A 72,089-nucleotide genomic window follows, 5' to 3' on the forward strand; every position below is an offset into this window, starting at 1 on the left:
ACAACAACATCTCTAGGATTTGACAACTAGCTTGAGGCTTTGGCAAGTGGTGTCAAAGAAACTTTTAGTGTTGTTGGCCACTGCCATGACCATGGAGGAGCAGATGATACTAGACGCTCCCAACGACTCCAATATTAGGAACACAAAACACTAGAGCTCCCTAGCCCATAAGGAAGCTATGGAACCTTACTCCTTGTACTCCTCTCAACCCTCCAGCATAAAATGGGGTATAGGCTCATTTAGAAGGGGGATAAGTTTGATCCAACCCAAGAACAAACCCAAGATTAGAACTAGATAGCGATCTCCTACCGTCAGTCTCTCAATTTAAGAACTCGCTTGATCATTCTAACATGAAGAACTTGTTGCAAGATGTAGGTCTCTAGAGCCTAAACAAAGGTAAACCCTTCATGCATTGAGTGTTAACCACCAAAGTCCCACACATTGACCAATCGATCGATCAACTAATTACTCATCATGGTTACAATCTCATAACACCGAGCAATGAAAAACCTTGATGCCTAGGTGAGGCACCTTAGGTCAGGCTAACAACCATGTCCCTCACTCGGAAACCTAGAAAATTACCGAGCAGTCGAGCCCAAGCTCTAACACTGATGCTTGCGATCGATCAAGGATGACTCAAGGGAAGTGGACCCATAGCAACGTTGGGAATCTTTTTGGCAAGCTCTAATGAGCGTCAGATGCCTGACATGTGGGTAGAGCCACATCGCCCATGGCCCTAGTAGAGCTATATCCCCTCACCTTAGTGAGGACTTATCGATCACTCTAGACAAGGGGTCACACAGTGGGCATGATGCAACATGACAGAATGATTGTGTGGCCTCTCCATGTTGAAGAGGAGATGAGACTGTGGGATCTATCTCCCATAGGGAAACTTCTCCATCATTGACATAGGTTGGTTGCTAAGAGGAGGAAAAACCAGATAGAGACAACACCAACTCTAGGCTCTCATGACCGGTTTTAGACCTCTACATGGATGCCATGGATGGTTCCAGCCCTATCGACCATGACCATGAAGAAGGGTATGTCGGACAGATCCAACGACTTGAAGATTAGGATTATGAATACTAGAGATCCCTTAGCGGCCAAGGAAGCTATTAGACCCATACTTTTTAGCCCATCAACCATCATCCTCCAAATATAAACTAGGGTAGGGGCTCCAGACATGAGAAAAATCCCAAAAAATACTAAACCGGAACTAACTAGCATTCTCCTACCTGCTCCCTCTCTCTCCAATTGTAAGAACTCGATTAAGCATTCTAACATGAAGAATTCAATGTTAGATGTAAGGCTCTAAAGGCGAATCATGATAAATCTTTTGTGTGTTAAGTGCTAACCACTAAAGTCCCATGCATTGGACCACTAATTAGTCGATCCACTAATCACTGGTGCTGGTTACAAATCAATGATAGTTGATGTGCTAGGTAGGGGAGCCTTATGTGTATTCGTAGATCTTCGATGACTCACAACCAGTTTCACATGAGCTAAAGGCATTGTCCGTGAGGGTACTGGGCACTTTTCTGAGGAGGCCTTTTACACTGACATCATCTTCACTCCTAGCAAGGCTCTCATCTTTGCGAGCCTAGACTATATCACTAATCACCACGACGAGCTCTGCCTCTGTGACAAAGTGTTGTCTGAAGGGATGGCCCCTCCAATATCTCCTCTTTTGATCGGCCTTGTGCGAACCGACTTGGAGGTTCTTTCTCATCATATTCATCTCGGTTTGGACTGGAACCCCAATGTTGTGGATCTCCATCAAATGTTCTACACTAGCCAACGACGTCGTTGGTGCCTCGCTTCTAGTGTACTTTTCTGGATCTTCCCTAAGTGATTGGGAATGTAGACGCAATCTCCGAGTTCAAGCTCACACAGCTGATGAGTGGATGAGCATCGAACGATGTTGTCCTAATGGGCATTAAATTAAGATTGTGAGCTAAGAGCCACCTCTGCAAAGGAATGTGTCTTTGAGAAAAAGATGTGGTGACCATCAATGAATGGAATAGTCCTTAGGATTCGATTTGTTTGTTATCTCTTATTCTTTTGATTTACATCTAATTTCCTACACATACTAGTGTATTGTAATCGCTTGCGGTAAAACATGAAAAATCGCTTCTACCACAGTGCTACAACACAAAAAAAGATTTTATTTCTCCCAATATTTGGGATGTGCAAGTTTTCGATCTAAGGCTATCTTCAGTGGATCGTATAAAATAGGGGACGCAGAACTATAGATGGCACTATTTACAGAGTTAAGTTTGAAATAAGAGATAAAATAGGGAATGTGATAGGAGATCTGTTTGAGATGGCACAACCTTAGTGGTGTATTTACATGCTCCATATAAACACAAGGCAAAAGTAACACTTCACAAAAAGAAATAGCTAAAGCATAAGAAATAAAAAAACATATCTTACCAAACTAACTAATCAGCCATCTTTCATATCAACATTTCACGTCATTCAAGAAATGAAACATGACAAATGTGCTTAATTATTGTTCCACTTGTTGTACGCCTGCACTGCTACCAGAAGTGGAAATTAATCCACAGCGACAGCTGTGGGATCGATGGAAGATCTAAATATAACAGCTGCTCAGAAGCTAAGCTACAGGTTAAGAAACCGGTCTATAGTACGGAAAGGGCGGAAATTGTGCCGACTGACAAAAAAAATGTTGGGGAGACAATTTCCGCAATCATGTTTTATGACTTCCTTCTGTACTTGAGTAGAAGAACATCAGCTAGTGCTGGTTAGTGAGCACCGAGCAGCACACCTAAGATCATTGTATAATAATAGGATAAGCAAAAGGACAGACGACAGAGCCGTCGTCTGCTATTCTTCTTCTTGTGCAATTCTACTTTGTATCAGTCGTGTCTACCCAGACAAAAAAAAAGCATCAGCAGCATCCATGTTTAGTTAAGAACCTGGGCAACGTAATGCGATGGTCTTCCTGTCGTTGTACTTGCCATCACACTGCTTTGAGTGAATCACTGTCACTGGCACTAGCTGTAGTATACCTTCTCAGAAGGAATACCACGTTTGACTTCAAGTTAAAAGGTGAATGGAACCGAACCACCAAGTGTTTCAGTTCGTGCAGCTTTGGTATTGTCCAACAAGGCCAGTGGTTCCCAGATCTCAGCTGTAACTAGTGCGCAAAGATCACCCCTTTGGTGCGCGTTTTTACATGGCTAAACAAGTTGGGACGACAGCACACGGCACATCAGAGCCAGCGTCTCCAGCATCTATGTGAGTTCAGATCAGCAAGCTTTCCGGTTGGACTTTTGCTTCAGCCCGGTTGGAAAGAAATCTCCCCCAAATCCTACTAACCCCAGGGAAAGCTGGATTTTCGCGGCTTTATTTTCGTAACGCAATCTCGTCTCCACCACCCACGAAAGCTTCATTCACCTCCAAATTCTTCCCTCCTCCTCGCTCTTTATCAAGTCTTTCCCCAACTTCCAAACAAGGCCCACCATGTCCCCTAAACTTGGCACCCATCTATTCCTCTCTTTCTGTCCCTTTCGAATAACAAAACAAGACTTGCAGGACGCTATTGTGGCTATATAAAAATTACATGATATCTTCAGTGATCTATATATTATCATTTGTTAGTATTACTTAGAGGAGACGTGGTTATGTAGCTGTCATCTATGGTGGCTTTATTCCGGTACAATTTTTTTTTACCCACTATTGCTTAGACCATGGACATCTATATATGCTAATTTAATGGTTTCAGGTTAGCTAAGTTGATCAATTACTTGATTGCATTGGTTATCATAAAGTATATACCTATACCATGCACCTTTAGTTTTATTATTCTCCAAACATATATATGCCACATCCATAACAAATCAAGAGTCAAATAATCATTTAAATAGGCTTCCGTGACTGCTTTGGATCCGGTAACCTGCTGATAGCCCGAAGCCACCTTTCATCTGATTTTGACATCTAAATCACAAGGTGTAGATACAGAAACTAGGATAGATTATTTATATATGTATGGCACAGTATTACAGGAAAACCAACAGCTACATACCTGTAGACACGATTGATAGGAACTCACATGCATGGAATCAATCTTGTCCCCTGATTATGTATTCTGTTGACGGTGCTACATATTAGATTCTAGTCACATATATTAGACGTGACAGCGAAGCTAGCAAATATTTTATCGGGGTCATTAGTATTATCTACTGGATCTTTACTATAGAACTTTTGTTATTAACACCGATTTCTATTAGATATTCAAAAAATTACCGGGGTCAGTTGACCCCAAAATAAGGGCTGGCTCCGCCACTGAGACATGTCCTTGGATCCAGCCAAGAGACCGAGCCAGAATGCGGGACAAGGGTATGCGGTCAACTTCTAAGTTTTTGCCGATATTGTTCCGGGAGTATTTGGTAGAGCTCAGGTAGTTGCGTATCAGGGACATTTAGCGTACACATCTTGGGCAGGCCCTTGTTCGGTTCCGTTTTGTTTATGATAGGGATAATTTGATTGCTTTGGGCCCGCAACAAGCGTTGGGTTTTAATTTTACTTTGATCAGGCATAATGAGGCATGGAATTTTCACTCCCTCAACTTTAATAGGGAATGTTGGTTAATGTTGTTGGCTTTTCCTTTTGATTATTGGTCACATGAACACATTCAGAATGCTATTGGGGCTTTCGGGATGTTGCTTATGAGGGAAGCGGATCATTCAAATATAACAAGGTTATTGCTCAGGGCTCCCTCAACTTTAATAGGGAATGTTGGTTAATGTTGTTGGCTTTTCCTTTTGATTATTGGTCACATGAACACATTCAGAATGCTATTGGGGCTTTCGGGATGCTGCTTATGAGGGAAGCAGATCATTCAAATATAACAAGGTTATTGCTCGGGGCTAGGGTAATAGCGCTTGAAGAAGTGCCACATTTTATAGTCTTTTCTGTTACAGAAGTGTTTCAAGGTTTTTCTCGGACCATACAATGTGATATCATTCAGAATGATTTACTTGGTGCTCTCCCAGAAGACGAAGAGGAAGTGTCCCCCTACCCAAACAATGGACAAGAGTTACCATTTGACTTTTTTGGTCTTGGTCAGCCACTAGTTCAGATGGAAATGGGGCTTGGTAAGCCAATGGAAAATGTTGGTCTCGACCTCAGTCTTCCACAGGCTTAGGCAGAACACAAGCAAAAGTAAGATAATGTGGGGTGGGATGAATGGCTAGTAGTTGCACAACCTCCACCAGTTCCACAACATGAACAACTAGTAAATTAGCATCCTCGGGAAGGCTAGCTCAGTTTTCAATTCTCTGGTTTGGAGGATTTGAACTCATCTAGTAGCTCAGTGGGCATTTTGGGTCATAATTTTGACTCCTTTCCTTGGGCACCCATCAACATGGTTGTAGATGCGGGTGTTCAAGATTTAGAGATGCCTCAACTTGATGAACAGATTTTGGAAGTCCCAGCTGTCTTTGGCTCTATAAGCAATCCAACAGCCAAATGAAGATGAAATAATGGAAAACATGGGTGACTTGATAGTGGAAGAAGTAAATCTGGTTCAAGAGCCTCCTTAATTTAATATCAACAATCCAGATGCTCAGGTCGGCTTTGTTCAAGTCAACAACATGGGGCCAATGATGTTGTCGTTGAGAGCACCTAGAGGGGGGGTGAATAGGTGATCCTGTAAAAACTTGAAACTTAAAGCCACAAACTTGATTAAATGTTAGCACAATGAAATCAAGTGGCTAAGGAGAGCTCTTGTGAACCACAATTGACACAGTGAAAACAAGCACAAGAGACACAAGGATTTATCCCGTGGTTCGGCCAAGTACAATACTTGCCTAGTCCACGTTGTGGCGTCCCAATGGACGAGAGTTGCACTCAACTCCTTTCAAGTGATCCAATGATCAACTTGAATACCACGGTGTTCTTCTTTCTTTACTCTTTCCCGTTTGCGAGGAATCTCCACAACTTGGAGCCTCTCGCCCTTACAATGAGATGATCACAAAGAAACACAGATGTAAGAGTGGGAAGAGCAACACACACAAGCCTCAAGGCACGAGCACAAATACGCACACAAGTCACAACTTGAGCTCTAAGATCACACAGGGAGTTCTCAACTCAAGAGGAGCTCAAATTGCTATCACAACGAATCAAATGCGCTAGAGAGATGTCTTGGTGCTAAGAGATGATCAAAGAATGCTTGGTGTATTCCTTCATGCGCCTAGGGGTCCCTTTTATAGCCCCAAGGCAGCTAGGAGCCGTTGAGAGCAATCCAGAAAGGCAATTCTTGCCTTCTGTCGACTGGTGCACCGGACAGTTCGGTGCACCACCGGACACTGTCCGGTGCAGATTTCTTTCCTATTCTGGCGCAGCCGACCGTTGACGATTTAGAGCCGTTGGCGCACAGGACACTGTCCGGTGCACACCGGACAGTCTGGTGCCCCCTTCTGACCATTGGCTCGGCCACGTGTCATGCGCAGATTGCGCGGCCGACCGTTGGCTCACCGGACAGTCCGGTGAATTATAGCCGTACGCCGCCGTCGAGTTCCCGAGAGCGGCCAGTTGACCAGCGCCAGCCTGGCGCACCGGACACTGTCCGGTGCACCCAGACTGAGCAGAGTCTTGGCTGCTCGAGCCAAGACTTTTCCATTTGTTTTTTCTCTGATTCTAGCACTTAGACAAATATGTTAGTACACAAAAACCAATGTACTAAGTCTAGAATGATACATTTGTATTGATTTTCACTTTGTCCACCATTTGTCATAGTTTAACACATAACCATTTGTGTTGGACACTTAATCACCAAAATACTTAGAAATGGCCCAAGGGCACATTTCCCTTTCAATCTCCCCCTTTTTGGTGATTTATGCCAACACAACAAAAAGCAACATATAGAAGTGCAACATCAATGCAAATAAGAACAAGAATTTGTTTTGATTCAAATTTGGCATATTTGGATCATTCTTTGCCACCGCTTGGTTTGTTTTTGCAAATCAAACTCAATTTCCTATCTCTAAGTCAAATTCACTTGTTGAGACATAAAGAGAGGCATTCCAAGAGAAATTGATCAAAGATTCAAAAACTCCCCCTTTTTCCCATAATCAAACATTCTCCCCACAAGAGACCAACTTTTGACAAAAAGATACACTTAGAGTATTTTGACAAAACAAAAGTTCTAACTCTACTATTTTCAAAATTTTTAAGTGGTAGCTGATCCATTTGCTTTAGCCTTAATTTCTCTCCCTTTGGCATCAAGCACCAAAACGGGATCATTTTTGGCCCATGTAACCTCATTGCCTCACCAAAATTGTCAATTAAGAGCAAAAGGCAATAGGAGACATGGAGTAAGTTACCATCTCATCGGAGTGCAGTGGAAGTCTTTTATGGTCCAAGTCCACCTTTCCCTTTCAATACACCTTTGAGACTAATTTAAGAACACTCAAGCACATGGTTAGTCTCAAGGGATCAAGTTGTAGCACAACTCCCCCTAAATATGTGCATCACTCACACATGGACTTTTGAGGTCCGGGGTTGCTTTGTACAACTTGATCACCATAATTAAGCAACAAAATGCATAAAGAACCACGATCAAGGGCATAAAACACATGTATGCTATAAATCAATCCAAGTTCCGCGAATCTAAGACATTTAGCTCACTAAGCAGCCTGCAAAAGGTTGACTCATCTAGAGGCTTGGTAAAGATATCGGCTAGCTGGTTCTCGGTGCTAACATAAAACACTTCGATATCTCCCTTTTGCTGGTGGTCTCTCAAAAAGTGATGCCGGATGTCTATGTGCTTAGTGCGGCTGTGTTCAACAGGATTATCCGCCATGCGGATAACACTCTCATTATCACATAGGAGTGGGACTTTGCTCAGATTGTAGCCAAAGTCCCAGAGGGTTTGCCTCATCCAAAGTAGTTGCGCGCAACACTAACCTGCGGCAACGTACTCGGCCTCAGCGGTGGATAGGGCAACGGAAGTTTGTTTCTTAGAACTCCAAGACACCAGGGACATTCCTAAGAATTGGCACGTCCCTGATGTACTCTTCCTATCAACCTTACATCCAGCATAATCGGAGTCTGAATATCCAATTAAGTCAAAGGTAGACCCCTTTGGATACCAGATCCCTATGCAAGGCGTAGCGACTAAATATCTAAGAATTCGCTTCACGGCCACTAAGTGACAGTCCCTTGGATCGGATTGAAATCTAGCACACATGCATACACTAAGCATAATATCCGGTCTACTAGCACATAAGTAAAGCAAGGAACCTATCATAGACCGGTATGCTTTTTGATCAACGGACTTACCTCCTTTGTTGAGGTCGACGTGTCCGTCAGTTCCCATTGGAGTCTTTGCGGGCTTGGCGTCCTTCATCCCAAACCGCTTGATCAAGTCTTGCGTGTACTTCGTTTGAGAGATGAAAGTGCCGTCCTTGAGTTGCTTCACTTGGAACCCAAGGAAGTAGTTCAACTCGCCCATCATCGACATTTCAAACTTTTGAGTCATACCCTGCTAAACTCTTCACAAGACTTTTGGTTAGTAGAACCAAATATTATGTCATCGACATAAATTTGGCACACAAATAAGTCACCATCACATGTCTTAGTGAATAAAGTTGGATCGGATTTCCCAACCTTGAAAGCATTAGCAATTAAAAAGTCTCTAAGGCATTCATACCATGCTCTTGGGGCTTGCTTAAGTCCATAGAGCGCCTTAGAGAGCTTACACACGTGGTTGGGGTACCGTTCATCCTCAAAGCCAGGGGGTTGCTCTACGTACACCTCCTCCTTGATTGGCCCGTTGAGGAAAGCGCTCTTCACATCCATTTGGAACAACCTGAAAGAATGGTGAGCGGCATAGGCTAACAATATGCGAATTGAAGAGACAAAAGAGTAATGCTCACAAAAATTAACTAATCTAGAGCGAGTAGTTACTCCCTTGCTAATATCACCCATTATCTGGTCAACGGGATGATTCCTTTGAATTGTCGCTCGAACTTGAGTTGGAGGGGCATGCTGTGCTTCTTCCTCCATAACATGATCATCTTGTGCTCCCCCTTGATCACATGCCTCTTCTTGATGAACCTGTTCATCGTCTTGAGTTGGGGGTTGCACCATTGTTGAGGAAGAAGGTTGATCTCGCTCCTTTTGTTCCTCCGGCCGCACATCTCCAATTGCCATGGTGCATATTGCGGTCGTTGGAATGTCTTCTTCATCTACATCATCAAGATCAACAACTTGCTCTCTTGGAGAGCCATTAGTCTCATCAAATACAACGTCGCTAGAGACTTCAACCAAACCCTATGATTTGTTGAAGACCCTATACACCTTTGTATTTGAGTCATAACCTAACAAAAACCCTTCTACAGCTTTGGGAGCAAACTTAGAATTTCTACCTTTCTTCACTAGAATATAACATTTGCTCCCAAAAACACGAAAGTATGACACATTGGGTTTGTTACCGGTTAGGAGTTCGTATGACGTCTTCTTGAGGAGGCGATGAAGGTAGACCCTGTTTATGGCGTGGCAAGCCGTGTTCACTGCTTCCGACCAAAACCGCTCGGGGGTTTTGAACTCTCCAAGCATCGTCCTCGCCATGTCAATGAGTGTCTTGTTCTTCCTCTCTACCACACCATTTTGCTATGGTGTGTAGGGAGCGGAGAACTCGTGCTTGATTTCTTCCTCCTCAAGGTACTCCTCCACTTGAAGGTTCTTGAACTCAGACCCGTTGTCGCTCCTTATCTTCTTCACCTTGAGCTCAAACTCATTTTGAGCTCTCCTTAGGAAGCGCTTGAGGGTCCCTTGGGTTTCTGTTTTATCCTGCAAAAAGAATACCCAAGTGAAGCGGGAAAAATCATCAACTATAACAAGACCATACTTACTTCCTCCTATGCTTAGGTAGGCGAGGGGTCCGAAGAGGTCCATATGAAGTAACTCCAGAGGTCTTGATGTGGTCATTACATTCTTGCTGTGATGAGCACTTCCCACCTGTTTACCTGCTTGACAAGCTGCACAAGGTCTATCTTTTTCGAAAGTCACATTTGTTAGTCCTAACACATGTTCTCCCTTTAGAAGTTTGTGAAGGTTCTTTATCCCCACATGTGCTAGACGGCGATGCCATAGCCAGCCCATGCTAGTCTTAGCAATTAAACATGCATCTAGACCGGCCTCCTCTTTTGCAAAATCAACTAAATAGAGTTTGTCGTCTAGTACACCCTTAAAAGCTAATGAACCATCACTCCTTCTAAAGACAGATACATCTACATTTGTAAATAAGCAATTATACCCCATATTACATAATTGACTAACGGACAACAAGTTATATCCAAGCGATTCTACTAAAAACACATTAGAAATGGAATGCTCAGATGAAACTACTATTTTTCCTAGTCCTTTAACCTTGCCTTGGTGCCCATCACCGAATATGATTGAATCTTGGGAGTCCTTGTTCTTGACGTAAGAGGTGAACATCTTCTTCTCCCCTGTCATGTGGTTTGTGCATCCGCTGTCGATAATCCAGCTTGAGCCCCCGGATGCATAAACCTGCAAGGCAAATTTAGGCTTGGGTCTTAGGTACCCAACTCTTGTTGGGTCCTACAAGGTTAGTAACAATAGCCTTAGGGACCCAAATGCAAGGTTTATCTCCCTTGAATTTTGCCCCTAATTTCCTAGCAATCACTTTCTTATCCTTTCTACAAATTGCAAAGGAAGCATTGCAAGCATGATAAATTGTAGAAGGTTCATTACTTGCTTTCCTAGGTACATGAACAACATTTCTCCTAGGCATATGATGAATAACATTTTTCCTAGGCATATCATGCACAATAGAAGAACTAGAAGCAGGCATAGCATATGAATCATAAGAATAATTCTTATAAGCATTTCTAGAGAATTTTATATTACTGTAAATGAAAGCATGATTCTTTTGAACACTATTAACCATAGGGGCCTTCCCTTTCTCCTTGGCGGAGATGGGAGCCTTATGACTTGTTAAGTTCTTGGCTTCCCTCTTAAAGCCAAGCCCATCCTTAATTGAGGGGTGTCTACCAACAGTGTAGGCATCCCTTGCAAATTTTAGTTTATCAAATTCATTTTTGCTAGTCTTAAGTTGGGCATTAAGACTAGCCACTTCACCATTTAGTTTTGCAATAGAAGTAAGGTGCTCAACACATGCATCAACATTAAAGTCCTTACACCTATTGCATATCACTACATGTTCTACACAAGAATTAGATCTATTTGCTACTTCTAGCTTAGCATTTAAGTCATCATTAACACTTTTTAAACTAGAAATAGTCTCATGGCAAGTAGATAATTCACAAGAAAGCATTTCATTCCTTTTAACTTCTAAAGCAAGAGATTTTTGGACATCTACAAATTTATCATGCTCTTCATACAAAAGATCCTCTTGCTTTTCTAACAATCTATTCTTGTCATTCAAAGCATCAATTAATTCATTGATTTTATCAATTTTAGTTCTATCTAAACCTTTGAATAAACTAGCATAGTCTATTTCATCATCGCTAGATTAATCATCACTTGAAGAAGCATATGTAATAGTATCCCTAGTGCATACCTTCTTTTCCTTTGCCATGAGGCAGGTGTGATGCTCGTTGGGGAAGAGGGATGATTTGTTGAAGGCCGAGGCGGCAAGTCCTTTGTCGTCGGATGAAGAGCAATCCGAGTCCCACTCTTTGCCAAGGTGTGCCTCGCCCTTCGCTTTCTTGTAAGTCTTCTTCTTTTCCCTCTTCTTTTCCTGATCCTGGTCACTATCATTATCAGGACAGTTAGCAATAAAGTGACCAACCTTACCACACTTGAAGCAGGAGTGCTTCCCCTTCGTCTTTCTCTTGTTGGGATGCTCCTTGCGACCTTTGAGCGTCGTCTTGAAGCGCTTGATGATGAGGGCCATTTCATCTTCATTTAGCCCGGCCGCCTCAACTTGCACCACCTTGCTAGGTAGCGCCTCCCTGGTACTTGTTGCTTTTAGAGCAGTGGTTTGAGGCTCGTGGATTGGGCCATTTAACGCCTCATCAACATATCTCGCCTCCTTGATCATCATTCGCCCACTTACGAACTTTCCAAGTATCTCCTCGGGCGTCATCTTGTTGTACCTAGGATTTTCACGAATAGAGTTTACAAGATGCGGATCAAGGATGGTGAAGGACCTTAGCATAAGCCTGACGACGTCGTGGTCCGTCCATCTCGTGCTTCCATAGCTCCTTATTTTGTTGACCAGGGTCTTGAGCCTGTTATAAGTTTGAGTTGGCTCCTCTTCCCTGATCATCGCGAACCTTCCTAGTTCGCCTTCCACCAACTCCATCTTGGTGAGCATGGTGACGTCGTTCCCCTCATGCGAGATCTTGAGGGTGTCCCAAATCTGCTTGGCGTTATCCAAGCCGCTTACCTTATGATATTCTTTCCTGCACAATGATGCTAACAAAACAGTAGTAGCTTGTGCATTTTTGTGAATTTGTTCATTGATAAATATGGGACTATCCGTACTATCAAATTGCATTCCATTTTCTACTATCTCCCATATACTTGGATGGAGAGAGAACAAGTGACTAGGCATTTTGTGACTCCAAAATCTGTAGTTCTCTCCATCAAAGTGAGGAGGTTTACCAAGTGGAATGGAAAGCAAATGAACATTGGAACTTTTCGGAATACGAGAATAATCGAAAGAAAAGTTCGAGTTAAACTGTTTTCTTTTTCTCCTCGTATTCGTCGTCCTTTTGGGGGGAGGAAGACTTGTCGCTGTCGTAGTAGACTATCTTCTTGATCCGCATCTTCTTCTTTTGACTCGAGCCAGAGTCAGTGGCTTTGTCGTCCCTCGACTCGTTGAAGATGGACTCCTTTTCCTTATCGTTGACCACCATCCCCTTTCCCTTAGGATCCATTTCTTCGAGCGATTAGTCCCTTTCGTGAAGAGAACGGCTCTGATACCAATTGAGAGCACCTAGAGGGGGGGGTGAATAGGTGATCCTGTAAAAACTTGAAACTTAAAGCCACAAACTTGATTAAGTGTTAGCACAATGAAATCAAGTGGCTAAGGAGAGCTCTTGTGAACCACAATTGACACAGTGAAAACAAGCACAAGAAACACAAGGATTTATCCCGTGGTTCGGCCAAGTACAATACTTGCCTAGTCCACGTTGTGGCGTCCCAATGGACGAGAGTTGCACTCAACTCCTTTCAAGTGATCCAATGATCAACTTGAATACCACAGTGTTCTTCTTTCTTTACTCTTTCCCGTTTGCGAGGAATCTCCACAACTTGGAGCCTCTCGCCCTTACAATGAGATGATCACAAAGAAACACAGATGTAAGAGTGGGAAGAGCAACACACACAAGCCTCGAGGCACGAGCACAAATACGCACACAAGTCACAACTTGAGCTCTAAGATCACACACGGAGTTCTCAACTCAAGAGGAGCTCAAATTGCTATCACAACGAATCAAATGCGCTAGAGAGATGTCTTGGTGCTAAGAGATGATCAAAGAATGCTTGGTGTACTCCTTCATGCGCCTAGGGGTCCCTTTTATAGCCCCAAGGAAGCTAGGAGTCGTTGAGAGCAATCCAGAAAGGCAATTCTTGCCTTCTGTCGACTGGTGCATCGGACAGTCCGGTGCACCACCGGACACTGTCCGGTGCAGATTTCTTTCCTATTCTGGCGCAGCCAACCGTTGACGATTTGGAGCCGTTGGCGCACCGGACACTGTCTGGTGCACACCGGACAGTCCGGTGCCCCCTTCTGACCGTTGGCTCGGCCACGCGTCACGCGCGGATTGTGCGGCCGACCGTTGGCTTGTCCGACCGTTGGCTTGGCCGACCGTTGGCTCACCGGACAGTCCGGTACACCACCGGACAGTCTGGTGAATTATAGTCGTACGCCGCCGTCGAGTTCCCGAGAGCGGCCAGTTGACCAGCGCCAGCCTGGCGCACCGGACACTGTCCGGTGCACCACCGGACAGTCTAGTGCACCCAGACTGAGCAGAGTCTTGGCTGCTCGAGCCAAGTCTTTTCCATTTGTTTTTTCTCTGATTCTAGCACTTAGACGAATATGTTAGTAAACAAAAACCAATGTACTAAGTCTAGAATCATACCTTTGTATTGATTTTCACTTTGTCTACCATTTGTCATAGTTTAACACATAACCATTTGTGTTGGACACTTAATCACCAAAATACTTAGAAATGGCCCAAGGGCACATTTCCCTTTCAGTCATTCAGGAAAACATGGGGGGCATGCAACCACAACATGCAATAGAGCAAGAAGCTGTGGAAGAGCATCTGAATGTGGGCTTCATGTAGAGACTTGATATCCCCATGATGGACCCGTCCTCGGAAGAGCACATGGATAGGAAAAGGCTTCGCATGTGGACCTCTCACTTTGCTGGATCAGAAGCTGACAAAATGGTACTAGTGCCAAAAAAAATTGGGCCTCTTTCTTTATGGACCTTCTTTTGAAGCCTAGGTCTTTTGAATGGGCAGTTAAATTCCTTACATTTGAAGCACCTTAAAAACTTTTTGGAAGCAGGCACAACGCCAGTCCCTCTGTTCCTCCCCAAAACTTGTTAGACTTTTCCCTTTGTAGAAGAACAGAACATGGAGGTGGACCCCAGTCCTAAAACGCAAAAAGAGAACAGTTGTAGTGGACACTAAAGTCAAGAGAAGCCTAAAGCTCAAGGAGAAAACAGATGGTTTTAGGCACTACAGGAATACAAATGGATGTATTAGCTGCAAAGATAATATCCCCCACAATCTCCCCTAAAGTGATCAAGAAGTTAGGAGAGGAGTTCTGCAAAGTAGCTACACATACTCTCGATGTAAATTCTGCAGGTGTCTCTAAGAGTCAAAGTTTCCCTATCCATAAGCCTTCCAAGCCAGGGAAACGAAAAGGTGGAAAATCGAAGAACATGGGGGATCAAGATGAGAACAAAGAAGGCATGGGGCCAAAGAACCTAGGTGATGTGTAGCATAAATATGCCCTCATCACAAAGCTTTTGTCGCTATTTTAGGAACAACTGCTTTTGGGTTTTGTTTATGAAGTTTGATAAATGGTGACAAGTTGTATTTCTGTTAAGTGGAAGTGGGTATTTTGGGTTCTAAATAATGATATCCAGGTAGCTTGGGGCCTAGAATCATTATAAGTATTATGTCTTTCCTTAAACTTGATATGATTCTTTAGAGGGAGCTTTTCTTAATACTATTATGGTTTCATATACAATACATCAATATGGCCTACTCTTTCTGCATATGTTGGGCATGTGTTGTTTTCTACTACAATATTTTGTTTCCAATGAAACCAATTGTGATATTATTTGTCTCCAAGAAAAAAAGAGAGCACTTTATGAAGCATATCTTAGGAATTTCTGTCATAGAAAATATGATAAGTTTTCTTTTCACCCGTCAAATGGGGCATCGGGTGGTACAATCACAATTTGGCACATCTCAAAATTCGCTAGTGAACCGATTCTTGATAATGAATATGCCCAAATGGTTAAATTCTGGTCATCCTTGGCAAATGAATCTTGGGCTCTTATAAACATATATGCTCCATGCACACTGAGTGGAAATTGACATTCTTAGAATGGTTCTCTAATTTCTCAATACCTCAAAATTTACCTTGTATCTTTCTCGAAGACTTTAATATGATTCAAAGACCGAAAAATCATAATAAACCAGGAGGGAACTCTCAGATCATGTTAGAGTTCAATGCTTCGATTAGCCAACTTGGGGTATTAGAGATACCACTTAAAGGATAATCTTTCACTTGGACCAGCAAGCAACAACAACCTTTGCTAGAAAAACTAGATTGGTGTTTTGTATCTCAAGACTGGTCAACAACAACATTGTGAAGTTTCTGATCATGTCCCCTAGGTTGTGCAAGTTCAGACCGGTGTCCTAAAACCTCTAGTGTTCCACTTTGAAAAACTACTGGTTACTCCATGAAGAGTTTGCAGAGGTTTTCCATAATGTTTGGCAGAGGTCAATTTATTAACTGGACCTGACAAAGAAAATCATGGCTAAACTCAAGAGCACAAGAAAAGCGCTCAAAGAATGGCAAAAAATTTCCAAACCTCAATAGAACAATAGAGAACAATAAGTTGATTATTCAGTTATTGGACTTTTTGGAAGAGCGAAGGGATTTAACAACACAAGAATGGGGTTCAGGAACCTTCTATCCATACATGTGCAATCTCTATTGGAACAACAAAAGGCATATTGGAAACAACATGGAAACATAAAATGGGCAACATGTGGTGATGCGGGGACCAAATTTTTCTACGCCAATGCCACTTTCATACATAGACAAAACTCAATAGCCACACTATGTAACTCTTCTAGGCATGACATTTCTAGTCATGAAGGGAAAGCAGAGGTATTGTATGAAGCGTTTAAGAAAAGACTAGGGTCATATGATTGTACCTCTATGGGTTTTGATCTAAACACTTTGATTCAAGCAACATAAGACCTATCTTGTTTGGAATCACCTTTCACTGAGGAAGAGGTTAATTCTATTGTTGCGTCTCTACCATCTAGAAAATCTCCTAGACCGGATGGGTTCAACACTGACTTCATGAAAAAATGTTGGTCAGTCATATCATCAGATTTCACGCTCTATGCAGTAGCTTTTATGGCAGAATAATTTTCATGCAGAGTATCAATGGTTCCTACATTACACCGCTGCCAAAAAATTCTTCACTTGTGTCTGTGAATGACTACCAGCCCATCTCTTTGTTAAATTCCGGCATCAAATTGCTAAATAAAATTCTTGCAAATAGGCTTTAGAAGGTGGTAACTAAACTTATTCATGCAAATCAATATGGATTCATAAAAGGACAGGTCAATACAAGATTATCTAGCGTGGTCTTTCGAATACATGCACCTCTGTAAATCATCAAAGAAGGAAATGGTCATCCTGAAACTGGATTTTGAAAAAGCTTTTGATAAAATAGAACATGATGTGATCTGCAAAATTTTGGAGCAGAAAGGTTTCGGTCCCAAATGGCTCAAGTGGATGGAAATGATTATGAAATCTAGCACATATGCAATGCTCCTCAATGGAGTACCTGGTACATTATTTAAGTGCAAAAGAGAAGTACAACAAGGAGACCCCCTCTCGTCCCTCCTTTTTGTGTTGGTAGCAGATCTTCTTCAGCCAATAATCAACAAAGCCAAAGATATGGGTATACTCAATCTCCCAATTCAACAAAGACGTGGTCAAGATTTCGCCATAATTCAATATGCAGATGACACCATTCTGGTTTTGGAGGCATTCCAGAAACAACTCTTTTTCTTGAAAGCAATCGTAAACACATATGTAGAATCCACTGGGTTGCGTGTTAATTACAGCAAGTCCAATATTTACCCTATTAATGTATCGACTGAAAAAATGCAGATTCTGGCCAATACCTTTTAGTGTCAAGTTGGGATTGTTCCTTTCACATATTTAGGATTGCCCATGGGACATAATAGACCATCTCTTGAAAACTTTCTACCCCTCGTCCAGAAAATTGAAAAATATTGTAAGCCACATCTTTGTTTCTATCACAAGCAGGCAAACTGCAGATGGTCAGCGCGGTTTTCTCTTCACCCCCAACATACTTCATATGTACACTTAGAATCCCCAAATTTGCCATCAAGCAAATTGATAAGTACAGAAAATATTGCTTAAAGCCTCCACCTATCCTAAACCTTGGCATGTCGACCAAAAGTTCAAGGGGGCTTGACATCCTCAACCTATCCATACACAACAAAAGTTTACTAATGAAGAACTTACACAAGATTTTTAATTGGTTAGACATACCTTGGGTAAACATTCTATGGAATAATCACTATAGAGCAGGAAAGATTCCCTCTGAAAACAAGACTGGATCCTTTTGGTGGAAAGACATCCTGAAGAACCTAAGCTCTTTTAAAGGATTTTCATAGGTCAACATGCAAGACAGTCGTACTATTTGGTTGTGGTATGATGAATGGAATAATACAACCTCTTCACGAAATACCCAGAGCTTTTATCCTACGCTGTAAACAAAAACTTCGAAGTTTTGCAGGCGATGGAGATTAAACAACCTCAGGACATGTTCTACCTCCCCATGTCGGCTCAGGCTTTCAATCAATTCCAAGTTCTCTTGATAACAATACAAGATCAACCGCTATTGGAAGAACATAACAGGTGGACATATAAATGGGACTGTCCCAGGTTTTTGTCTTAGAAAGCATACAAACATATACCAAAAGGGCCACCAGCATGAAAATTTTAGAATTCCAAACTGAATTCAAATTTAGATTCAAAATTTTAGAATTCAATTTAAATGCTCATGCAAAACTCCAGCATGAAAATGCAAAGTGAAAGTTTTATTTTAATTATTTTATTATTTAGGCAAATTATTTAGATATGCAATACACACATTACTTGTTTTAAGAAAATATTATTTTGAATGTGTAATTAAAAGTTTATTAAAGACTCGATATTCAATACTTATTTGTTGTAAAATAAAATACATTAATCTCTATTTAAAGATACTTTTAATTTAATCATTTTAGAGAAGGTTCTTAAACACATAATTCATCAATTACTACTTGAATATATCCCTATTTTATTTCTTTTGGAGTTTCAAATAAAATTTCCTGTTTCAAGGTTTTAAATATAACTTTTAAATTACCAAAATTTTACTATTGCCATTGATATATTTTAGAACAAATAACTTTGAAAGGAAATCCTTATTAAGACATTTTAATTCAAACCTTTTTGAAGAATTTTTCCCAAATCCCAAAATATGATTTTGGGTGTTACAAATTTATAACTTTTAAAATTTTACAATGAAGAAACATTTAGTAATTCAATCATTCAGGAATAAACATTCAACAATTTAAGGTGATGAGTCGAGAATGGGAAATAATTGCTTCGGCAAATGAATGGATAAACAACAATGTGGAATTGCGGTCTGCGGATGTTGAGGTGGCACGAGTTGGCACAATGATGGATTGGACTGAATTGGAGCAGACTTTGGTAATTGCAGGCGACGGTGGAGTGGGACATGCGAGCTGTTACAAAACATTGTACAATGATCAAATCTTATCCATCCATTTGTAACAGTTATTCCCAAGGGACACATCCCTTGGGAACTCTTGTATATATACATGAACCTCTGCAATAAAGAAGTATCTCCCTGCCATTCTATCATTTGTCTCTGTCTTTTCTCCATTTGCCACTGAGTACTACACAATAGACTGCAACACGTTATCAACACTGTCTCAAGGAGAAATCAGAGTTGGAAGGTTTGGAACCTTCAGGCAACTCATATCACATGTAAGAGTTCTTGAACTTACTTTGATAATTAGTTGAGCATGGGTAGTGGAGACATAAGCATTGGCTGCGGTTTGTTCATCCATGAATTTATCAGCCCAGAGATCGTGCTTTTAGGCAGCAAGTTTCTTGCCCACTACTAGGAGATCTACCTCATTAATTTGAGGATTATCTATACAATGCTCACTAATATTCAAAGTATTTATTCAATTGGAAGGTTTGGAACCTTCAGGCAACTCATAACACATGTAATTTTAAGGTTTTTGCATTTTGAACTTACAACATCACCATTGTGACTATTAATTTATGTGTAAATTAATGGATGTCCATGGTAATGACTGTAGGAACATGTCAACCAAAGAGTTCGAGGAACTCGCCCTTGATGGGCATAACTACCCAACTTGGGCTTCAGCTATTGAAATAACTTTTGCTTCTCGTGGGATCATTGATGCTATAGCAGCACCCATCACTGGTACTGATCCAGTCAATGAGGTCAAAAAGAACACGACACTTTTCCTTTTGAGGCTTTACATCCATAAGGACCTTAAGCAAGAGTACCTTATGGAGAGATGCCCTCACAACTTGTGGAAAGCTCTCAAAGAGCGCTATGAACAGCAGAAGGAACTCATATGGCCGCCAGCCAACCATGAGTGGAACCACCTTCGACTGCAAGATTTTAAATCTGTTGCAGAATATAACCATGCTCTTCATAGCATTTGTTCTAAATTGAAGTTTTGCAAGAAAGAGCCCTCTGAAGTAGACAAGATAGAGAAGACTCTATCTACCATGCTCCCAGAGGACAGGATATTGCATCAGCAGTATCGCTCTAGTAATTTCTAGAGATATTCTCAACTCATGCACACATTGACCCAAGCAGAAAAGCATCATGAGCTTCTTCTAAAGAATGCTCAGCAGCGCCCTCTCGGGTCTGCCCCACTGCCTAAGGTACATTTCAGTGTGCATAGGACTGGGAATAAGAAAGGATTCAAGAAAAATTTTAAGAATCCTCCTGGATCTCGCAAATTCAATAAGAACAAATTCCATAAGAAAGGGAAGGGAAAAGGCAAAGGCAAGCCTCCACCATCTAAGGGCAATAAAGCTTGCCTTAGATGTGGTACTGAGGGCCATTTTGCTAGGGATTGCACTTGCCCTAAGCACCTTGTTCTTTTGTATCAACAATCCCTAAAGAAGCCAAAGTCTGATAAGCCTGGTTTTGAGGCTCATTGCAATTCTGCTGAAGCATCAACTGAGGTTAGAAGTTCTTCACTGGCTTCTGGTGATCTGAAGAACACTCTTGCTAAAGAGCACCTCAATGCAGTTGACAACAAGCCTCCCCTTCTACAAGAAGATGAATCTGATGATATGATCATTGAGTATATGTCAAAGGGTCCATTTGGAGATTTGACATAAATCTCTCATGCTTGGAGATTTGATCATGATCACTGTGGCTTGTGTGGTTGTTCTATACTGTCTTTATAATGTTGTTGTAATAAGTAGAGGTATACAATCTCATGTTCTGAGATGTAACATACTCTACAGATCAGTGTTGGGTCCTATGAGTAGTGCGAACTCATTGGTTGAGTCGCCATACCACTGATGTAATATTGTTTCGACATTGTGATATTTAATATCATGTTATGTATAGTACTAAGTTGCATCACAAAATTCTTATTCAGAATTTTTCTTTATGTATAGATGCATAATGATGACAACTCGACGGAAGAGGAATTATGCCTTGTGGACAGTTGTACCACAAACTCTATACTTAGGGAGATCAAATACTTTCGGACTCTTAAGAAAAGAGATGGGAAAGTTTTGACCATCGCCGGACGCGATGCTGTGATAGTTGGCTCTGGTCGAGCAACTATTACCCTCCCCATGGGTACTGAACTTGTGATCGAGGATGCATTATTGTATCCTGATTCTACTCGTACCCTCCTAAGTTTTAGAGATATCCGGCAAAATGGATTTCATATTGAAACCCATGATGAAAATCAAGAAGAGTTTCTCTTCTTGACTAAGCCGAATAAATATGGCAAGCGCATATATGCGAGAAAATTTCATCACTCACGTCAGGGTTGTACTATACATATATTAAGACAAATGCACATGTTGCATACAAGGTAATTTTCCAAGATGTTGATGCATTCCAGATTTGGCATGATTGACTTGGTCATCCAGGCATAGGGATCATGAGGAAAATTACAGGCAATTCAATTGGTCATAATTTGCCTACAACAAATTTTCTCAAATCTAAGGATTTTATTTGCACCGCATGTGCAACTGGGAAACTTATTTTGAGACCATCATATCTCAAAATTAAAGCTGGACCGCTTAAATTCCTTGAAAGGATTCAAGGAGATATTTGTGGGTCAATTATGCCAACTTCTAGGCCGTTCAGGTATTTCATGGTAGTGATTGACGGATCTACTAGATGGTCACATGTGTGTTTACTATCAACACGCAACCATGCATTTGCCAAGATAATGTCTCAAATTATCAAGTTAAAGGCAAATTTCCCTGAACATCGGATTAATTCAATCTGGATGGACAATGCTGCTGAATTCACATCTCAGGCATTCAATGATTATTGTATGGCGATGGGTATCCAAGTACAGCACTCGGTATCGTGTGTCCACACCTAGAATGTTTGACTGAGTCACTAATCAAGAGGATTAAACTCATCGCAAGGCCATTATTGATGAATTGCAAATTGCCTTCGTCGTGTTGGGGTCATGCAGTTCTGCACGCTGCTGACCTTATACAACTATGACCAACTGCATATCATTCTACATCCCCAATACAAATGGTACGTGGAAATCCTCCAAGTATTTCCCATTTGCGTAAATTTGGATGTTGTGTATACATTCCAATCTCACCACCTTAGAGAACAGCTATGGGCCCACACAAGAAAGTGGGGATCTATGTGGGATTTCAATCTCCGTCGATCATTAAGTACTTAGAACCCTTGACAAGGGATCTATTTACAACCCGTTTTGCTGACTCTATTTTTGATGAGGAACATTTCCCGGCATTAGGGGAGACTTTAAGTACCAAAAAGAATGCCAGGAAATAAATTGGAATACTCAAAGTGTTCCAGGTTCTGATCCACGTACTACAGAAACTAAACTGCAAGTTCAGAAAATTATACATTTGCAGAGACTTGCAAATGAACTGCCAGATGTATTCACTAATTACAAAGATGTCACCAAATCATTCATTCCTGCTAGGAATGCACCAGAAAGAGTGGAAGTACCGAGTAAGGCCACTCAACTCCTAGAGAGGAGAAGTATGGTGAATAAGCGCTATTCTGTTGCTAAGAAGCAAAGAACAATAGTGAATGCAAAAAGACACCAAAATGATACAATGTATCAAGTGGATTGTGAGGATCCATGACCCAGCTCGGATGTGCACATAACCGAGGCTGGGACATCGGAAAATCCTAGACACATCAATTTGGGAAATTCTGATGAGTCTCTAAGGAATGATGAAATTGCCATCAACTATGTTGAGACTGGTGAAACATATGATAGAAAATCTACCAATGTCGACATATATTTCTCCGAGCAGATTGCTGAGGACCTTCAAAATGATCTAGATCCTAAGACCATGGCAGAGTGCACTAAGCGCTCGGATTGGATCAAATGGAAGGCAGCAATTGAAGCTGAGTTAGCCTCGCTTTACAAAAGAGAAGTTTTCTCGGCTGTAATACCTACACCACGTGATATCTTCCCTGTGGGATATAAGTGGGTTTTCATTCGGAAACGAAATGAAAATGGTGAGGTAGTGAGATACAAAGCAAGGCTAGTAGCACAAGGGTTTACGCAAAGACCCGGCGTTGATTTCAACGAAACTTATTCACCAGTCATGAGTGCAATAACATTCCGATATTTAATATCTTTGGCAGTACAAATTCGTTTATCTTTGCAGTTGATGGACGTAGTGACCGCATATCTCTATGGGTCACTGGATTCTGATATATACATGAAAGTTCCTGATGGAATAGATGTACCGAATCCAAAGAAAAATGCAACATGTATTGCGTGAAGTTGCAGAAGTCATTATATGGCTTAAAACAATCAGGCAGAATGTGGTACAACCGATTGAGTGAATTCCTTTTGCGTAAAGGATACACGAAAAATGATGATTGCCCGTGCGTCTTCATCAAAAGATCCAAAGTAGGATTCTGTATCATATCAGTTTATGTTGATGACCTTAACATCATAGGAAATAAACTTGATATTGATGAAGCATGTCATCATTTAACGACAGAATTTGAGATGAAGGATTTGGGTAAAACCAAATTTTGCTTAGGTCTTCAACTTGAGCATTTACCTTCTGGAATCCTTGTACATCAAAGTACATATACCCAAAAGGTATTGGAAAAATTCAATATGCATGTCTTATCCTTCAAAGACTCCTATGGTGGTCAGATCTTTGGATTTAGTGAAAGATCCATTCAGACCACGAGATGATGAAGAACAGATATTGGGACCGGAGTTCCCATATCTCAGTGCTATTGGTGCATTAATGTACCTTGCTAACAATACCCGACCGAATATTGCTTTTGCAGTAAATTTGTTAGCAAGGCATAGCTCTGCTCCAACAAAACGACACTGGGATGGCATTAAGAATATTTTCCGGTACCTTAATGGCACAAAGGATCTAGGACTCTTTTACAAAAGAAGTAATGATCCTAGTTTAATTGGGTATACTGATGCTGGCTATTTATCTGATTCCCACAATGGCCGAGCGCAAACAGGATTCGTATTTTTACAAGGTGGAACTGCTATCTCGTGGAAATCATCTAAGCAGACTTTGGTGACCACGTCCACCAACCATTCTGAAATAATTGCATTATTTGAAGCATCACGTGAATGTGTATGGCTTCGTAGAATGGTGAATCATATACTCACAACTTGTGGTATTGGTTCTCTTGACTCACCAACTATTATCTATGAAGATAATTCAGCTTGTGTTGTTCAGATGGATACAGGTTATATCAAGAGTAATATTAATAAGCATATTTCTCCTAAATTGTTTTATCCCCATGAACTTCAGGAAAAAGGGGATATAAACATCTTGCAAACAAAGTCTTGTGATAATCTTGCTGATTTATTCACAAAGTCTCTACCAAACTCCACATTTCAGAAATGTGTTGAGGGGATTGGTATGAGAAGACTTAAGTGCTTGCAAGGTTCAGGGGGAGTAATTCTCTATGATATATAACATGTTTTGAGCCCTCATATTACACTCTTTTCTTTGTATAAGTTTTGCCTTGCTAAAGTTTTCTCATTCAAAGTTTTTAACGAGGTAATATCAACTAAGCTATATGGTTCATCATTAATTTTCCCCACAGGGGTTTTTATACATGATGATTACAAGCATATTTTCTTTTGGAATTCATATGAGATTATTCTCGTTTCCAAAAGATATTGTGTACTCCTTATTTTTTCCACAGGGTTTTTAAGGAGATAATATATTGAAAGACGACTTGCATATGATCAAATGGTTTTGGATTGATCAAGGGGGAGTGTTACAAAATATTGTACAGTGATCAAATCCTATCCATCCATTTGTAACAGTTATTCCCAATGGACACACCCCTTGGGAACTCTTGTATATATACATGAACCTCTGCAATAAAGAAGTCTCTCCCTGCCATTCTATCATTTGTCTCTATCTTTTCTCCATTTGCCACTGAGTACTACACAATAGACTGCAACACGAGCAGCGGCACAGGGAGAAATTAGTTTGGGTGGCTGACATGCATGTAGGGAGTGATTTGGTGGACTAGTGCACATGGTTTGATGGGATTTAATTAGACCCGTGCTAGTTCAGATGATGGACACGATTCCATTACCCTGGGTGATGAATAGTGTCATCATGTATGTATAGAGAGAGACACAAAAACACTTTGTCATCTAGGGTAATAAACCAATAATCTATCACCTGAACCTGATCCAATAATCTAATCGAGTTAGTCACTTGTGTTTGATTGGTTCAACTGCACTATGAGGTGGGGTGATGGACCGTTGAATTTAAATTTCAACTATTAACAAAACTAAATTCGTATCCGTCTCATCTACTAGGATACCTCGACAAAGCCGTTGTGGTATTTCTTTCATATGTATAGGTATAGTCATATCTTGTCTCAAGCTCTCTCGTGATTTTGACTCCTCGCTATGAGGGAAGTACCTCTGCAAGATGCCAATCACCTCAATTAGTAAGGAAATTCTGGCAAGATTTGATCTCAATTAAATGTCCAATCATCTAGGGTCAGTCAATGTGGCTCATATCAAATTAGAAGTGATAGCATTTCCACCAATTTAAAATTGTAGCAATAAAGTTATAGTGCAATAAAATATGGGGGGCGGCAACAAATTATCTTTTATTTCAGTAACAGAATTCAAATGTTCCATGTGATCAACCAGACATTTTCTCAGTAAGAAAGTACAAATTTTCATCCTTTGTAATGGTAGAAGCTAATGGGTAGTTAGAACCAGTTCCACCCATCCCACATGCTAGTTGTGACCCTGTGCTATAAAAATCCAAAACATGTAGAGAACCAAGTTGATATGTTCTATAAAGAACCTTTGTCTTCTTTAACTTCAAAAGTTGTCATCTACTTGTCCTTTTCTTCCAATTCTAAGCTTCCTTATAGGATGAGCAACTCTATGACCCCATAAAGATACCAACTTTTGAGAAAAAAACTATTTTGTTTTAATCCCAGGAGAAATTGTCTTAAAGAAGCTTGAGTGGTTGGCGGGTAAGGGACCACAATTGCTTTCCTCACAGGCTGCAATTTGCAGCAAAGCACATGGTCTTTTCTTTTAATATATACCAGTTCTGCAGGACAGTTATTCATTAGTTTATGCCCGCCAGGAATCTAACCAGCCTGCAGCATTATATATACAAGCATCGTCTTTTGAATTCCAGGTCATAATTAGTCACCAAATATTAAAAACCCACTTAGATATTAACAGAAATTTTCCAAAAGGTATTAATTAGAAGTGAATCGGTGCAGCCAAGACTAGTATATGTACATGCAGAGTAATTTCTCAAACTATTTATATGCATATTTGGCTATTTTGGTACCAATTAAATTGTCACTAAGCAAGCTACACAGGCACATGGTCCTAATCCAAAAACTCAATTCATCGATGTCTTGCGGTTTGGGCATCCCCTTTATCCAAAATATAGTTAACATAAGTTGTGAATTCCAAAAACTCATCACAAAATCATGTATGCTGTACATATAAAATTAAACAAAGCAGCAAAATCAAATATCAGATTTATCTCTGAAATTGATTATATGTGGAGATAGCCTAATAAGCCAATTGTTGTAATAAATCAATAACACTTCCAGCTAATCCTATACAATACAAAGTATTATTCTTTTATCCTTAATAAATGTAAAGTACGTCCAAATACAAGAATGAATCACCATAATTAAGCGTTTATTGTTTGTGAAGCTTTAGGTTTAGATATTGGCAATTTATGCTGGATCCGATACGTTGCATCTGCCATCCAGCAGTATAGGGAGTCCCTAGGCAGTTCTCTGTCCATGCTGCTAAACATATGCCCCTTCTCGATGATGATTCTATTCTAATATTTAGGAATCAAATGCTAGGTGCAACTGTTTTCCTTTCACATCTTTCCACTAGCCACTACCTGGTCTATGACCAAAAACAACCATAGGGTCAGTGAACCATCCTAGTGTTCTCCTGATTAAACATTAGGGTCTAGATAGACTGCAAGGGACAACTTCATTTGGGTGTTGCATAGGTCAATAACTTTTTCCCCTTGCTGCAGTGGTCTCCACCTTGCGCAGCAGTGTACCTCATCTAGACATTCTTTAGTCCCCAGAGCAAAACGTACACATCTTGTCTACCCTTGCTTGCTTCCAAACAGTTGCCCTATGCAAAAATTTTCATATCTACTCTATGATTTATGTCAACAATATTCTGACTCCGAACTAGCTATGCAAATTGTGTACTTTATTTTTCTTAGACACAATGTTTTGCCATCTTGTAATTCAAAAGGCAAAACGTCTCATGTTGATTATGTGATCATGTAAAAACAATATAAACTGGTTCTGAACATCTAGTTCTGAATATGCTGATGAAACAACTGCACAGATGCATTTAGTCTGTGTAAGGCCAATAAAAAGGAGATAGATAGCAATAGCATGTTGTTAACTTAGCTTGTGGCGCTTAATAGGCTTCTTAGTCAGAAACCTTAAGTACCTAATGCAATTTCACATGTGAACCGGCCATTAAATCACAACAGAAAAGTCACTACTTAGTGACCTTGATGGAGTCTGATAAGCAACAAGAGCACGTCACTTAGGATTTGACTAAAAGCTAGGCTCCTCACTAAGGTCCCAAGTTTGGGTTGAGTTTATTGTATTTCCTCAAGAAAGGCTCCTGGTCACATCCACAACAATTTTGTAAGTTGATGGCAAGCACAAAGTAGGCAGCATTTAAGATCACCCGAATCCCAGTAAGGGCCCGCACGAAATTGTGCTCTCAAAGGAAAATCCTTCTTTTTGGCTCATGATAACAATAGTTTACAGCATAGTTTAATCCCCACGGTGACCTCACCCATTTCACCGCTAAGAAAAAAAAAACATGTGTACAATATTCAGCAACCATATCTCTTTGTTTTCTCCATAAGTGCCTTCTGGGTCACCACAGGATAATAAAGAATAGCTTGCCTTAATAATTGAGCATGATGTCTTCCTTCAGAACAAGTTTGAAAGCTAGTTAACAAACCCAACCGATGTGGGCAAGGACTATAAACTATATTATAATTACTCCCAGTGACATAACCTACTGCATAAAAACAAGCACTTGAGATTGGGTGGATTTCACTTAAAGTCATGTGAAGTGATTCCCCAGTATACTTGACTATGCAACAAGTGATTAAAGAAACACCTAGGCCAAAATCAAGTCTAGAATATATAAAGCTAAATAGCACAGGGAATAATTTAGAGCACATCGATCCAGTATAAAGCTTTGAATAAACGATTGTGTCGCTTGGAAAAAAACCATTACCTCTGTATGCAAGTGATCTAGAGATGAAGATATATGATCACCTCACGCCCTAGTTGTGTTATGCCTTTAAGAAAGGGATTAGCAAAGAGTTTAGATAACATGATGGTGGAAGAAAGAGCTTTATAAATGTAATCTTTAAAACTTTAGAGCCTACTTGGCAATTTGAAAAGAAGTAGGCACAAGTTTTTGAACAGCAAAAAAGTAGTGGAAGTGAGGTTATTAGATATTTAAAGGTTTTGAAACTAAAGTCAAAACTAAGCCTAGACAAACATCACATCTGGTTTCACGTATTAGGCAAGCCACCTTATTATTATTTGGACATCACAGCACAAGTTATCTCTGGCTTTTCGGATTACAGTCAGTAAGCACTCAAACTAGTTTTCCTCATTTGCACTAGGATCGATGTCTAGTAGAAAAGCTTTAATCAGAGACTCGGAGCAAGTTACGTTCCATTTCAGTTTGGTAACTCTTCTGTGGGTAGAGATTACAGTGGACCATAGTAGTCCTATGGACAGCTCTTCCACGAATACATTAGTGCTGGTATGTGAGAATATTGAGGAACAGAACAAACACCTTGCAACCTGTTTCTGAAAGCAGATCTTTCAAAGAAATATATAATAGCGATTCAAACATATTTTGCATCTCTGTATCGAGTATCAACAAAGAGCTAATAGCCACCAGCCCATTACATCTTTAATTTCTGAACGTCTATTCATTTCTTTCTATTTCACCCGCTTGAAACATTGCGAATTTATGTACAACTATAAGCCCATTACTTGCAACTAGTGTAGGAAATTGTATGAGACCTCCCTCCATCTCAAATTAGAAGTTATTCTGACCTTTTTAGAGTCAAAGCACCTTAAGTTTGATCAAATTTATATAATAGAATAATAATATTTATGATACCAAATAAGTATTATTAGACTCTTAATTAATTATATTTTTATAATATACCTATTTGATGTCATTAAACTTTCTAATTCTTTCTATGATTTTGATCGAATTTGAGATGCTTTGACTCTACAGGAAAATTGGACTAACTTATAATTTGTAATGAAGGGAGTAGTACATATAAAGATGTTGATGTTATTCTCTATATATGATTACACTTCCTCGATGTTATTCTCCATATATGATTACACTTCCTCGTTCTAAGGTGTTGTTTGATTCATAAAATGTAACGTAAATAGTAATGGTAATGATTCACACTCAAACACCGGTGATAACAAGTTTAAATAGGTCGTTATCAATTTTAGTGTGATATCTTATTACTATTGGACTTAAACAAATGTGATTTAACGTTATCAGTTACCCATTACATTATAAATATGTGAACCAAACAGCACATAATTTGTTAGTCGTTATAGCTTTATCACAAGTCAAATTCCTCTAGCTTTGATTAAGTTTGTAAAAAATGCACGAATATGAACTGCATCAACCAAGATTCATTCGGTACAACACGAAATATATTTTGATAATATATATATATATATATATATATATATATATATATATATATATATATATATATATATATATATATATATATATTTCATATTACATATGTTAGTATAATTTTCTATAAAATTTGTTAAAACTAGAGAAGTTTGGCTTCACAAAAAAACTTAAACAAATTACAATTTAAAACGGGGAAATATGACATAATGACAAAGCTCCAATATCTAGTTCTATCTAACGTCTAATTTTAATTTACATCAGTGTAGTTCAGGCCCACCAAAATAGGCGATGATGCTAACTTTCTTTGTTTATCTTCAGTTAACGAAGGAATTTCTACCTCTTGGAGCAAACATGGGAAGATCCCTTTAACAACATTTCTTTCAACAAGAAAAAAAAAGATAGTCCAGTAAATGTTAGGGTTACATAATAAACACATCCACCCTTTCCATTAGTTTTCCTCCGATTATCTAGTTTTATTATGTTTAGGCACAAGAAAGCATATGAACTAAGAAGTATTGGTTGTCATTTCTCCAGATCCTAGAGTGCTATGCAAAAACTAAAGGAACAATAGCAGGTTGCCAATTGCCAGCAGTATTAATTAACAAACAGATTCATCGAATTTGCAAGTTCATCTACAGAAATGACAAATCACGTATTTCATTTCACAAGGTTCAAGAAAAGCTGCATTAACATAGCATGACAACAAGATATAACTTCAATAACGATATGGTATAAAGTGACAATTAGAAGAGTGTATAAAGTTATTCAAATGGGTAAAGTAGCACTAGGAGAATCAGATCAAACCAAACCTAGTTGATTAACAGATGCCCTACAAAAACAACCTAGTATTATGTATGCTCTACGCTACTTATCATGTGCTAATTCACACCTAAGCATGTTCCAATTCATTACTCATAACAGTAAAAGTATATGGTCCCAGGTCAAGACCTACTCAACTATTTTCCTTGGCATTTAACAGAAGATCAGCACATGGCCACATACATAGGTTTAGGTATAGTATAGGTAAACCAGGCATGAGATGTACAGGTGATCCAATTATTATCTCCACCATTTGCTCTATCAACTAGGAAGTCCAACAATTCCGTCAAAGGACATAAAAGAGTAACAGATTTTGCCACCTTAGATTATCATGCAGCAGGTAATTCAAGACCTAATTTAAAAACTTAATCTATACCTTTGTTGCAAGATTGTTATAAAAAGCGTTTAACCATGAGAAAACCTGTTCAAACTAATCACCGCAGCACTTCACTCTGGTTCTTCTAGATGATAGTACAGGTTAACAGATGCAAGAAGTTAAACAACCTTTTAAATAGTAACAAAACAAGTTTTCAATCCTTTGCCAGAAAAGTTGACTGGCATACCATAATAAAAACAATAACAAAGCTTTTAGTTCCAAACAATTGGGATAGGCTAGAATTAAAACCCAACAGAAGCCACAAATCACTGGCATACCAGAATAAGAAAATAAAATCATATATCACTTTCATGTCCTTATCAAAGAAGCTCTGAGGATCTTCTAAATTAATTTTCTGAAGGACGAGATAACGTAGAGATTTCAACATCTCTACCCACAACATGGCACACTACTAAACTTTACCACATCGAGTTGATGAAAACGAGTTGTACGGACTGAGATAAAAAACTATGACCTCTTTGCAGGGAAACTATCCGCAGCAACAATGACAGATGGTATGAATATGAAATTTCCAAGGATAAAACTGCAGGAGCCTTTTGGAAGTAACTCAGTAGTCAGTACGCTTACGTGCATAGTTCAAAACTGCAAATGACCACATCCAACACTTCAAATGATATTGGTGCGTATCAGGTTTCTTTCAGAAGTAAACCCAAGCATTTCACGGATTCTCAAGCATTCAAACCATGTGGAACTTGTACTTCTGCCCAAGTTTGAATCTTTCAATACTACCACTAAAACCCTTAAGCACAAGGGTTCTCACAGCACCCACTCCTTGCTCCAAAGCAGCGTCGATCTTCATCAAATTTATAAAGCACATTTAAATCAACAATCCAAGAGCAGCTATATCACATAGTTCATACTAGAAAAGGGTGGACCACTACAGAATGAATAACTCGAGGCTTCAGTAAACAACAGTTATCGTAGGGTGATGAAGTAAAGTTTGAGAATCCTAATATACTCTTTTCCAGAACCAACTCTGCAAAACTCCCCACCCCACACACCCTTATTAAGGGCAGTTTGATTTGTTGTTGTGAACACACCTCTAGCTGAGTTGGTTAGGTGATTCTAGAAGCACTCCTCAGATTCTGGATTTGACCCTGTGCAAACGAATTGCAGGCAACACCAAAGCACAGGTATAAGGTTTGGCCCAATGTCATGGTTATTCTCATATATGCTACAATGTCATGGTTGTTCTGATGACAGGTAAGGACAGCCCAAGAAAACTAAAGATGAAACGCAGCATAAAGAAGGAACGTGGAACCTAAGCAGATACAATCCAGGTGATCAGGGGTTTTAGTTACCAATTCCCAGTAGCGACATGGACTGGATTGTGTTCATCGCGATCCCCTCCTCTAACGCGATGCGATCAACCATCTCAAACCCCACATAATCGATGACACGAGCACGCGCACAATGGGACGGAGAGCGAGAAGTGAGAACCACCACCTCGAAGTTGCGGGAAATGGGAATACGAACGAACAAGTGTGACAACGGTTCTAACATTGTGCCGCGTGCCGTAGTACTTGTTGCCTGGGTTGCCAAGGCCGGCGATGAGACAGTGCGTGTATTCCACCGGCCCCGCCGCTGGGGCGGGGTCGGGGACGGAAGCGATGACGAACAACCGCGAACGGCGGATGGGGTGGTGAGGATCCTGCGTGGCATGTGAAAGGAGGGAGGGGGTGCGGGGAAGTGGTGGCCATGGCGTGCAACGACATGGCGAACGGGCGGGCGAGCGGTCGAGAGGAGGCGGTGGCGGCGCGCCGGCGCCGAACCCAAACGCGGAGCCGCGGAGGTCGGCAGAGGATTTGGTTTGTTGGGGAGCAACAGAATGGGAGAGGATTGATGCTGCTAAAATCTCACGCTCTTAGATCCAAAAGAAGTTAAAAATTTTACCCCAAAAATTGATTATTAAGAGTAGGTTAAAAAATTTTAAAAATAAATTATGATGGATAATCCAACAGTTCCTTTAAATATAATATGTGGCACAATCTGTATGGTCGTCGAAAGGTCATTGATCTGCTACGTTGAAAATTGAATTGGGGATGGATGAAACACACCAAAATACGAGGGAGTGTAAGTTATAAATACGGGACGCTAATTTTTTGGAGGAAGAATGAGGTAGCTGTTGGAGTAAGAAAAACTATTATTCTTGACTAAAATCTGTTTTGGGGTTAGTTTACATATCCTTTATATCCTTTTAGAGTTGCTCTTAGCTTTTTTTTTCTTTCTAGCAACGAAATTCGGAAGGGAACGCGAAAAGGAAAAGGTAGATCAGTGAACCTGAGCGGGAAGCCCGGAAGCGCAGAAGTACGGTTCGGACTGGAAGGAAGTAGATTGGCAGTGGGCCTGAAGGTGAGTCATGTTGGGTTGGGCTCTTTTGGTTGTGGGCTTAACTGCTAGAGAGATTACCGTGCGTCTCTGAATCCAGACTTTTTCTGGTTCGGTGATTGTTTTTCTGGTCCGGTTATTGCGGTTTAGGGTTGTTTGCTACATCTTCGTCAGATTTAGGTAGTGTTTGGTTGAGTAGCTAAGTAGAATTAAGTCGTTCCATTTCTGATTTTAGGAACGGAGTCGCTCTGTTCTGTGTTTGGTAATCTGGAACAGGACGGCACTGTTTTTTGTTTGGTTGCAGAGTGAACGAAACGAAGCGTGACTGTGCGAGCGGGCTGGGAACGGAGCGGCTCCGTCCGGTTGATTTTTTGGAGCGGGATGGTTCCGGATCTGAGGAGAATATTACCTAATTGGAGTCATTCCAATTCTAGTTACTTTGTAACCAAACAACAACAAAACTGGGACAGAACGGCTCCGTTCTACTTGGCTCTTCAACCAAACACTACCTTAGATTTACCATAACTAGTTTCAAACCATAAAATTGTATTTAAACGATTTATTTCTATAAACTTCTTATTAGGATCTTTTGACTCTAGATTTTAAACCATATATATGATCTTATTAGGATCTTATTAGATTTACCATAAATAGTTTTAAACCATATATGATCTTAAAGCATCTCCAACCAAGAGTTCTATAATTGAGCCCTATATTTTGTTTTTTGCTACTCATTGAAGATGTTTAGAGTCGAAACATCAAACAACATACTACCTCCGTTCTCGAATATTTGTCGTCCGCTAGTTTATTTTTGAACTAATTGACGACAAATAAAAAAGAATAGAGTATTAGTTTACAGGCAACAACTGTTATGCAAGCAGTTCTTCTGTGCAACCATGCAAGCAAACCATCTGATCCATTAGATTACGATCCAACCACATATACAACCATGGTTTGTTAGGGTTTTTTTATAAAGATTATTAAGCTGGTGGTGAAAGGGTTTAAGTGTAAAATGTGACCTATGGTTACATCACAATCTAATGGATTAAATGATTTACTTGTACGCTTACACAATGACTGCTTGCATAGCCTACTTTCCAACCCACATGCCCACGTTTACGTTGCAACTGCCTCAGTTTTCATTTTCGCGCGCGTGCAGTCAAACGGCGGCGCACTTGATCTCCATCCCGCTGCGCGTTCGGTGCCCGGGGATAGGGATGAAAACGGGACGGTTACCCGGAACTGGTATCGGATACGGGTACCAAAACGGGACGTAATTTCGGATACGGATACAGGTATTTTGTTTGTCGGGACGGATACGGGTATTACCCGGATATTGAACCTCGGATACGGGTAGGATACGGAATCATTAATACCCGGTCAGTACCCGAAAATCCCGGGTCGGATACGGGTACCCGGAATTCGGGTACCCGTTTTTCTTTTTCTGCATAATATAGTTATAAAATCATAACTTTTACATATGAAATCGGATGAAGATAAAGTTTATATGAAAATTGTAGAGCTTGAAGAGATCTATGACTTTGTAATACATCAATTTTTTGTTTAAACATATCTTTTAGACCAAAATCATTAAAATAATGTTCAAATTTATATTAAATTAATAGACTTTATCATTTTTATGTGGGTGCTTAAGATTATCTCCACGTGGGAACTTAAGGTTATCTTTTTATAGACTATTTATTAGTATTGGTAACTTATTTGTATTTTTCGGTCGATACTACAATATTTTAATGATTTAATTGTATTTTGATGATTTTCTATGACAAGAAATTAATAATACATAAATAGCCTCAAAAAATCGTGAAATTTTACGGAGATACAACATATGTCCATATGTAACCATAAAAAATGTTTGGATCATAAGATGTATAAGATGCCCACGTTTCTTTCCTTTCACTTTCACTTATTTGTATGAGTTACATGTGAAATCAGTGTAAGTATCCAAGTTTCAATATAATCAGTACTTCACTTTATCATTTTCATACGAGGACTTGAGTTATCTTCATATAAAATGTTTATTACTTTTTGTAACTTATTTGCAAATTTTGAGTGAAACTATAATATTTTATGAATTTTAAATATTGCTGTCGGGGACCATAATTAGGGGTACCCCCAAGACTCCTAATCTCAGCTCGTAACCCCCATCAGCACAAAGCTGCAAAGGCCTGATGGGCACGGTTAAGGTCAAGGCTCAGTCCACTCAAGGGACACGATCTCGCCTCGCCCGAGCCCAGCCTCGGGCAAAGGCAGCCGACCCCGGAGGATTCACGTCTCGCCCGAGGGCCCCCTCAAGCGACGGACACACCTTCGGCTCGCCCGAGGCCCAGTCTTCGCGGAGAAGCAACCTTGGCCAGATCGCCACGCCAACTGACCATATCGCAGGAGCATTTAATGCAAGGATCGCCTGACACCTTATCCTGACGCGCGCTCCTCAGTCGACAGAGCCGAAGTGACCGCAGTCACTTCGCCACTTCACTGACCGAACTGACAGGAAAACAGCGCCGCCTGCCTCGCTCCGACTGTCGTGCCACTCGACAGAGTGAAGCTGACAGCAGCTAAGTCCAGCCTCGGGCGCCATAGGAAGCTCCGCCTCGCCCGACCTAGGGCTCGGACTCAGCCTCGACCTCGGAAGACGGACTCCGCCTCGCCCGACCCAGGGCTCGGACTCAGCCTCGACCTCGGAAGACGGACTCCGCCTCGCCTAACCCTAGGGCTCGGACTCAGCCTCGACCTCGGAAGATGGACTCCGCCTCGCCCGACCCCAGGGCTCGGACTCAGCCTCAACCTCGGACGACGGTCTCCGCCTCGCCCGACCCCAGGGCTCAGACTCAGCCTCGACCTCGGACGACGGTCTCCGCCTCGCCCGACCGTCGGGCCCAGACTCGACCTCGACCTCGGAGGAGCCTCCGCCTCGCCCGACCTCGGGCTCAGACCTGCCACGTCACAGGGGGCGCCATCATTACCCTACTCCTAGCTAGCTCAGGCTACGGGGAACAAGGCCGGCGTCCCATCTGGCTCGCCCCGGTAAACAAGTAATGATGGCACCCCTCGTGCTCCATGACGACGGCGGCTCTCAGCCCCTTACGGAAGCAAGGAGACGTAAGCAAGGATCCGACAGCTCCGACAGCTGTCCTTCCACAGAGCTCAAGCACTCCTCCGACGGCCACGACATCACATGAACAGGGTGCCAAAACATCTCCGACTGCCACGACGGCATGTACTTAGGGCTCTAGCTCCTCTCTGCTAGACACGTTAGCACACTGCTACACCCCCCATTGTACACCTGGGCCCTCTCCTTATGCCTATAAAAGGAAGGTCCAGGGCTCTCGTACGAGAAGGTTGGCCGCGCGGGAGAACGGGCCGACGCACAGGGCTCCCTCTCTCTCTCCCACGCGGACGCTTGTAACCCCTCTACTGCAAGCGCACCCGACCTGGGCGCAGGATAACATGAAGGCTGTGGGTTTCCCCTTTGCTGTTTCTCCCCCCTTTGTGCTTCGTCTCGCGCTGACCCATCTGGGCTGGGACACGCGGCGACAATTTACTCGTCGGTCCAGGGACCCCCCGGGGTCGAAACGCCGACAGTTGGCGCGCCAGGTAGGGGCCTGCTGCGTGTTGACGAACAACTTCCCGTCAAGCTCCAGATGGGTAGTCTCCAGTGACCTCTTCAACCCGGGACGATGCTTCGTTTCGGGAGTCTCGAGTTCATGTCCCTCGACGGTAGCTATGACATGATACTCCTTCCTCCGCCGCACGACAACAACAATGGCGGCCGTCAGCCCGCCCGCCGGCGGTGGAATCGACGACGTCTTCCCCTTGTGGCAGAAGAGCAACATCCGGGTCTGTCCCGTCACCTTCCCCGCCGACGGAGGAGGAGGTGGGGCAGGCATGGCCAAGCAGGAGGCGGCACCTCGTCGGCTGTCGAGCGAGTCGACGACACCAGCGCCCCAGCGGGGGACACGTCGGGCGTCGACCTCGCGTCTGAGACGAAGACGAGCGTCGTTTCCCCGCAACACACCAACTCCAAGCAGACGAACGACGCCAGCACGCTCGCGAAGGACATGCTGGGCGTTAGCATCGTACCTGAGACAACGGTGCAGTCCGCCCCCTGACGCGACTTCGTCACCACCCGTCGATCAAGAGGTACCATCCGTTTCCCGTTCCATGCCTTTTAGATCCAGCTGCGACCCACCAAGCGACCCTGCTTCGGTGGACGCTTTCGTAAAGGCGTGTCCAAACCCTCCGGGGTACCATATGCGGTCACCCTGGGACCGGCTGACGGCCGTCTCGACCTACGGGCCTCTGGGTTCCGAGGAAGATGACGAGCCCGACTCTGGTTGGGATTTCTCCGGGCTCGATAACCCCAGTGCCATGCGGGACTTCATGACCGCATGTGACTACTGCCTCTCTAATTGCTCCGATAGCAGCCACAGCCTCGGCGACGAGGACTGTGGCCCAAGTCGCGAATGCTTCCACGTCGATCTAGGGGGTCTCGATGAAGGCAACCATCTTGGTATGCCGGAGGACGGTGATCCCCCTAGGCCTGCGCCTCGCATTGACATCCTTCGGGAGCTAGCTGTGGTGCCAGTCCCTACAGGGGGTCAGGACGCACAGCTCGAGCAAATCCGCGAGGTACAGGCCAGGCTCGACGAGGAAGCAGGACAACTTGTGCAGCTTCGGCGAAATATCGGGCAGGAGTGGGCAGGCCGAGCACCGGCCGGAGAAGCGCGTCACCTGGCCCAGGACATCCAGCATCGCATCGCCGACGATGCTAGGGCAAGGCTGCCTCCGGCTTCCAGTGGGGTCGGCCAGAACCTAGCTGCAGCAGCGATACTACTCCGAGCGATGCTGGAACCATCCACCACCGAGGGGCGGCGTATCCAGGGAGAGCTCAAGAATCTCCTGGAAGATGCCGCGGTCCGACGGGCCGAAAGCTCTGCCTCCCGAAGGCAGGGGTACCCCCCGGAGCATCACGCCGCGACTTCCCGATTCATGCGAGAAGCCTCAGTCCACACCGGGCGAACGCGAAACACAGCGCCTGCGGCCCCGGGTCGCCTCGGCAACGAGTACCACCGCCGCGACCGTCGAGCCCACCTCGACGAGAGGGTGTGCCGAGGCTACCACCCCAGGCGTGGGGGACACTACGATAGCGGCGAGGATCGGAGCCCCTCGCCCAAACCACCCGGTCCACGAGCTTTCAGCCGGGCCATACGACGGGCGCCGTTCCTGACCCGGTTCCGAACCCCAACTACCATCACCAAGTACTCGGGGGAGTCAAAGCCGGAGCTGTGGCTCGCGGACTACCGGCTGGCCTACCACCTGGGTGGCACGGACGATGACAACCTCATCATCCGCAACCTTCCCCTGTTCCTCTCCGACGCTGCCCGAGCCTGGCTGGAGCATCTGCCTCCTGCGCAGATCTCCAACTGGGATGACCTGGTCAAAGCCTTCGCCGGCAACTTCCAGGGCACATACGTGCGCCCTGGGAACTCCTGGGATCTCCGAAGCTGCCGCCAGCAGCCGGGAGAATCCCTCCGGGACTACATCCGGCGATTTTCGAAGCAGCGCACCGAGCTGCCCAACATCACCGACTCGGATGTCATCGGCGCGTTCCTCGCTGGCACCACTTGCCGTGACCTGGTGAGCAAGCTGGGTCGCAAGACTCCCATCAGGGCGAGCGAGCTGATGGACATCGCCACCAAGTTCGCCTCTAGTCAGGAGGCGGTCGAGGCCATCTTCCAGAAGGACAAGCAGCCTCAGGGGCGCAAGCCGGAAGATGTCCCCGAGGTGTCCGCTCAGCGCGGCGCGAGGAAGAAAGGCAAGAAGAAGTCGCAAGCGAAACGCGACGCCGCCGACGCGGACCTTGTCGCCGCCGCCGAGCATAGGAACCCTCGGAAGCCTCCCGGAGGCGCCAACCTGTTCGACAAAATGCTCAAGGAGCCGTGCCCCTATCATCAGGGTCCCGTTAAGCACACCCTTGAGGAATGCGTCATGCTTCGGCGCTACTTCCACAAGGCCGAGCCACCGGCGGAAGGTGGCCGAGCCCACAACGACGACAAGAAGGAGGATCACAAGGCAGAGGAGTTCACCGAGGTCCACGACTACTTCATGATCTACAGTGGGCATGTGGCGAATGCCTCGGCTCGGCACCGCAAGCGAGAGCGCCAGGAGGTCTGCTCGGTAAAGGTGGCGGCGCCAGTCTACCTAGACTGATCCGACAAGCCCATCACCTTTGACCAGCGCGACCACCCCGACCACGTGCCGAGCCCAGGGAAGTACCCGATCGTTGTCGATCCCGTCATAGGCAACATCAGGCTTACCAAGGTCCTCATGGACGGAGGCAGCAGCCTCAACATCATCTACGCCGAGACCCTCGGGCTCCTGCAGATCGATCTGTCCTCGATCCGGGCCGGCGCGGCGCCTTTTCACGGGATCATCCCCGAGAAACGCGTCCAACCCCTTGGGCAACTCGATCTGCTCGTCTGCTTCGGGACTCCCTCCAACTTCCGAAAGGAAACCCTCACGTTCGAGGTGGTCGGGTTCTGAGGAACCTACCACGCAGTGCTGGGGAGGCCATGCTACGCCAAGTTCATGGTCGTCCCCAACTACACCTACCTCAAGCTCAAGATGCCGAGCCCCAACGGGGTCATCACCGTCGGCTCCACGTACCGACACGCGTACGAATGCGACGTGGAGTGCGTGGAGTACACCTAGGCCCTCGCCGAATCCGAGGCCCTCATCGCTGACCTGGAGAGCCTCTCCAAGGAGGCGCCAGATGCGAAGCGCCACGCCGGCAATTTTAAGCCAGCTAAGACGGTCAAATCCATCCCTCTCGACCCCAGCAACGACGCCTCCAAGCAGATACGGATCGGCTCTGAGCTCGACCCCAAATAGGAAGCAGTGCTCATCGACTTTCTCCGCACGAACGTCGAAGTTTTTGCGTGGAGTCCCTCAGACATGCCTGGCATACTGAGGGATGTCGCCGAGCACTCGCTGGATATCCGAGCTGGAGCCCGACCCGTGAAGCAGCCTCTGCGCCGATTCGACGAAGAAAAGCGCAAAGCCATAGGCGAGGAGATCCACAAGCTGATGGCCGCAGGGTTCATCAAAGAGGTATTCCATCCCGAGTGGCTTGCCAACCCTGTGCTTGTGAGAAAGAAAGGAGGGAAATGGCGGATGTGTGTAGACTACACTGGTCTAAACAAAGCATGTCCGAAGGTTCCCTACCCTCTGCCTCGCATCGATCAAATCGTGGATTCCACTGATGAGTGCGAAACCCTATCTTTCCTCGATGCCTACTCAGGGTATCACCAAATCAGGATGAAAGAGTCCGACCAGCTCGCGACTTCTTTCATCACGCCCTTTGGCATGTACTGCTACGTTACTATGCCATTCGGTTTGAGGAATGCGGGTGCGACATACCAAAGGTGCATGAACCACGTGTTTGGGGAGCACATTGGTCGAACGGTCGAGGCTTACGTCGATGACATCGTAGTCAAGACGAGGAAAGCCTCCGACCTCCTCTCCAACCTTGAAACAACATTCCGGTGTCTCAAGGCGAAAGGCGTAAAACTCAATCCCGAGAAGTGTGTCTTTGGAGTCCCCCGAGGCATGCTCCTGGGGTTCATCGTCTCCGAGCGGGGCATCGAGGCCAACACGGAGAAAATCGCGGCCATCACCAACATGGGCCCCATCAAGGACTTGAAAGGAGTACAGAGGGTCATGGGATGTCTTGCGGCCCTGAGCCGTTTCATCTCGCGCCTCGGAGAAAGAGGCCTACCTCTGTACCGCCTCTTGAGGAAGACCGAGCGCTTCACTTGGACCCCCGAGGCCGAGGAAGCCATCGGGAACCTAAGAGCGCTCCTTACCAGCACGCCCATCTTGGTGCCCCCGTTGCTGGAGAAGCCCTCTTGATCTACGTCGCCGCTACCACTCAGGTGGTCAGCGCCGCGATCGTGGTTGAGAGACGAGAAGAGGGGCATGCATTGCCCGTCCAGAGGCCGGTCTACTTCATCAGTGAAGTACTGTCCGAGACCAAAATCCGCCACCCGCAAATCCAGAAGCTACTATACGCGGTAATTCTGACGCGGCGAAAGTTGCGACACTACTTCGAGTCTCATCCCGTGACTGTGGTGTCATCCTTCCCCCTGGGGGAGATCATCCAGTGCCGAGAGGCCTCGGGTAGGATTGCAAAGTGGGCGGTGGAGATCATGGGCGAGACAATCTCGTTCGCCCCTCGGAAGGCCATCAAGTCCCAAGTCTTGGCGGACTTTGTGGCTGAATGGGTCGACACCCAGCTTCCAGCGGCTCCGATCCAGTCGGAACTCTGGACCATGTTTTTCAATGGGTCGCTGATGAAAACAGGAGCGGGCGCGTGCCTGCTCTTCATCTCACCCCTCGGGAAGCACCTCCGCTACGTGCTGCGCCTCCATTTCCCGGCGTCCAACAATGTGGCCGAGTACGAGGCTCTGGTTAACGGGTTGCGCATCGCCATCGAGCTAGGGGTCCAATGCCTCGACGCTCGTGGCGACTCGTAGCTTGTCATCGACCAAGTCATGAAGAACTCCCATTGCCGCGACCCGAAGATGGAAGCCTACTGCGATGAGGTTCGGCGCCTGGAGGACAAGTTCTACGAGCTCGAGCTCAACCACATCGCCCGATGATACAACGAGACTGCGGACGAGCTGGCTAAGATAGCCTCAGGGCGGACAACGGTTCCCCCAGACGTCTTCTCCCGAGACCTACATCAACCCTCAGTCAAGACCGACGACACGCCCGAGCCCGAGAAGGTCTCGGCCCTGCCCGAGGCGCCCTCGGCTTAGCCCGAGGCACCCTCGGCCCCCGAGGGTGAGGCACTGCGCGTCGAGGAAGAGCGGAGTGGGGTCCCACCTAATCGAGACTGGCAGACCCCGTACCTGCAATATCTCCACCGAGGAGAGCTGCCCCTCGACCGAGCCGAAGCTCGGCGACTGGCGCGGCGCGCCAAGTCGTTCGTCTTGCTGGGGGACGGGAAGGAGCTCTACCACCGCAGCCCCTCAGACATCCTCCAGCGATGCATATCCATCGCCGAACGTCAGGAGTTATTACAAGAAATACACTCGGGGGCTTGCGGTCACCACGCAGCACCTCGAGCCCTCGTTGAGAATGCCTTCCGACAGGGTTTTTACTGGCCAACCGCGGTGGCCGATGCCACTAGGATTGTACGCACCTGCCAAGGGTATCAATTCTACAAGAAGCAGACCCACCTGCCTGCTCAGGCTCTGTAGATAATACCCATCACCTGTTCGTTTGCTGTGTGTGGTCTGGACCTCATCGGTCCCTTGCAGAAGGCACCCGGGGGCTACACGCACCTGCTGGTCGCCATCGACAAATTCTCCAAGTGGATCGAGGTCTGACCCCTAAACAACATCAGGTCCGAACAAGCGGTGGCGTTCTTCACCAACATCATCCATCGCTTCAGGGTCCCGAACTCCATCATCACCGACAACGACACCCAGTTCACCGGCAGAAAGTTCCTGGACTTCTGCGAGGATCACCACGTCCGGGTGGACTGGGCGACCGTAGCTCACCCCATGACGAATGGGCAAGTAGAGCGTGCCAACGGCATGATTCTGCAAGGACTCAAGCCACGGATCTACAACGACCTCAACAAGTTCGGCAGGCGATGGATGAAGGAACTCCCCTCGGTGGTCTGGAGTCTGAGGACAACACCGAGCCGAGCCACGGGCTTCACGCTGTTCTTTCTAGTCTATGGGGCCGAGGCTATCTTGCCCACAGACTTAGAATACGGATCCCCGAGGGCGAAGGCGTACGGCGACCGAAGCAATCGAACCGACCGAGAAGACTCACTGGACCAGCTGGAAGAGGCTCGGGACATGGCCTTACTACACTCGGCGTGGTATTAGCAGTTCCTGCGACACTACCACACCCGAGGGGTTCGGTCCCGAGACCTCCAGGTGGGCGACTTGGTGCTTCGGCTGCGACAAGACGCCCGAGGGCGCCACAAGCTCACGCCTCCCTGGGAAGGGCCATTCATCATCGCCAAGATTTTGAAGCCCGGAACATACAAGCTGGCCAACAGTCAAGGCGAGGTCTACAGCAACGCTTGGAACATCCGACAGCTACGTCGCTTCTACCCTTAAGATGTTTTCAAGTCGTTCATACACTTCGTTTACATACGCCAATAAAGTCTAACCATCAAGGAAGGGTCAGCCTTGCCTCGGCAAAGCCCGACCCTCCCTCGGGGGCTAGAAGGGGCGAACCCCCTCTGCGTCAAATTTTTCCTCGGAAAAATTCTTCCACCAAAATGACTTTCGTGGCTCCCGGCTATATCAGTAATAGGACCCCAAGAAACGAATGAGAGTGCATGTAAGTGGCAAGGCCGACCGAGCCGAGGGACTCCTACGCCTCCGGGATACGGATACCTCACTCGTCACCTACCGCGAAAAATAACTCTTACTTGGGTAAGCAATCCTACTACTGACGAATGAGTCCAGATACGCAAAACAGGAGGAAAAGAGACACAGCTTTATATTACGACGATAAAGTGTTCGGGCCTCGGCGACCGCAAAAGACACATACACATTCAAAATAAATTGCTCCGGCAGAATCAGGCGTCGCCTGGAGAAGGAGCCACGCCCTCGGCTTCGTTTCCACCCTCGGCGAGATCCGCCCCAGCCTCGGACGACGATGCAGGCGGAAGGATCTCTGCTTCAAAGGTGGTCGCCAGCACCGCGCTTGGGCCCGCAGCGGCCGCGTCAAGCCTCTGAACTTCGGCCAGGGCATCTTCATCTTCGTCAGGAAGGCAATACCCCTCGCTGACCCACTCCAGATCCACGTCGTAGTGGGAAGCAAGCACGGCGAAGGCCCGCCTGACGCCGTGATGCAGCGCCTCGCGGAGTCTGCCGCGCGTGTGGTCACCCAAGACCTGCAGGCGACTCTAAGGGGAGCTCCCCGAGGGGACGTCGTCGAGACCAAAGACCCGACAGAAGGCCGAGATAGCCTCGGACATGGCCACGTGGTCGGCCTCCCTCTGCTCGGCCGCCTAGGCAAGTGCCTTGGTGGACTCATCGAGGGCAGACTCGAGCTCTGCAAACAGCCAAAGCAGAAGACTTCAAACACGAGTTGAAGGATGAAGCTGAATAAAAATCTTAAAACAGCCGAGACATACCTTCGGCTCGGGCACGCTGCTCCGAGGATGCGGCTTGGGCCACGGCTAGGTCTACCGCAAGGGCTCCGACCTGAGCAGACGCCTCGGCTAGCTGGTCTCCAAGGGTCTCAGCCCGGCTTTCAGCCTCGGCGGCCCGGCCCCGAGATTGGTCCCGCTCGCCGATGACCTGGCCAAGCTCCAACTACTGCCGCTACGCCTCTGCGCATGCCGCCGCTGCCTCCACTCCCAGATTGACACAGAGCAACCGAAGGTCCACCACCTCGGCGCTCCATTAGGAGAGGCGCTCGGTAGCCTCGGCAAGCGTGGTCCTTAGGAACCACAGCGAACCCTAGATCCGTTGGGAGAGGCGCTCGCGGCGGATAAATGACGACTTGGCGGCGCTCAGATCCGTCAGATCCTGAGGAAAGGAAGCGGGGCGTCACAAAGAACGTCTTGATCACGTGAAAGGTATGCCTGAAATCCTTACCTGGAGGATCTTGGGAACGTCCCTGCAAAGGACCTCCAAGGTCGACCGAAGCGACCCCACCGTCGCCTCGGCACACTCACGAAGCCCGTCCCAAGACTGCTCCTCTCGCTCATCGTCGAGAACGAAGAGGGGATCCGAAGCACCATGGGTCCAGAACCGGAGCGACTGACGCCGCCCATCGGGATTACGCCGCGCGGGGACAAGGTTGCCGCTCCCCAGGATGGGTCGCAGTTCTGCGCCCCCTCCTCCGAGGCATCAAATAGCGACGCTTCGGCCATCTCAGCGTCGGCAGCGACGGGTGGCTCCACGGCCAGAACGGCAACGGCCTCGGCAGAAGCCGATGCTAGCGCCGGCAACACGTCTGGTGGGCTCGAGGCCGCAGCCGCGCCAGCAGTCTCCCTGGGCACGACGGTCGCCTCGACGGAGGGGTCAGCCTCGGGAGCTCGCCCCACGGCAACTTGTGCCGCCTGAACCCCCCGCTTTGGGGCATCTTGTGAGGAGGTCAGCTGGCCGGCGAGGCCTGGCGCGGCGCTAGCTACAGAAGTCGATGCCGTCTTGAGGACCTTCCGGGGAGCCAGACCGGTCGAACCGTGCCTCCGCTTGCTGGGAAGAAAGGGAAGAGCAGGATCAGGACATACGAAGGAGGAGCCGGGACGAAGGTATCCTAAGATACTTACCCACTCCCGGCCACGACCAATCGTGCCGGCGGGGAGGCCCCTCGAGCCTCGGTCCCCGCGGGTACCACCAAAGTCAGCCCCGCTGCCGGCTTCGACACCATCCTTGCCTCGAGCGCCCGAGGCACTAGAGGGACGAACTGCCCAGGCGCAGCCACGACGACCCGAGGATCAGCCTCCTGTGCAGTCGGCACGGGCAACGGCCCTTGGGGAATAGGCGGGTCGGCCTGACTCCCCGGGGTCACCTCAACTACCTCGGCCAAGGGGTCAAGCACCCCCTCGGCCTGCCCCTGTTCTTTGGACCGGGACCATGATGTCCCGACCCCGGATACCGGCGGCGCCAGCCCACTCGGGGGCTGGCTCGATGACCCCTGACCCAGCCTCAGATCCGGGCTGAGGCCAAGGTGGGCAGCCATGTCGTCATCTTCATCATCGTCATCGTCGTCGTCGTCGTCATCGTCAGGCGTCTCCGGCGACGGCTCCCTCGGGAGCCCATCCCTCTCCTGCCGACGACGAAGCCTCTCCAAGGCGTCCCGAGCCCGCATCCGCTCGCGGGCCCGAGCCTTCTTCGCGTCCTTCTTCTCCTTCCTCTTCTCTATGGCGACCCTCCGCGCGGCTCGGTCCACCGCGTCCTCCGGGACCGGTGGCAGGGAAGGCTTGTGAAACCCCACCTCCTGGAGACGGACGAAAAGTCTCGGCTGTGAGAACCAAGGGCAATCCGACACAAGAAGGAAGAAGGAGCGGACACTCACCAAGGACACACACCCGCGATCGGGACGCATCGAGAGCTGGGTAAGGGCGCCGGCGTCTAACTTCCCTACCGTGCCGGTTACCCGCCTGTGGAGGTCATCGGCGGGAAGGGGGACCGAGGACATCTGCAAACCCTCCAAGTCGACCCCCGGCGTCATCTCCCAAAGCGGCAGCCGCTGCTCCGTCAAGGGGAGCACCCTCCGGCGATGAATGGCCGCAACCACCCCCGCGGCGGTGAGCCCTCCTTCTCGCAGCTCCTCCAAGGCCTTCAAAAGGGGCTAGAGATTCTTCTGTCTCTCACGCGGGGCCCCGTAGCGCCAGTTACCGCCGGCGGCGGTCACCACTCGTTGAGAAAACGACGGGAGCCTCCCGTCGTCATTCCGGAGATAAAACCACCGGCGCTGCCACCCCTTGTTCGAAGACGCGAGGATGGCAGGGATGTACTGCTGCGCCCGCGCCTGCCTCAACTGGAGGATGCAGCCACCGGCCCGCACCGCCATGCGAACTCTTCTTTCCCCCGTCGTCGAGGCAAAAAGCTCCGCGGAGAAGAGATGGGTCCACAGGTCCCAGTGGGGGGAAATCCCCAAAAACCCTTCGCAAACTGCCACGAAGATGGCTGCTTACGCGATGGAGTTGGGGCTGAGATTGTGCAGCTCCACCCCGTAGACGTGCAGAATCGCCCGCATGAAACGACTTGCCGGCACTCCGAACCCCCGCTCGTGAAAAGAGACGAAGCTCAGCACATACCCCGGCGGCGGGGACGGGGCGGCTCCGCTCGGAGGGGCCATCCACTCCGGCTGCGGGTCACCAGAGAGAGGATGAAGCAAACCATCAGCAACAAGGGCCTCCAGATCGTCCACCGTGACGGTGGAGAAAGGCCACGGGTCACGCGGAGAAACAACGGTCACCCGGTCGGCCATCACCAAGCAGAAGAGGTGGCGGCGGAGAGGACAAGGTGTGCGGTTTCCTTTCTCTGGCTATTCCCTCAGGTTGCGGAAACCTAAGTGGGAGGCGAGCAGCAGAGTAAAGAACCGTCACCGGTCCCTCTCTCGAATATATAAAGGCCCAGGCGAGACCCGTTCAACACTTCGCCCGAACCCACCGCGAGATTCAAAACTCAAAAGCGAGACGCCCGTTCCTCGAACGGCTCGCGCACGCACAACGGCTGCACCGCGAACCACTCGTCCCGTCACATTAACTCCGCGGTAGGACAGGCGGCACCTTTGGCAGGCGAAGCAGGCGACGCTTCACCTCCGCCATGATGACCGTGTCAAAAAGGTACGCCACGTCGTTCAAATTCATATCCCTTTTTCTCTTCCCCTTTCTCTCTCTTGCTACAGGGACCGGGAAAGGGGATACTCCGAAAGGGATCCTTCTCTGCGAAGGAAGCAGGCTCCGAGCCCTCCTACTGATCAGAGGTTCGAAGGCTGGCCCCTCGAAAGGGTTCGACAGCCACCTCAGAGCACTCGGGCTCTGCGCCCACCACTGGTCAGAGGTTCGAAGGCTGGCCCCTCGGAGGGGTTCGACAGCCGCCTCAAGCCACTCGGGCTCCGCGCCCACTACTGATCAGGGGTTCGTAGGCTGGCCCCCGAAGGGTTCGACAGCCGCCTCAGAGCACGCAGAGCGAGGGATGACTCTGGGTACATCCGATACATGGCTGAGGCTCGGGCTACGCTCCCGAGGTACCCTAGGACATTTCCGAGACCAGCAGGAGCGATTCTGTAACAGAATCCCATCAGAGGGAGGCATCGAGCCCTCGGACCCTACCAAACGGGACCAGGTCCGGTAAATCACCTGCAGGTACTTTTGGAGCGCATCTCTGGGCCACTAGCCGACCCTTATCGAACGGGGCACGGGCGTCCACTCGGATCACCCGTTAGCAACTCACTGGAGACACCATGTTCGGCGCCCTCCGAGGGCAACATGGCACTTTCCCCCCTCCTCCTTGCGGAAAGGCGACGTAGGGGCGTATGAAAAAAGCCGAGTCTGTCCTTGACCGTTCTCTCGCTCTGTGCGGAGGCTCGGGGGCTGCTCTCACAAACCCGGCTCCAGCCAAACCGTTGACAGCGTCAACATACCAGCCCGAGAACTTGGAACCCGACTATGCACCCGGGCTACGACCAGTTCGCATGAGGGAACAACCAGACTGGCCGAAGCGTCACGAAACGCGCTAAGACCTCGAAGGAGTCAAGCCACTCCTCTGAGGCCTCGGGAGCTACACCCAGCGGGTGCGCTCGTGCGCACCCACTGGAACGAAACGCAACCGAGAAAGGCCGGTCCCCTTGCAAAAAAGTGCAACAAAAGCCTCCAAGCGAGTATCAACACTCCCTTCGTGGCTCGGGGGCTACTGTCGGGGATCATAATTAGGGGTACCCCTAAGACTCCTAATCTCAGCTGGTAACCCCCATCAGCACAAAGCTGCAAAGGCCTGATGGGCACGGTTAAGGTCAAGGCTCAGTCCACTCAAGGGACACGATCTCGCCTCGCCCGAGCCCAGCCTCGGGCAAAGGCAGCCGACCCCGGAGGATTCACGTCTCGCTCGAGGGCCCCCTCAAGCGATGGACACACCTTCGGCTCGCCCGAGGCCCAGTCTTCGCGGAGAAGCAACCTTGGCCAGATCGCCACGCCAACTGACCGTATCGCAGGAGCTTTAATGCAAGGATCGCCTGACACCTTATCCTGACACGCGCTCCTTAGTCGACAGAGCCGAAGTGACCGCAGTCACTTCGCCACTTCACTGACCGAACTGACAGGAAAACAGTGCCACCTGCCTCGCTCCGACTGCCGTGCCACTCAACAGAGTGAAGCTGACATCAGCTATGTCCAGCCTCGGGCGCCATAGGAAGCTCTGCCTCGCCCGACCCAGGGCTCAGACTCAGCCTCGACCTCGGAAGACGGACTCCGCCTCGCCCGACCCAGGGCTCGGACTCAGCCTCGACCTCGGAAGACGGACTCCGCCTCGCCCGACCCCAGGGCTCAGACTCAGCCTCGACCTCGGACGACGGTCTCCGCCTCGCCCGACCCAGGGCTCGGACTCAACCTCGACCTTGGAAGACGGACTCCGCCTCGCCCAACCCCTGGGCTCGGACTCAGCCTCGACCTCGGACGACGGTCTCCGCCTCGCCCGACCCCAGGGCTCAGACTCAGCCTCGACCTCGGACGACGGTCTCCGCCTCGCCCGACCCTCGGGCCCAGACTCGACCTCGACCTCGGAGGAGCCTCCGCCTCGCCCAACCTCGGGCTCGGACCTGCCACGTCACAGGGGGCGCCATCATTACCCTACTCCTAGCTAGCTTAGGCTACGGGGAACAAGACCGGCGTCCCATCTGGCTCACCCCGGTAAACAAGTAATGATGGCACCCCTCGTGCTCCATGACGACGGCGGCTCTCAGCCCCTTACGGAAGCAAGGAGACGTCAGCAAGGATCCGACAGCTCCGACAGCTGTCCTTCCACAGAGCTCAAGCACACCTCCGATGGCCACGACATCACATGAATAGGGTGCCTAAACCTCTCCGACTTCCACGATGGCATGTACTTAGGGCTCTAGCTCCTCTCTGCTAGACATGTTAGCACACGGCTACACCCCCCATTGTACACCTGGGCCCTCTCCTTACGCCTATAAAAGGAAGGTCCAGGGCTCTCGTACGAGAAGGTTGGCCGCGCGGGAGAACGGGCCGACGCACAGGGCTCCCTCTCTCTCTCTCTCCCATGCGGACGCTTGTAACCCCCCTACTGCAAGCGCACCCGACCTGGGCGCAGGATAACACGAAGGCCGCGGGTTTCCCCTTTGCTGTTTCTCCCCCCTTTGTGCTCCGTCTCGCGTCGACCCATCTGGGCTGGGACACGAGGCGACAATTTACTCGTCGGTCCAGGGACCCCCCCGGGGTCGAAACACCGACAATTGCGATGTTGGTTCTACAATGTTCTTGTGATAAGCAACTTTGAACTGCATGATGTCAATTTTACCAGTTTCCTTTCTTACATCTGATCTATCATATACATGATTATGTTTTGCTTAACTTATGAGTTGTTGGACAATTAATATCATCGGATGAACTACCCGACAATTATCCGGTACCTACCCGAGTAGTATCTGTTATCCGTTTCTTACCCGTCCGGATTATTACCCGGTCCCGTCGTGTATCAGTCCCAAATCTTAACTACCCGTATCCGGTCCCATATCTGAGAGAAATACATTAGGGTAGGATACAGAATGACCCTGTATCCGGCTGTATCCGTCCTGTTTTCATCCCTACCCGGGGACCTGCGCAATGACCGGTGGCTGGTGATCAGTGACCTGTGGCCAGTGACCTGCACAACGTTTCACTCCTTGGCCTTTGTCTCCTCGCCGGCGGGGATCCCAAGCCTCCATCGGCAAGGTTTCAATCTAGAGAAAATCCCTTCGATACCATTCAAACTTATACCAATTCCTTTAATACCATCAGAATTTATAGCTTCCCTTCAATACCATCAAATTTAAATTGTAATCCCTTGAATGTCATTACCGTTAGTTTGGAGCTAACGCCGTTAGTTCAATTTAAAGTCAATCTCTATAATGCCATTAAAATATATATTAATCGCTTAAATGGCACTAGAAATTTGTTCGATTCTATTTGGAGTTAAAAATTTTAGAATCAAAAAATATGGATCAGATTTTTAAAATTTCACGATTTTTAAAAACTTCAGTCCATACTTTTAAAACTCCAAAATTACTTCGATCTATTTGCTTCCTAATAATTTTGAAAAAAATATATGAAAATCCGAATAGATCAAATTGGTATATACGAATAACCACATAGTTATCTGGGTTCTAAAAAATATGTACTAAAATTTTTAAAATTATTTAAATATTTTTAGAACTTCAATCCACATTTTTAAAACCCATTTTTAACGCGAATATACCACATTGATTTTTAGAATTTAGTTCCCTTTGTTATCATTAGTGTTTGTTGTTAGTTTGAAAAAAAAATTTGGAATCAAATAGACCGAACTGATAGGGGTTTACAAAAAAGTATGTACTTAAGTTTTTTAAAATTATGGAATTTTAAAAATCTGATCTATATTTTTTTATTCTGAAATTTTTAAACCTCAAATAGATCGAACCAATTTCTAGTGGCATTGAAGAGATCAATATAGATTTTAATGGCATTAGAGAGATTGATTTTAAATTGAACTAACGACGTTAGCTCCAAACTAATGGTAATGGCATTCAAGAGATTAAAATTTAAATTTGATGGTATTGAAATGAAGCTATAAATTTTGATGGCATTAAAGGGATTGGTATAAGTTTGGATGGCATTGAAGTGATTTTTTCTTCAATCTATTGGTATGGATTCAGACTCCGAAGGTCTATTTATTATTTGGTTGGTTCTTTGTGGCTATTGAAAATTGAACGAAAACTGAAGTTGTGAAGCACAGTCAGCCCTGTTTGGTGCCAGAAGCATACACGTAAGTATAGATGACCAATAAGCACGAGGCCCGCGAGCTCGGCACAAAGCCCGCTGTTTGGGCCCTGTCCGAGCCCGGCACGACCCCGTTCTATGCGGGCCTGGGCCGGCCCGGCACGAATAAGCGGGCCGGGCTCAGATAGGAAACTAGGCACGGTGGGCTAGCCCGGCACGACCAGTTTACCTTTAAGCCCGTTAAGCCCGTTTTATACACTAAAACATGCTTACCTGCCCGTATAGCCCGTTTTCGGTCCACTTTTTTCGTGCTAAACGGTCCGGCCCGACCCGTTTAGGCCCGTTGCGGGTCGGGCTCGGACAAGAAATTGAGCCTACGTGCTTAGACGGCCCGGCCCGGTTTTATAAACGTGCCTGACGGGCCGGGCCGACCGGCCCATTTAGCCATCTCTACACGTAAGAGGAAAGCAATGCATCACTCTGTTACAAAGCTTGTGCATGTGGAACCTCATCATTCAAGCAGTGTAATATATATATGCAGATATAAAAATTCTACGATATGGAGCGATCTAATGCAGTTTGTAGGCTAAATTCGTGAGTTATTTGTCATTATGATCATCTCGTCGCGCGGCTTCGCCTCTTTGGTATCCCGCAGCTCGTCATCGCCAGATTGGTATTGCCGTCGTGCACCACTCGCCCGATTGGGTTCGTTTTCATCTAATGGGCTTCTAACAGCGCCCGTAGCTTTCAAACTTCATACGGCTGACTAATTTGCCCTTTCCTTTTCGCCTAGTCCGTCTCCACCCTAAGCCTTGACTCAGTATTCCCGTCAGCCAGACATTGAGTGTTGACGAGTTTGGCCGGTCGCAATGACGACGAGCCTCGTCGATCTCCAGCAATGGATGAAGACGTCGCGGTAGCGCTTGAGCGCGAGGAGCGCACGCCTAACTCGTCAGGCAGCGATGCTCTCACTCTGCACCCTCTCGTTGCCTCCGCTCCCACCGCCTCCCCATGGCACCGTCATAACTCCCACCTCCTCAGTCGCCCTCCTCCGCGGTGCCGCGGCACGGTGCGACACGGCGCTCACATCGACGCTCCACGCCGCCCTCCTCAAGTCCGACAAATAAAAAAGAATAGAGTAATAGTTTCCAACCCACAAGCCTACGTTCACGTTGCAACTGCCTCAGTTTTCATTTTCGCGCGCATGTAGTCAAACGACGGCGCACTTGATCTCCATCCCACTTCGGCGTGTTCGGTGCCCGGGGACCTGCGCAACGACCGGTGGCTAGTGATCGGTGACCTATGGCCAGTAACCTGCACAATGTTTCACTCCTTGGCCTTTGTCTCCTCGTCGGCGGGGATCCCAAGCTTCCATCGGCAAGGTTTCGATCTATTGGTATGGATTCAAACTCTGAAGGTCTATCTATTATTGTCCTCCATGTTCGTGTAACATTACTGCCTTGAGAAGAAGGAATTTTACATGTAGCCCTCCATGTTCCCCCAAAGAAGGCTGGTGCGTCGTCTGTGATGTAGAACGAGGATCAGCAGCGGGGATTCTTGACCGCCGGGCGTGAAGCGTGATGGGGGAAGAGGGCTGATCGTGGTGTTAGAATATAATATATAAGTGAATTGTCCACCTTCTCCTATCAGCTTAAGCTTTTGGGTTGAATTGGTTGGTGCATGCAACTTAATATGGTATCAGAGCTAGAGGTCTCGAGTTCGAATCCTGGTTAGCACAATTAAATAAAAATAATTGTTAATCGCTCCTATATTCCACGTCAGAGACCTAAAAAAAGAGGCGAAGAAAGATTATCTCAGGCCGGTGAAGATGGACGAGCTGTATGGCGGCTACGGGAGGGGGCAACGGAATTAGGGAAAATTTTGTGGTAGTTTTTTTAGGTGGGAACAGTATTAGGTTGCTTCTTCTAGGTCTCAAATTTGCTACTCAAGATTGAGCCTCAACTGTTTAGATGAATTATATTAAAATAGGTCCTTCTTAAAGCACTTTTTTTATTGAAACCCTAACTTTGAAATTGTTGATGAGTTTAGGACCTATGTTAGAGTTGCTCTTAGAGCTCCTCAAAGGTGCTTCACCAAAATTATTTTATTAAAATTACAAAAAAAATTATTCGTCATTGTCAGTTTGTCACTCGTTACAAAGAGATAATACTGAAAGGGAAATGTGCCTTCGGGCCATTTCCATAATGTTTTGGTGATTAAATGTCCAACACAGTTGATTAAGTTCTTATGTGCCAAATAAAGTGAGAAGTACAAATCAAGGCACAAGATATGTTTCTAGACTTAGTACATTATTTTTTGAACGCTAATGTGTTTTGTCTAAGTGCTAGAAACAGTGACAAAAGAAAGAGAAAATAAATGGAAAGGACTTGGCTATGTGCAGCCAAACTTCAGCTCAGTCTGGCACACCGGATTGTCCGGTGGTGCACCGGACAGTGTTCGGTGCGCCAGGCTGGTCTCCATTGAAAGTGCTTGTCGGCGTTTCGACCCCAGTGGGGGGGGGGGGTCCCTGGACCGACGAGTAAATTGTCGCTGCGTGTCCCAGCCCAGATGGGTCGACGCGAGACGGAACACAAAGGGGGAAAAACAGTAAGGGGAAACCGTGGCCTTCGTGTAGTCCTGCGCCCAGGGCGGATGCGCTTGCAGTAGGGGGTTACAAGCGTTCACGTGGGAGAGAGAGAGAGAGCCTTGTGCGTCGGCCCGTTCTCCCGCGCGGCCAACCTTCTCGTATGAGAGCCCTGGACCTTCCTTTTATAGGCGTAAGGAGAGGGCCCAGGTGTACAATGGGGGGTGTAGCGATGTGCTAACGTGTCTAGCAAAGGGGAGCCAGAGCCCTATGTACGTGCCGTCGTGGCTGTTAGAGAGGTTTTGGTGCCCTGTTCATGTGATGTTGTGGCCGTCGGAGGAGCGCTTGAGCCCCGTGGAAGTACAACTGTTGGATCCTTGCTAACATCTCCTTGCTTCTGTAAGGGGCTGAGAGCCGCCGTCGTCATGGGGCACGCGGGGTGCCATCATTACTTGTTTACCGGGGTGAACCAGATGGGACGCCGGTCTTGTTCCTCGTAGCCTGGGCTAGCTAGGGGTAGGGTAATGATGCCCCCCTGTGACGTGGTCGGTCCGAGCCCGAGGTCGGGCGAGGCGGAGACTCCTCCGAGGTCGAGGCTGAGTCCAGGCTCAGGGGTCGGGCGAGGCGGAGACCGTCGTCCGGGGTCAAGGTTGAGTCCGAGCCAGGGGTCGGGCGAGGCGGAGTCCGTCTTCCGAGGTTGAGGTGGAGTCCGAGCCCTGGGGTTGGGCGAGGCAGAGACCGCCTTCCGGAGTCGAGGCCGAGTCCGAGCTCAGGGGTCGGGCGAGGCGGAGTCCGTCTTCCGAGGTCGAGGTGGAGTCCGAGCCCTGGGGTCGGGCGAGGCGGAGACCGCCTTCCGGAGTCGAGGCCGAGTCCGAGCTCAGGGGTCGAGCGAGGCGGAGTCCGTCTTCTGAGGTCGAGGTGGAGTCCGAGCCCTGGGGTCAGGCAAGGCGGAGCTTCCTATGGCGCCTGAGACCGATCTTGGCGGCTGTCAGCCTCACCCTGACGGGTGGCACAGCAGTCGGAGCAGCGCAGGCGTCGCTGTTTTCCCGTCAGGTCGGTCAGTGGAGCGGTGAAGTGACTGCGTTCACTTCGGCCCTGTCGACTAAGGAGCGCGCGTCAGGATAAGGTGTCAGTCGATCCTTGCATTAAATGCTCCTGCGATATGGTCGGTTGGCGTGGCGATATGGCCAAGGTTGCTTCTCCGCGAAGCCTGGGCCTCGGGCGAGCCGAAGGTGCGTCCGTTGCTTGAGGGGACCCTCGGGCGAGACGTGAATCCTCCTGGGTCGGCTGCCTTTGCCCAAGACTGGGCTTGGACGAGGCGAGACCATGTCCCTTGAGTGGACGGAGCCTTGACCTGAATCGAGCCCATCAGGCCTTTGCAACTTTGTGCTGATGGGGGTTACCAGCTGAGATTAGGAGTCTTGGGGGTACCCATAATTATGGTCCCCGACAGTAGCCCCTGAGCCTCGAAGGGAGTGTTAGTACTCGCTTGGAGGCTTTTGTCGCACTTTTTTGCAAGGGGACTGGCCTTTCTCGGTTGCATTTCGTTCCGGTGGGTGCGCGCGAGCGCACCCGCCGGGTGTAGCCCCCGAGGCCTCGGAGGAGTGGTTTGACTCCTCCGAGGTCTTAGCGCGTTTCGTGATGCCTCGGCCGGTCTGGTTGTTCCCTCATGCGAACTGGTCGTAGCCCGGGTGCATAGTCAGGTTCCAAGTTCTCGGGCGGGTATGTTGACGCTGTCAACGGTTTGGCCGGAGCCGGGTTTGCGAGAGCATCCCCCGAGCCTCCGCACAGAGCGAGAGGACGGTCAAGGACTGACTCAGCTTTTTTTATACGCCCCTGCGTCGCCTTTCCGCAAGGAGGAGGGGGGGAAGCGCCATGTTGCCCTCGGAGGGTGCCGAACATGGTGTCTCCAGTGAGTTGCTAACGGGTGATCTGAGTGGACGCCCGTGCCCCGTTCGATAAGGGTCGGCTAGTGGCCCAGAGGCGCGCTCCAAAAGTACCTGCAGGTGATTTGCCGGACCCGGTCCCGTTTGATAGGGTCCAAGAGCTCGATGGCTCCCTCTGATGGGATTCTGTTACAGAATCGCTCCTGCTGGTCTCGGAAATGTCCTAGGGTACCTCGGGAGCGTAGCCCGAGCCTCGGCCATGTATCGGACGTACCCAGAGTCATCCCTCGCTCTGTGTGTTCTGAGGCGGCTGTCGAACCCTTCGGGAGCCAGCCTACGAACCCCTGATCAGTAGTGGGCGCGGAGCCCGAGTGGTCTGAGGCGGCTGTCGAACCCCTCCGAGGGGCCAGCCTTTGAACCTCTGACCAGTAGTGGGCGCGGAGCCCGAGTGCTCTGAGGCGGCTGTCGAACCCTTCCGAGGGGCCAGCCTACGAACCTCTGATCAGTAGTAGGCGCGGAGCCCGAGTGCTCTGAGGAGGCTGTCGAAGCCTTCGAAGGGGCCCGCCTTCAAACCTCTAATCAGTAGGAGGGCTCGGGGCCCGCTTCCTTCGTGGAGAAGGATCCCTTTCGGAGTATCCCCTTTCCCGGTCTCTGTAGCAAGAGAGAGAAAGAGGAAGAGGAAAAGGATACGAAATCGAATGACGTGGCGCACCTTTTTTGACGCAGTCATTATGGCGGAGGTGAAGCGTCGCCCGCTTCTCCTCCCAAAGGTGTCGCCCGTTCTGCCACAGAGTTAATGCGACGGGACGAGTGGTTGGCGGGGCAGCCGTTGTGCGTGCGCGAGCCGTTCGAGGAATGGATCACGGGCACGTCGTCTTCACGCCGTGGGAAAGGGTTCTCTCGCTGTCCCAGGAGGGGACGTGAGCTTGCAGACGACTTGACCGTTGCTTCCGCCCGCCTGCCGCCGCCATTACTGCCGGCCCACTTTTGGCCATATCGATCGTCGCGTCTTCTCCTGCGGCGGACCGACTCGTGACCGACGTGCTCGGTTGGCACTGTGGGGCCATGCGCAGGGTTGCCTCGAGTCGCGGCACCGGTTCTGCAGTCGAGAAGGCGCGGTACTGGCGCAAGTGGCGGTGCAGTTTCTCGCACGTAGTAACCGGCGCGCCGGTTACATGATGTGTGGGCCTGGGCCTCCATGCTGGACGTGTCGAAGTCGAAAGGGTGCACCCCCTTGGTGCGGTTGCATGCCGCCTGCATGGCGGTCCGCCCTTTCACCCGCTGGTCTTGGCGAAAGTGGAGGAGTGCTTGTAACCGCTGGGCAGTTGTGCGCTCCGTGCACGGCGGTTTGGCTCCTTCTGTCCTGGGCCAGCTTGCATGATGCGTCGGACCCACCCCCCGCGTCGTAGGGGGAAGACCTTGGAGCGTGTTGGTGAAGACTCAGTCCGCGACGGCTGAGGACGCAAGTGGGGAGAGTCGCCTTTAAAAGGAGGGTGACCCCCTTGGATGGCAACCATGTCTTCGCACTCTCCCCATGCATCGCGCCCTTCCACCTTCCGAGCCCCCGGATGGGGAGCGCCCGTGTTGCTTTTGTCTTGTCGTCGTTGGAGGAACGCAACTTCGCGGAAGTTGGTACCTTTCAGCCATCGCTCAGCTTCAAGGATTTTCATCAGGCAGCCCGGCTGCGTCCCCTCGCTGGTGGTCACCCAAGACGGTGACCACCAGTTCGATGGTGGGGAGAGGCAAGCCGGGCTGTGGCCTCTGCCCCGCCCTCAGCTTCAAGGATGTTCATCACCAGTGCTGGGGAGGGGAGTGCGCCGAGTTGGGGCCTGTCTCCGCACGGGCAACGACCCGCTCCTTCCCTCAGTGATCAGGGGAAGGGCGTTCGTCGTTCGTGGCGCTGGCAGCTGCCGCGTGCCTGGCTCTCCGGCCCGAGCGGCTTCGGCGCTGCTTCCGGTGCCACCTCCCACCGAGGCAGCCGGAAGAGGTTTCTCTACCGACGAGACAGTCGGTGCCTCCCGCGGACTGACCTCCGGCTCCACGGCCTTGGTAGCTTGTCCTCGCCCCTCGAGTGGGGTCGTGGGTGAGGGCCTTGTCGCAGCAGCATCTGCCCTGAGGTCAATGCTGCTGCTGTTTGGCCGCCCGGAGCGGAGGTCGTTGTCGCTGCTGCCGGAGTGGGTGGCGGCGAGCCACCTGGGGTTTTGTCGCCCCGTAGGCCCTCCAATGTGGGGGGTTGTTCGTACCTGCGGGAGTGGAACTGGAGTTCCGTTTGTAATGGCACCTTGAGTGACGGTGTTTGTTCATTGTGGCTATCGGGGCCTGAACATTTATGTATTTTGGCGTGAAGTCGTGTTTCTTCCTCATTTCGAGCACTAGGACTCGCCCGTCAGCTAGCTGAACCGCTTAACCAAGTGTGAGTTGCCTCGTGCGGAAGGTGACGAGTGAGGTATCCGTATCCCGGAGGCGTAGGAGTCCCTCGGCTCGGTCGGCCTTGCCGCCCGAGGCTTCTCTTGCTTAGTTAAAGAAACCCTCGGCTGCTCTGCGATGAGCCGGAGCCGGAGGCAGCGGTGCCAGCACGGACAGAGGCAGAGTTGGCTCGAAAAGAAGCTTCGTCGGCCGGAGCCTGGCCGAGTCGTCCACTGGCGGGACCGACGTTGGAGTCGGGTTGCCGAGGCCACGAGCCGGGCTGATGTCCTCGGGGGACAGCTGGCTGAGGCTACGGAGTGGCCGGTCCAGCCGTCTGCTCGGGTCAGGTTCCAGGAGGAGACCCCAGTGACGATGGCCCAGGCGCGGTGCCGACAGGTTCCTTCGGGGTGGAGATCCTCCGACCGTGTTGCCGTCTGAGGCCGGGTCAGATTCCACCGAAGGTGGAGTCGACGCCGAGGGTGCTGCTGCTCCCCCACTGATGTCTGATCCTGCAGGAACAGTTTATCTGTAGTGTGCGTATGTTTTTTGCGGCCGCCGAGGCCCAAACATACCATCGTCGTGTTGTAAAGCTGCGTTTCTTTTCCCCTTGTTTCGAGTATCAGGACTTGTTCATCAGTAGCAGAACCGTTTATCCGAGCGAGAGTTACTTTTCACGGAAGGTGATGAGTGAGGTATCCGTATCCCGGAGGCGTAGGAGTCCCTCGGCTCGGTTGGCCTTGCCGCTTACGTGTACTCTTACTCGTTCATAGGATTCTGCTATCGATATAGTCGAGAAGGCACGAAAAATCGTTTCAGCAGAGAGGTTTTCGAGCGTTAAGACTTGTTCGGTCAGAGGAATCGCTTATCCGAGCGTGAGTTACTTATCGCAGAAGGTGATGAGTGAGGTATCCGTATCCCGGAGGCGTAGGAGTCCCTCGGCTCGGTCGGCCTTGCTTGCTTACGTGTACTCCGTCGTTTTCAGGATCCCACTTTCGAAGTAGTCGAAAAGCACGAAAGACGTTCTGGCAGAAAGATTTTTTCCGAAGAAAATTTTGACGCAGAGGGGGGACGCAGAGGGGGTGCCCCCCTTCTAGCCCTCGAGGGAGGGTCGGGCTTTGCCGAGGCAAGGCTGACCCTTCCTTGATGGTTAGACTTTATTTGCGTATGTAAACGAGGCGTATGAACGACTTGAAAACATCTTAAGGGTAGAAGCGACGTAGCTGTCGGATGTTCCAAGCGTTGCTGTAGACCTCGCCTTGACTGTTGGCCAGCTTGTATGTTCCGGACTTCAAAATCTTGGCGATGATGAACGACCCTTCCTAGGGAGGCGTGAGCTTGTGGCGCCCTCGGGCGTCTTGCCGTAGCCGAAGCACCAAGTCGCCCACCTGGAGGTCTCGGGACCGAACCCCTCGGGCGTGGTAGCGTCGCAGGGACTGCTGATACCGTGCCGAGTGTAGTAAGGCCATGTCCCGAGCCTCTTCCAGCTGGTCCAGTGAGTCTTCTCGGTTGGTTCGATTGCTTCGGTCGTCGTACGCCCTCGTCCTCGGGGATCTGTATTCTAGGTCTGTGGGCAAGATAGCCTCAGCCCCATAGACTAGAAAGAACGGCGTGAAGCCCGTGGCTCGGCTTGGCGTCGTTCTCAGACTCCAGACCACCGAGGGGAGTTCCTTCATCCATCGTCTGCCGAATTTGTTGAGGTTGTTGTAGATCCGCGGCTTGAGTCCTTGCAGAATCATGCCGTTGGCACACTCTACTTGCCCATTCGTCATGGGGTGAGCTACGGCGGCCCAGTCCACCCAGATGTGGTGATCCTCACAGAAGTCCAGGAACTTTCTGCCGGTGAACTGGGTGTCATTGTCGGTGATGATGGAGTTCGGGACCCCGAAGCGATGGATGATGTTGGTGAAGAACGCCACTGCTTGTTCAGACCTGATCCTGTTAAGGGTCTGACCTCGATCCACTTGGAGAATTTGTCGCTGGCGACCAGCAGGTGCGTGTAGCCCCCGGGTGCCTTCTGCAAGGGACCGACGAGATCCAGACCCCACACAGCAAACGACCAGGTGATGGGTATCATTTGCAGAGCCTAAGCGGGCAGGTGGGTCTGCTTTGCGTAGAATTGACACCCTTGGCAGGTGCGCACAATCCAAGTGGCGTCGCCCACCGCGGTTGGCCAGTAGAAACCCTGTCGGAAGGTGTTTCCAACAAGGGCTCGAGGTGTTGCGTGGTGACCGCAAGCCCCCGAGTGTATTTCTTGTAATAACTCCTGACCTTCGGCGATGGATATGCATCGCTGGAGGATGCCTGAGGAGCTACGGTGGTAGAGCTCCTTTCCGTCACCCAGCAAGACGAACGACTTGGTGCGCCGCGCCAGTCGCCGAGCTTCGACTCTGTCGAGGGGTAGCTCTCCTCGGTGGAGATATTGCAGGTACGGGGTCTGCCAGTTTCGATTAGGCGGGACCCCATTCCGCTCTTCCTCGACGCGTAGTGCCTCACCCTCGGGGGCCGAGGGTGCCTCGGGCTGAGCCGAGGGCGCCTCGGGCAGGGCCGAGACCTTCTCGGGCTCGGGCGTGTCGTCGGTCTTGACTGAGTGTTGATGTAGGTCTCGGGAGAAGACGTCCGGAGGGACCGTTGTCCGCCCCGAGGCTATCTTAGCCAGCTCGTCCGCAGTCTCATTGTATCGTCGGGCGATGTGGTTGAGCTCGAGCCCATAGAACTTGTCCTCCAAGCGCTGAACCCCATCGCAGTAGGCTTCCATCTTCGGGTCGCAGCAGTGGGAGTTCTTCATGACTTGGTCGATGACAAGCTGCGAGTCGCCACGAGCGTCAAGGCGTCGGACCCCTAGCTCGATGGCGATGCGCAACCCGTTAACCAGAGCCTCGTACTCGGCCACGTTGTTGGACGCCAGGGAATGGAGGCGCAGCACGTAGCGGAGGTGCTTCCCGAGGGGTGAGATGAAGAGTAGGCCCGCGCCCTCTCCTGTTTTCATCAACGACCCGTCGAAAAACATGGTCCAGAGTTCCGGTTGGATCGGAGCTACTGGAAGCTGGGTGTCGACCCATTCAGCCATAAAGTCCACCAAGACTTGGTACTTGATGGCCTTCCGAGGGGCGAACGAGATTGTCTCACCCATGATCTCCACCGCCCACTTTGCAATCCTACCCGAGGCCTCTCGGCACTGGATGATCTCTCCCAGGGGGAAGGATGACACCACAGTCACCGGATGAGACTCGAAGTAGTGTCGCAACTTTCGCCGTGTCAGAATTATTGCGTACAGTAGCTTCTGGATTTGCGGGTAGCGGATTTTGGTCTCGGACATTACTTCACTGATGAAGTAGACCGGCCTCTGGACGGGCAATGCATGCCCCTCTTCTCGTCTCTCGACCACGATCGCGGCGCTGACCACCTGAGTGGTAGCGGCGACGTAGATCAAGAGGGCTTCTCCGGCAGCGGGGGGCACCAAGATGGGCGTTCTTGTGAGGAGCGCCTTTAGGTTCCCGAGGGCTTCCTCGGCCTCGGGGGTCCAAGTGAAGAGCTCGGTCTTCCTTAAGAGGCGGTACAGAGGTAGGCCTCTTTCGCCGAGGCGCGAGATGAAACGGCTCAGAGCCGCAAGGCATCCCATGACCCTCTGTACTCCTTTCAAGTCCTTGATGGGCCCCATGTTGGTGATGGCCGCGATTTTCTCCGGGTTGGCCTCGATGCCCCGCTCAGAGACGATGAACCCCAGAAGCATGTCTCGGGGGACTCCGAAGACACACTTCTCGGGATTGAGTTTTACGCCTTTCGCCTTGAGACACTTGAATGTCATTTCAAGGTCGGAGAGGAGGTCGGAGGCTTTCCTCATCTTGACTACGATGCCATCGACGTAAGCCTCGACCGTTCGACCAATGTGCTCTCCGAACACGTGGTTCATGCACCTTTGGTATGTCGCACCCGCATTCCTCAAACCGAATGGCATAGTAACGTAGCAGTACATGCCAAAGGGTGTGATGAAAGAAGTCACGAGCTGGTCGGACTCTTTCATCCTGATTTGGTGATACCCTGAGTAGGCATCGAGGAAAGACAGGGTTTCGCACCCAGCAGTGGAATCCACAATTTGATCAATGCGAGGCAGAGGGTAGGGAACTTTCGGACATGCTTTGTTTAGACCAGTGTAGTCTACACACATCCGCCATTTCCCTCCTTTCTCACAAGCACAGGGTTGGCAAGCCATTCGGGATGGAATACCTCTTTGATGAACCCTGTGGCCATCAGCTTGTGGATCTCCTCGCCTATGGCTCTGCGCTTTTCTTCGTCGAATCGGCGCAGAGGCTGCTTCACGGGTCGGGCTCCAGCTTGGATATCCAGCGAGTGCTCGGCGACATCCCTCGGTATGCTAGGCATGTCCGAGGGACTCCACGCAAAAACCTCGGCGTTCGCGCGGAGAAAGTCGACGAGCACTGCTTTCTATTTGGGGTCGATCTCGGAGCCGATCTGGACTTGCCTGGAGGCATCGTTGCTGGGGTCGAGAGGGACGGACTTAACTGTCTCAGCTGGCTCGAAGTTGCCGGCGTGGCGCTTCGCATCTAGCGCCTCCTTGGAGAGGCTCTCCAGGTCGGCGATGAGGGCCTCGGATTCGGCGAGGGCCTCGGCGTACTCCACGCACTCCATGTCACATTCGTACGCGTGTCGGTACGTGGAGCCGACGGTGATGACCGCGTTGGGGCCCGGCATCTTGAGCTTGAGGTAGGTGTAGTTGGGGACGGCCATGAACTTGGCGTAGCATGGTCTCCCTAGTACTTCGTGGTAGGTTTCTCGGAACCCGACCACCTCGAACGTGAGGGTTTCCTTTCGGAAGTTGGAGGGAGTCCCGAAGCAGACGGGCAGATCGAGTTGCCCGAGGGGTTGGACACGTTTCCCAGGGATGATCCCGTGAAAAGGCGCCGCACTGGCCCGGATCGAGGACAGATCGATCTGTAGGAGCCCGAGGGTCTCGGCGTAGATGATGTTGAGGCTGCTGCCTCCGTCCATGAGGACCTTGGTGAGTCTGATGTTGCCGATGACGGGATCGACAACGAGCGGGTACTTTCCTGGGCTCGGCACGCGGTCGGGGTGGTCGCCCTGGTCCAAGGTGATGGGCTTGTCAGACCAGTCTAGGTAGACTGGCGCCGCCACCTTTACTGAGCAGACCTCCCGGCGCTCTTGCTTGCGGTGCCGAGCCGAGGCGTTCGCCACTTGCCCACCGTAGATCATGAAGCAATCATGGACCTCGGGGAACTCCTCTGCCTTGTGATCCTCCTTCTTGTCGTTGTTGTGGGCTCTGCCACCTTCCGCCGGTGGCCCGGCCCTGTGGAAGTAGCGCCGAAGCATGACGCACTCCTCAAGGGTGTGCTTGACGGGACCCTGATGGTAGGGGCACGACTCCTTGAGCATCTTGTCGAACAGGTTGGCGCCTCCGAGAGGCTTTCGAGGGTTCCTGTGCTCGGCGGCGGCGACAAGGTCTGCGTTGGCGGCATCGCGTTTCGCTTGCGACTTCTTCTTGCCCTTCTTCCTCGTGCCGCGCTGAGCGGATGCCTCGGGGACGTCTTCTGGCTGGCACCCCTGAGGCTGCTTGTCCTTTCGGAAGATGGCCTCGACCGCCTCCTGACCAGAGGTGAACTTGGTGGCGATGTCCATCAGCTCGCTCGCCCTGGTGGGAGTCTTGCAACCCAGCTTGCTCACCAGGTCACGGCAAGTGGTGCCGGCGAGGAACGTGCCGATGGCATCCGAGTCGGTGATGTTGGGCAGCTCGGTGCGCTGCTTCGAAAATCGCCGGATGTAGTCCCACAGGGACTCTCCCGGCTGCTGGCGGCAGCTTCGGAGATCCCAGGAGTTCCCAGGACGCACGTACGTGCCCTGGAAGTTGCCGGCAAAAGCTTTGACTAGGTCGTCCCAGTTGGAGATCTGCGCAGGAGGCAGATGCTCCAGCCAGGCTCGGGCGACGTCGGAGAGGAACAGGGGAAGGTTGCGGATGATGAGGTTGTCATCGTCCGTCCCACCCAGCTGGCAGGCCAGCCGGTAGTCCGTGAGCCACAGTTCCGGCTTCGACTCCCCCGAGTACTTGGTGATAGTAGTCAGGGTTCGGAACCGGGTCGGGAACGGCGCCTGTCGTATGGCCCGGCTGAAAGCTTGCGGACCGGGTGGTTCGGGCGAGGGGCTCCGATCCTCCCCGCTGTCGTAGCGTCCCCCATGCCTGGGGTGGTAGCCTTGGCACACCTTCTCGTTGAGGTGGGCTCAATGGTCGCGGCGGTGCTCGTTGCTGAGGCGTCCTGGGGCCGCAGGCGCTGTGTTCCGAGTGCGCCCGATGTGGACCGAGGCTTCCTGCATGAATCGGGAAGTCGTGGCGCGGTGCTCCGGGGGGTACCCCTGCCTTCGGGAGGCAGAGCTCTCGGCCCGTCGGACCGCGGCATCCTCCAGAAGATCCTTGAGCTCCCCCTGGATACACCACCCCTCGGTGGTGGATGGTTCCGGCATCGCTTGGAGTAGTATCGCTGCTGCAGCCAGGTTCTGGCCGACCCCACTGGAAGCCGAGGGCAGCCTCACCCTGGCATCGTCGGCGATGCGGTGCTGGACGTCCTAGGCCGGATGACGCGCTTCTCCGGCTGGTGCTCGGCCTGCCCACTCCTGCCCGATATTTTGCCGAAGCTGCACAAGTTGTCCTGCTTCCTCGTCGAGCCTGGCTTGTACCTCGAGGATTTGCTCGAGCTGTGCGTCCTGACCCCCCGCAGGGACTTGGACCACAGCTAGCTCCCGAAGGATGTCAACGCGAGGTGCAGGCCTAGGGGGATCATCGTCCTTCGGCATACCAAGATGGTTGCCTTCGTCGAGACCCCCTAGATCGACGTGGAAGCATTCGCGACTTGGGCCACAGTCCTCGTCGCCGAGGCTGTGGCTGCTGTCGGAGCAATCGGAGAGGCAGTAGTCACATGCGGTCATGAAATCCCGGATGGCACTGGGGTTACCGAGCCCGGAGAAATCCCAACCAGAGTCGGGCTCGTCATCTTCCTCGGAACCCCGGGGCCCGTAGGTCGAGACGACCGTCAGTCGGTCCCAGGTTGACCGCATATGATACCCCGGAGGGTTTGGATGTGCCTTTATGAAAGCGTCCACCGAAGCGGGGTTGCTTGGTGGGTCGCAGCTAAATCTAAAAGGCATGGGATGGGAAACAGACGGTACCTCTTGATCGACGGATGGTGACGAAGTCGCGTCAGGGACGGACTGTACCGTTATCTCAGATACGAGGCTAACGCCCAGCATGTCCTTTGCGAGCGTGCTGGCGTCGTCCGTCTGCTTGGGGTTGGCATGTCGCAGGGAAACGACGCTCGTCTTCGTCTCAGACGCGAGGTCGACGCCCGATGTGTCCCCGTTGGGGCGCCGGCGCCGTCGACTCGCTCGACAGCCGACGAGGTGCCGCCTCCTGCTTGGCCATGTCTGCCCCGCCTCCTCCTCCGTCGGTGGGGAAGGTGATGGGATAGACCCGAATGTTGTTCTTCCGCCACGTGGGGAAGACGTCGTCGATTCCGCCGCCGGCGGGCGGGCTGACGGCCGCCATTGTCGTTGTCACGCGGCGGAGGAAGGAGTATCATGTCGTAGCTGCCGTCGAGGGACATGAACTCAAGACTCCCGAAACGGAGCACCGTCCCGGGTTGGAGTGGTTGCTGGAGACTACCCATCTGGAGCTTGACGAGAAGCTGTTCGTCAACACGCAGCAGGCCCCTACCTGGCGCGCCAACTGTCGGCGTTTCGACCCCGGGGGGTCCCTGGACCGACGAGTAAATTGTCGCTGCGTGTCCCAGTCCAGATGGGTCGGCGCGAGTTGGAACACAAAGGGGGAAAGACAACAAAGGGGAACCCGCGGCCTTCGTGTTGTCCTGCGCCTAGGGCGGATGCACTTGCAGTAGGGGGTTACAAGCGTTCGCGAGGGAGAGAGAGAGATAGACTGTCCGCCAGCCCGTTCTCCCGCGCGGCCAACCTTCTCGTACGAGAGCCCTGGACCTTCCTTTTATAGGCGTAAGGAGAGGGCCTAGGTGTACAATGGGGGGTGTAGTGATGTGCTAACGTGTCTAGCAAAGGGGAGCCAGAGCCCTATGTACGTGCCGTCGTGGCTGTCGGAGAGGTTTTGGCGCCCTGTTCATGTGATGTCGTGGCCGTCGGAGGAGCGCTTGAGCCCCGTGGAAGTACAGCTGTCGGGGCTGTCGGATCCTTGCTGACGTCTCCTTGCTTCCATAAGGGGCTGAGAGTCGCCGTCGTCATGGGGCACGCGGGGTGCCATCATTACTTGTTTACCGGGGCGAGCCGGATGGGACGTCGGTCTTGTTCCCCGTAGCCTGGGCTAGCTAGGGGTAGGGTAATGATGGCCCCCCTATGACGTTGTCGGTTCGAGCCCGAGGTCGGGCGAGGCGGAGGCTCCTCCGAGGTCGAGGCTGAGTCCGGGCCCGGGGGTCGGGCGAGGCGGAGACCGTCGTCCGGGGTCGAGGTTGAGTCCGAGCCCGAGGGTCGGGCGAGGCGGAGTCCGTCTTCCGAGGTCGAGGTGGAGTCTGAGCCCTGGGGTTGGGCGAGCCAGAGACCGCCTTCCGGAGTCGAGGCCGAGTCCGAGCTCAGGGGTCAGGCGAGGCGGAGTCCGTCTTCCGAGGTCGAGGTGGAGTCCGAGCCCTGGGGTCGGGCGAGGCGGAGACCGCCTTCCGGAGTCGAGGCCGAGTCCGAGCTCAGGGGTCGGGCGAGGCGGATTCCGTCTTCCGAGGTCGAGGTGGAGTCCGAGCCCTGGGGTCGGGTGAGGCGGAGCTTCCTATGGTGCCTGAGGCCGGTCTTGGCGGCTGTCAGCCTCACCGTGACGGGTGGCACAACAGTCGGAGCAGCGCAGGAGGCGCTGTTTTCCTGTCAGGTCGGTCAGTGGAGCGGCGAAGTGACTGCGGTCACTTCGGCCCTATCGACTGAGGAGCGCGCGTCAGGATAAGGTGTCAGTCGATCCTTGCATTAAATGCTCCTACGATACGGTCGGTTGTCGTGGCGATCTGGCCAAGGTTGCTTCTCCGCGAAGCCTGGGCCTCGGGCGAGCCGAAGGTGCGTCCGTTGCTTGAGCGGACCCTCGGGCGAGACGTGAATCCTCCTGGGTCGGCTGCCTTTGCCCGAGACTGGGCTTGGACGAGGCGAGACCGTGTCCCTTGAGTGGACGGAGCCTTGACCTGAATCGCGCCCATCAGGCCTTTGCAGCTTTGTGCTGATGGGGGTTACCAGCTGAGATTAGGAGTCTTGGGGGTACCCCTAATTATGGTCCCCGATAGTGCTACTCTCGGGAATCGACGGCGGTGTACGACTATAATTCACCGGACTGTCCGGTGGTGCACCGAACTGTCCGGTGAGTCATCCGCGCGAACTCATCGCTCTCGGGAATGAAGAAAGGCGACGTGGCTAAAATTCACCGGACTGTCCGGTGGTGCACCGGACTGTCCGGTGGTGCACCGGACTGTCCGGTGAGCCAACGGTCGCCAGCGCCAACGGTCGGCCGCGCAATCTTCGCGTGACACGTGGTCACGCCAACGGTCGGTTGGGCACACCGGACTGTCCGGTGCACCAACCGATCCCGAGGACCAACGGTCGGCTGCTCTCTGTGTGGAAAGAAATCGAGCACCGGACATGAACAGTCGCTGTCCGGTGGTGCACCGGACTGTCCGGTGCACCACTCGACAGAAGGCAAGATTGGCCTTCCAAGTTGGTCTTCAACGGCTCCTAGCTGCCTTAGGGCTATAAAAGGGACCCCTAGGCGCATGGAGGAGCACACCAAGCATTCTCTAAGTATTCTAAAGCATCCATACTTCGCTCCCACGCATTCGCTTCGTTGTGTTAGTGATTTGAGCTCCATTTGAGTTGCAAACTCCGTGTGTTGTGTTTCAAGCTCAAGTCGTGACTTGTGTGCGTGGGTGTGCTGCGGATTTGAGTCTTGTGTGTGTTGCTCTTCCCAACCTTACTCTGTGCTTTCTTTGTGATCTCTATTGTAAGGGCGAGAGACTCCAAGTTGTGGAGATTCCTCGCAAACGGGAAAATACACTAAAGGAAAAGACCGTGGTATTCAAGTTGATCATCGGATCACTTGAAAGGGGTTGACTGCAACCCTCGTCCATTGGGACGCCACAACGTGGAAGTAGGCAATTGTTACTTGGCCAAACCACGAGATAAAATCATGTGTCTCTTGTGATTGCTTTCTATGTGATTGTTTTGTCCACAAGAACTCGCCCCAAAACTACTTAGTCGCACTAACATCTCTATAACTAAGTTTTGTGGCTATTTAGTGTTTAATTTTACAGGATCACCTATTCACCCACCCTCTAGATGCTCTCAATTGGTATCAGAGCCGTACTCTTCATCTAAGGGACTAATCGACCGAAGAGATGGATCATAAGGGAAAGGGGATGGTGGTCAACGACAAGGAGAATGAGTCCATCTTCAACGAGCCAAGAGATGATAAGCCCACTGACTTAGGCTCGAGTCACAAGAAGAAGGACAGGAAGAAGAAGAGGCGCATCAAGAAGATCATCTACTACGACAGCGATGCATCTTCTTCTTCACCAAGAGACGATGACGATGATGATTCTTCATCAAAGAAAAAGACGATTAATCAAAACTATTCCTTTGATTATTCCCGTATTTCGTACAATTCAAATGCCCATTTACTTTCTATTACTCTTGGAATACCCCCACACTTTGATGGATAGGATTACTCATTTTGGAGTCATAAAATGCATAGTCATATATTTTCTCTCCATCCTAGCATTTGGGAAATTGTGGAAAATGGAATGCATTTCGATAGTATGGATAACCCTATGATGATAAATGAACAAATTCATAAAAATGCCCAAGCTACTACTGTCTTGCTAGCTTCACTTTGCAGGGATGAGTATAACAAAGTAAGTGGCTTGGACAACGCCAAGCAAATCTGGGACACCCTCAAGATATCTCATGAGGGAAACGACACCACTATGATTACCAAAATGGAGCTGGTGGAAGGCGAATTGGGGAGATTCGCCATGATCAGGGAAGAAGAGCCAACACAAACCTACAACAGGCTCAAGACCCTGGTCAACAAGATTCGAAGCTATGGAAGCACAAGATGGACGGACCATGATGTCGTCCGACTCATGCTCAGGTCATTTACCGTAATTGACCCCCATCTTGTCAATCTTATTCGTGAAAACCCCAGGTACACCAATATGACACCCGAGGAGATACTCGGAAAATTTGTGAGCGGGCGCATGATGGTAAAGGAGGCATGTTACGTGGATGACGCCTTGAACGGTCCACTACCCATCTACGAGCCGCAGCCTGTTGCTCTCAAAGCAACAAGCAGCAAGGAGACGCTACCAAGCAAGGTAGCTCAAGTGGAGGCTGCCGGACTCAATGAAGATGAGATGGCGCTTATCATCAAGCGCTTCAAGACCGCACTCAAAGGACGCAAGGAGTACCCCAACAGAAATAAAACAAAGGGAAAACGCTCCTGCTTCAAATGCGGTAAGACATGTCACTTTATTGCAAATTGTCCCGATAATGATAGTGACCAGGGACAAGAAAAGAGCAGGAAGAAGGAGAAAAAGAAGAACTACAGGAAGGCAAAGGGCGAGGCGCACCTTGGAAAGGAATGGGACTTGGACTGCTCCTCTTCCGACTCCAACGACGAAGGACTTGCTGCCTCGGCCTTCAACAAATCCTCACTCTTCCCCCAACGAATGCCATACATGTCTTATGGCCAAGGAGAAAAAGGTACGTGTTCGGGACACGCCCAAGTACACTTCATCTAGTGATGAAGAATCCTCCGATGATGAAGTAGATTACTCTAGTTTATTTAAAGGTTTTGTCGGGGACCATAATTAGGGGTACCCCCAAGACTCCTAATCTCAGCTGGTAACCCCCATCAGCACAAAGCTGCAAAGGCCTGATGGGCGCGATTAAGGTCAAGGCTCAGTCCACTCAAGGGACACGATCTTGCCTCGCCCGAGCCCAGCCTCGGGCAAAGGCAGCCGACCCTAGAGGATTCACGTCTCACCCGAGGGTCCCCTCAAGCAACGGACACACCTTCGGCTCGCCCGAGGCCCAGTCTTCGCGGAGAAGCAACCTAGGCCAGATCGCCACGCCAACCGACCGTATCGCAGGAGCATTTAATGCAAGGATCGCCTGACACCTTATCCTGACGCGTGCTCCTCAGTCGACAGAGCCAAAGTGACCGCAGTCACTTCGCCACTTCACTGACCGAACTGACAGGAAAACAGCGCCACCTGCCTCGCTCCGACTGTCGTGCCACTCGACAGAGTGAAGCTGACAGCAGCTAAGTCCAGCCTCGGCGCCATAGGAAGCTCCGCCTCGCCCGGCCCAGGGCTCGGACTCAGCCTCGACCTCGGAAGACGGACTCCGCCTCGCCCGACCCAGGGCTCGGACTCAGCCTCGACCTCAGAAGACGGACTCCGCCTCGCCCAACCCCAGGGCTCGGACTCAGCCTCGACCTCGGAAGACGGACTCCGCCTCGCCCGACCCTAGGGCTCGGACTCAGCCTCGACCTCGGACGACGGTCTCCGCCTCGCCTGACCCCAGGGCTCGGACTCAGCCTCGACCTCGGACGACGGTCTCCGCCTCGCCCGACCCTCGGGCCCAGACTCGACCTCGACCTCGGAGGAGCCTCCGCCTCGCCCGACCTCGGGCTCGGACCTGCCACGTCACAGGGGGCGCCATCATTACCCTACTCCTAGCTAGCTCAGGCTACGGGGAACAAGACCGGCGTCCCATCTGGCTCGCCCCGGTAAACAAGTAATGATGGCACCCCTCGTGCTCCATGACGACGGCGGCTCTCAGCCCCTTACGGAAGCAAGGATACGTCAGCAAGGATCCGACAGCTCTGACAGCTGTCCTTCCACAGAGCTCAAGCACTCCTCCGACGACCACGACATCACATGAACAGGTGCCAAAACCTCTCCGACTGCCACGACGACATGTACTTAGGGCTCTAGCTCCTCTCTGCTAGACACGTTAGCACAGTGCTACACCCCCCATTGTACACCTGGGCCCTCTCCTTACGCCTATAAAAGGAAGGTCCAGGGCTCTCGTACGAGAAGGTTGGCCGCGCGGGAGAACGGGCCGACGCACAGGGCTCCCCCTCTCTCTCTCTCCCACGCGGACGCTTGTAACCCCCCTACTGCAAGCGCACCCGATCTGGGCGCAGGGCAACACGAAGGCTGCGGGTTTCCCCTTTGCTGTTTCTCACCCCCTTTCGTGCTCCGTCTCGCACCGACCCATCTGGGCTGGGACACGCGGCGACAATTTACTCGTCGGTCCTGGGACCCGCCGGGGTCGAAACGTCGAC

This window comes from Zea mays, chromosome 3, assembly GCF_902167145.1.
Source record: "Zea mays cultivar B73 chromosome 3, Zm-B73-REFERENCE-NAM-5.0, whole genome shotgun sequence".
NCBI lineage: Eukaryota > Viridiplantae > Streptophyta > Magnoliopsida > Poales > Poaceae > Zea > Zea mays.